This window comes from Ipomoea nil, unplaced genomic scaffold (assembly GCF_001879475.1).
Source record: "Ipomoea nil cultivar Tokyo-kokei standard unplaced genomic scaffold, Asagao_1.1 scaffold1420, whole genome shotgun sequence".
Taxonomy (NCBI): domain Eukaryota; kingdom Viridiplantae; phylum Streptophyta; class Magnoliopsida; order Solanales; family Convolvulaceae; genus Ipomoea; species Ipomoea nil.
Window position 1 is genome coordinate 1 of NW_017617848.1, and position 72,089 is coordinate 72,089.

Genomic DNA, 72,089 nt, shown 5'->3' on the forward strand with positions numbered 1-72,089 from the left:
AGAGTTTGATTCAAATGATATTCGCCGTGCCACCACTATGTCTTTAGAAGATACCCAAAGAGGACCCGGAGAGGGATCTTTGGCGAGAAATGATGGTGTAGAGATCGTGGCATTTGATCCATATCCTGCGAATTTTGGAGATGAAAATTTGAATGAAAATTTAAGCTTTGAATCTTACTTTCCACATCCCGTAACGGAGGTTACGGAGTCTATTCGTGAAGAAGGAAATGCACCAAGTCAAGGGGTTTCTTTAAATTTGGATGAGACAAGGAATTTGCCTACTTTGCCATCTTCCTATGAGTTTTATGACCAAGATCATCCAAGAAATATATCAACATTGCTTCTTTGCTACAACACCGAGGAAGCCGAACCCAACCTTGTTGATACAATGATCACCACACCAAGAGATGATTTTGCACACCCTTTGCCAATTCCAACCCCACCCGTGCAACATGAACCCTTGATCAATACTCAAGCCTTAAGAGAAGAGATTGCTGGAGATATTAAGGCCATTGTACAAGAATCTACGGGTGGATTGAGAACAAAGATGGAGGCAATGGACACAAAACTTGATGATTATCACAAGGAGATGGTGGATCGTGCTCAACAATTGTTTAATAGGCAAGGCCTATTAAAAACCGAAATTGACACGGCCAAATATGAATTGAAGAAAGATGTGATGAAGTTGTTCAATGAAATGGGAAAGCATGGGTCCGATACTACGTCGAGGCTCAAACTTTTGGAACAACAAGTGCAAGGTCTACTAACTCAATCGCGTATTCACATGGATCTTCTAGAGGGAGTGCGTGACAAGCAAGATTCTTCCACCAAGAGCTTTCAACGATTCATAAATGCTGCCGAAAAGGGGAAGGATTGGCACGTCATTTTGTGCCACAAGCTTATGCGTACACACAACCAAGAGCTCCAAGAGGACCAATAGTTGAACTAATTCGACCAACACCACCAAGAGCTCCAAGCCGTGTAAGTATGATTGATTACCTTAGAGGAACTTGTCCGAGCCCAAGTTCTACATCTCTAGGAGTGTTGCCACCGACGCCGATTGCTCCAACGCCTCCAATGCCGAAGCCAATTGCAACAAGGATTCAAAAATTGCAAGAACTTCAAACGGAATTCGGACACCGTAGTGAACAAATGTGTGACGGCCGAACGTTTGATGAATGTATTTTCTGGCATGAAGCAGGAGTATTGAAAGGGAACAACATTAGGGAAGCGTACGGCAACTATGTCACCGGGCAAGTGACCGCACCCTATCAACACAAAGAGCTAGAAAAGGACTTCAAGAAGCTAAGAGAGTTCATCAATGCGAAGTTGAAAGGGAGGTAACAAAGTTGTTTGTCAAATTCAATTTTTGGTGTATAATTTATTTTAGCTAGCACATTTTTTTTGACATCCTATATATGCTAAGCTAAAATGGGTTGAAATTGCATGATGACAATATTTCGTACCATATGAAGTAAGTCCTAGTTAATTTATTTTGTGTTTTTATGTCACGAGATTTTAAAATTGGACTTAGTAATTGCATGTGATGCGTATAATTGAGAAAATAAAATTGAAAGGGGGAAGAAAAATTAAAAGATAAAAATCAATACGCAACCCCGCGTTTTAGTCTCAATATACGTTTAGGACCGTCCAAAATTAAAATCTCTAGGTCTCAATTTTTGTTAAACCCGTCAATTGGCTAGTCGAAATAAAATCGAATAAAAGAAATAATTTTTCAAAATTGACAAAGCCAAAATGACTTGGGTATAAGTTTCGGCATCATCAAAAAGGGGGAAATTGTTAGGAATATATTGTAAATTTTGATGAGTCGAATGTATTTTTGAAAAATCAAGTAGTCCCCATTTTTATTCTATTTGAGTCAGTTTGAGTCTACGGAGTATGGTGCACCCATATCATGCAACCCATGTACAAGTCTGGAAAATCACATGTTGATTTTAGATGTTAAGCGGGATTATAGCTTAACACAATTAAGTTGCGGATAAGTCACCAAGAACCATGCTAGAGGAGTTAGAAGAAACGCGTGTGAGCTATGCCAAATGATCCTAAGTTTGAATCTCAAGTGAAGCATTTCTAAGCTTGGGAGACTAGCTTGGACCGTATGAGAGACTAGCTCTAACCGTATGGGAGACTAGCTTGGACCGTATAACTGTATGGGAGACTAGCTCAAAGTATACCAAACCGTATGAGAGACTAGCTAACATGGAGACTCTCCAATATGGAGACTAAGGAAGGAAAATGCACAAGTCTCACAAAAGCCATGCACCATATGGAGAAACACACCAAGTATGGTGAACCAAGCTTAAATTCGAAACAGAGCATCTCACCATGGACAACTGTGAAGTTTTTACAGAGGTTCAAGTATATTATTTTACCAGTATATTATTTTACAAGGATCATGAAGGAGAAAATATCTGATATATTTTCATCTGAACATCAAGTTTTTACGGTGGAACCGGAGACGCTCAAAGAAGGTTGATTCGCGGAGAAATTATTTTATACTCAAGCAAGAATCAGCAGATAAATTATTTGATCAACTTGACATGTCAGAGTATTTATGAAGGACCATAAATGTCAAAGATTGCCGCGCCGAATTTATTCAAATTCTGGAGGCTACAAAATTCAAGAAACGACAACGGGCAAATTATTCAAATCATCTGACAAAAGGAGAAATGACATCTACCTAATATTTCAGATCAAGTTGACAATATTATTTGATCAACTACAATTCAAAATGGACGATCAAGATCGAAAGTTGATCAACGGGCAAATAGCTTTTACTAACTATAAATTGTCCAAGCAGACTTGAAGACAAATAGAGTGAAGAGAAGAGAGCAGTTAAGCAAGAAAAACCCCAAGAGATTGAGCAGTTCAAACTTGAACAAACGGCTAAGACATACAAGCAAAAGATACAAGCTATTTTTTTTTATTAGCCGAAAAGGGGAAAACAGAGCTTCATAGAATAAAATTCAAGTCTGAGTGAGAGAGAAATTTTATTTCTTTGTAATATTCTCTACTGAGTGTAGAAAGAGGGCGGAGTAACTAGAGAGAGTGAAAAACCCTGGTTGAGTGTAGCTTTGTGCGTAGCACTCGTGGTGAAGGCCAGAGTAACAAGAGGAGCTTGTGAAAACCCTTGGAGGACGTAGCTTTGTGCGTAGTTCTCGTGGTGTAGGAGTACAGCTTGGTGCGAAGTACTCGGGAAGGCGGAGTAACAAGAGGAGCTTGCGAAAAACCTTGGAGGAGTGTAGCTTTGTGCGAAGCACTCGGAGAAGTGTCGGTGGACACTTATTCACTATTGTATCTGGGTGATCGAAGAATAGTGAATTTCCTCCTTGAAGTGAAAGGAGAAGAGTGGACTAGGAGGATTACACCACCTCTGAACCACTATAAATCTCTCTCTCTGTTTACTTACTGCTCATATATTTTGTGCATGCTTATTCTAACTGCGAACTAACCCGATTACGATTTATCGCTTATCTTTATATGTCTGGGTTTGATAGTTCCCACGTTTGCATGCAAGCCAAACTTTACGTACATCATCCTTGAACCATATCAAGTGTTTCTAACGTGTTGCATGTTTAGAATCTCTCTTTGAGCACCGCACTAATTAAGCATAACACTTTACCGCTACTTATTCCGCTGCACACTCTAAGTTGCTTATCTTGTTAATGCTTGTTACTTAGAGTTGAAATTACCAAAGTGTCATTTGCCTTGTAAGTTTTCGAAGAAAGTTTGAAAAGTTAGAGAAGTCTATTCACCCCCCCTCTAGACTTCTCGCCACCCTTTCGGGACCAACAGCTACTGGTGAAAATTTGAAAAGACAGCTACTATTGAAACTTGGTATCCACACTGTACATGGGTCCCAACTTTCAGACAAAATTAAAGACTTCATGGCTAAGGAAGGGGGCCTGTCCCTTCCAAGAGATAAATCCAATTTATCTCTGCGTTGTAAAAAGATAAAGATAAGATTCGTTCTTATCTTCATCTTTATTACAACATGTGAAAAATGTAATATATGTACAAAGTAGCTGATGAGATAAGATTCGTTCTTATCTTTATCCTGTAGATAGTAGTTAGCTGTACATCCTAGAACCTTTAGTCTCTTGTATAAATAGGTGTGATGACAATCATCTACCTTATGCATCCTAATGAAAACCCCTTTGTTCATACGCTCTAAATTGTCACACTAAATTTCTTTGCTCCAACTTCTTCAAATTGCTACTAAGAGGTATGATCCCAACTTAATCTTCTTACTTTGTGTTAGTTTTTATTCTTATTTTTAATCATATGTATATCTGAATCCAACAGACGTAAATCCTGTTTGAGCCGAAGCAATCCATGTAGTCTAGAAAACCTTTGGGGAAGAAGTACCAAGAAGGGAAAAGAGTACCCAAATAAGGTTCATAGATGTTGTTAGGATTGTAAACGGAGAAATCTGGTAGTAGGTTAGGGGTGAAAAGGTGAGGGTTTTAGATAAAATATGATTAAATAGTAAGCATAAAAACTAACATGAACTGATAAGATTAAGAAAGATCATATCTGGCAGTAGTAAAGAGAAGAAGAAGGAGCAAAGCTTTAAAAACTGTTTGAAAAAACTAAAATAAATTCTCAAAACAATGCCTGCTAAAAAGACAATTTGTACAAAAAATTGAAAACATGGATAAAAAATTTATTCAAGAATATTTTGGAAACAATGAAAATTTTCAAGTTGAAAGAAATTTTGGAAACATATTTACGACATACTATTTAGATGAAAAATCTAAAGATAAAGAATTTCTTGAATATACAATAAATATTCCAAATTTCAACGAAAAAATTTATTATCTACTTAAAAAATTTCCCTACCCAGACTTGGTAAAACAAATTATCAAGTATTTAAAATTTTTCACATTCCAAGAAAAATTTGTATTAGACAAATTAAAACAACAATTAGAAATAGATTTTGAAGAAGAAAAATTAGAAAATTTGGTTGAAGAAATAATCGAATTAGTTTCTCAACCAAAACACATTAAAAATTTTGAAGCAGAATTTCATCAACAACATGCACACATAAATTATGAAATAGGAGACTCCTACAGACATTCAACTCCTGTTTATCCCATAAATTACGACTCTGATAATTATGAAAATTACTACAGTGGAGCTGAAACTGAATAATTTTAGCAATTTTGAAATGTCTTCAACTATCATTTTTTACACCTTAAATTTAATTTTCAACTCCTACACACATCCAAACTCTTCATCAAAATTTATTTCCGAACAAATAAATTCAAACAACATTTCTACTTTGTATTATTTCCTAACTAATTCAAAAAATATTAATGTTATGTACTACATGTCATGGATTAGTCACTTCAACTCCTACACATACCCAAACTCTTCAAAATTTTTCTCCGAAGTTATAAATTTAAAACACTATTCCACTTTGACTTATTTTCTAACTAATCTAAAATTTATCAATGACATGTACTACATGTCATTGGATAGTCATTTCAAAAACTACTACATCATTTCTTTTTCACAAATTACCACTAGTACAAAACAGGCGATTCGCGTCTGTTGTTTAGAGCTATTGGCGTCACTTTTACAACAGGTGTTTATGAACAAGACGCTGATAGTTATGACTTTTAGGCGTCTGTTGTTCACAGTCGCGTATTCTTGACTATAGGCGTTTGTTCTTTGCGAACAACTGACGCCTTATCCTACCAGATTTTGCAAATTTTCAAAGACGCGTATTGCTTTTAATTTTTTATTTTTATTTATTTATTTATTTTTTTGGTTCAAGCCTGCTACAGTAAAATCAATCCTCCATAATATACATTGTCAACACAATATTCATTAACATGATTATATTTTACAATTCAAAATATAATCCAAACTACATCCCAATTCAAAATATTAATCCACACTACAATCCAAACTAAACTACAATAATCCATAATATATAATCCAAACTAATACATATAATAAACAATATAATCCAACCATTAATATTTAAGTACGCCATCACGATACACACACTTATACACATTCATTATAAAAATACTTGGCCCACATTTCACGAATCTCATCAATTTCTTCCATGGAATATGTCAAAGTGTCTTGAAAAACCTACAAATGAATTATTAATTATATTAGTAATCAGTTATAATTAATTCAATTATTACCAAATACTTATTTTATATCAGTTTATATGTACCTCATCCAAAGAAGTGAATGTGAAATATTTTGTGCACAGTTCGTGCATATACTTCATAACGTAATATCCACACTCAAAATCACCTGGTTGTTGAGCACACTAGAAAAACAAATGACAATATAGTAAATATTATTTGTAATCTAGCTAACAATTAATTAACAACAAATTAATAAGTAAACATTATTGTATTTTACCTTTACATGTTTAAAGTTGAAAAGACTTTTTGCTCTTTGTCCTTGTTGATTCATATATGATCGGAATGCCCTATCATTAATGTAATAAACACAATTTATAAATTATAACACATTATATAAATAAATTTATATAGAGATATACTTTTACTTACATGTTCACCGCAGGCTTGAGTTCTATATTCCGGTCACATTTTATAGGATCAAAGACATATACTATTCTCGAACAAACATTAATCACTAGAAGCAACCAATGGTCTCTACAATTTATAAACACATACATTGCAAATTCAATTAGTAATAATTCAAATTCACTTATATAAACAAGTAAGAAGAATAGATTACTTACGATTGATGGTACGGTGCTAAAATTAATGTCTTGTCCTTCAATGTGACCATAGCATTTGCAATATATGCAGTGACAACATTAAAGTTGAAATCAAGAGTGGCTTTTGCTATCTGTGTTGGACACAAAAATCCAACTGAGTCAGTCCCAAATTGATTGCTGTGAAGATACCTGAAAAATCATTAAGTAATACATTAATATCATTAAGTAATACATTAATAATTAATTAAAATTTTCAAATTAATAAATATACAAACTTACATTATAAAGACTTGTATAATGGATACATCAAGTCATTTCATGGTTAACAAGTCCTTAATATTATCCATCATAACAAAAATACTTCTCACGTTGGTATGGTGAAAGACATTAGAATCTAATTCCAATTCAAAGTAATCAGTATCAATAGGCATTGATAGAAGCACATTGTGCACCCGCTTGCACTCAACCCCCAAACGCTGTAAGGTATCATCATCAACCAAATTGGGTCGTCTAGTACTCGATTCCTCACCACAGTCATACTTGTTTTCAACTTTCGGCTTCATCACTATATCTTCCTGTGAATAGAGGAACTTTTAATCATGATAACATATACAAATAATAAAAATTCAATAAATTATACAACAAAACAAGTTCATACCTCTCCTATACCAACTAAATGTATTGGCCACTGTACAAAACTTCCAATGACATCTCCAATATGTGTATAATGTTGAGTGTGCACTGGTAGAAGAAATGTCTCTCCCCCCTCAACAATCACATGATCCACTGACACCTTGGCATGATTTGGTAATACTATTTGGTTGTGCACTACGGTGTCAAATCGAGTTGGGTAAACAATTCCTCTTGCAACTACTTTTATGGTATCCTCACCAGTACATAAGGCAAGCCGACATGGAGTCGGACTCTATCATTTAACACAAGACAATAATAAAATAAATAAAACATGTTAAATTAATACAATTTTTAAGATTATAAGCATTTAATATTTACCTCAATCAGGGTAAATGGATATGGATCCATCGACTGGCAACTGCTACGAACAACTAGTGGATCAACAGGCTTATACATGCTTTGTGGCGTGCCCATAGAAGCTCCAACATCTTGGGGCATTTTTTTTCTCAAATCCTGAAGTTGATCGTTTAGGTTGTCAATCTTAGGTTGCATTGCTAAAATTGTTTCTTGCCTTACTTTTTCAACCAAAGCTTCTACATCATCTATCGGAAGAACTCCCCTCGATCTTTCCTTACTCTTAACTGGCTTTCCAAACCCTTTCTTCACAGTCACATATGAACCAACGCCTCTAACTGAACCTGAATGGTCTTTCTTACCAAGGGATTCTGACAATACATCATGATGTCTAGAAGGCTTAAATAACCCTTGGTTAACTTCTTCACACTTCTCCACCTATTTAAGTAAATAATTAAACAAAATATTAGCATTAACTTTACTATTAAATTATTAACATAAATTATTCTTATTTGTAAAAACTTACAATTTTTTGAACCACCCCTATTGTTTTCTCATTGGGAATGTAGTATTTTCCATCATCTCCTTTTTTAGATCTTGCTCGAATCCAATCTAGACCACGGTCATTTGGTGCAAGTGTCGAGCTAATAGTTGCACAGGAAGTTTGAGTTGAAATAGGATCTGCTACAAGCCACTCGGGCGTTTTACCTGCATATCCCGCTGATCCTAAATAATGTGGATGTACATTTTTTCGTTGCTTTGCCATTGCTCTTTCACTTTTCTCCTATTAGTGGACAAATGCAGAGGTCATGCAGTTTCTAGTTACACTAAAGTTCATGACTTAAAAGAAAGCGGGCCACACAAGTCTCAGCTTTACCGTTGAAACACTTTTTCCTCTTTCGATAAGGATGACCAATAGGGAGGAAGGCCCGATGACTCATGAATACATTCTTTCTACTATTACTCAACCAAAGATCACTTGTTTCATCTTCACAAATAGGGCATGCCTTCGCTCCTTTTGTAGTATACCCTGACAAGTTACCATATGCTGGAAAATCATTTATTGTACAAAATAACATGGCTTGCAAAGTGAAGTTGGTTTGACTATATGCATCAAACACCATCACGCCTTCATCCCACAACATTTTCAAATCTTCCACAAGTGGTGCTAAGTACACGTCTATGTCATTCCCTGGTTGTTTAGGCCCTGAAATAAGCAATGACAACATGATGTACTTGCGCTTCATACACAACCAAGGAGGAAGATTGTAAGCTACCAAAAGAACCGGCGAAGTACTATGTCGACTACTCATGTTGCCATGGGGGTTCATTCCATCAGTGCATAACCCAAGCCTAAGATTCCTATTTTCATTGCCAAATTCAGGAAACATTCTATTAATGTTCCTCCACTGAGGAGAATCGGCTGGGTGTCTTAATTTTCCATCTTCCTTCCTCCCTTTAGCATGCCACTACAAATTCTTTGCATCATTTTTATTTGCAAATAAGCGTTTGAATCTTGGTATCACAGGTAAATACCATAGCACCTTCGCTGGAGGGCTTTTCTTATCCTCACACTGATAAGCAACATTTTTTCTCTTATAACGTGATGCTCCACACTTTGGACATACATGCAAGTTACTGTATTCCTTCCAATACAATACACAATCATTTGGACATGCATGTATCTTCTTGACCTCCATGCCCAGTGGGCACAACATTTTCTTAGCCTCATAAGTTGAAATAGGAAGCTCATTATCATTAGGAAACATGTCTTTTAAAAGCTCTTATCACTCCACCGATTCATTGCTTTTAAGTTATATAATTTTAGCACAGCAGATAGCTTTGTAAATTTACTACACCCAGGGTACAAAGATTTTTCTGAATCAATAGAAAAGCTTTCAAATATAGGAGGCATTTCACTATCATCTCCTTGAATATCACGCATGAGTTCATCTATTCGATCATTCTCTTCATTTTCCTCATTGTCTACATTCTTTTCATCATTATCATCATCATTCTCTTCATCATTGTCTATTCTATTACTAGGAAGTACACTTTCACCATGCCATATCCACCTGTTGTAATCTTCCTTAAAGCCACGACATATTAAATGACTCCTCACTTGCTCAAAACTACGAAATTTCCTAAGATTCTTACAATCATAACATGGGCACACAAGAAATTCTTCACCATTTTTGCTTTTATTTTCTTCAGCATATTTTATAAAATTTTCAACCCCTAGCATGTATTCATGTGTATTGCGTTTCCCATACATCCAACTACGATCAATACCTCTCGTCTGCAAGATTATGAAACTTTAACCGAAATACATATCATATAAGATATAGACAAATGAAGGTGGATAAGGCATTTAGTCTATATAATATAATTGAGAATCTATAATTAAGCATTTGGTCAGTTTGTCCAGTATGGAATTACATTTTTGAAACTTTATTTTATTCCTTTGCATTAGTTTTATTCCAGTTTAAAATCTATAATGCTTTAATCAATACTTTACATTTCTATTTGGTTTTTAATCAATTTACATTTACCTAAAAAAAAATGAAATAGACCAGACTACATAATAAGGCACACATTATATCACATAATAATAATAATAATAATAATAATAATAATAATAATAATAATAATAATAATAATAATAATAATAATAATAATAATAATAATAATAAATAATAAGGGACACATTATATCAAATAATAATAATAATAATAATAATAATAATAATAATAATAATAATAATAATAATAATAATAATAATAATAATAATAAGGAGGCACGCATTATATGACATAATAATAATAATAATAAATAAGGGACACAATATATCAAATAATAATAATAATAATAATAATAATAATAATAATAATAATAATAATAATAATAATAATAATAATAATAATAATAATAATAATAATAAAGCACACATTATATCAAATAATAATAATAATAATAATAATAATAATAATAATAATAATAATAAAAGAAGAAGAAGAAGAAGTCGCACATTATATACCTGAAGCGCGGTTGAAGGTTGCAAATGGAGGTCGAAGCAGCGCTGGTGGAGGTCGCCGGCGGAGGTCGACGCAGTGCAGTTGGAGGTCGCCTCTGAACCTTCGTTGTCACTTAGCTGTTGGAGCTCGCTGCGCCGCCAAAGTTGCCTTCTCAATCTATGGTGAAGTCGGTATTAGAGGTCGCTGGCGAACCTTTCCCCTCAACCCATGGCTAAAGTCGGCGGTGTTCAGGGAAATAATGGAGATGGAGGTCGCCGGCGGTGGCTGCTCGTACGAAATGTTGGAGATGAAGAGTATTGGCGGTGGTTGCTGAAGAAGGGCTAGGGGTTGGAGTTACGTTGGTGAAGAAGCTTACAATGTAAGCTTTAGCTAGCGGTGGTCTATCAGCCAAATATTGTTTTTTTTTATATTATTATTATATTTTATTATATAGACCACAGGCTACTGTTCTGATTAGAACAGTAGTCTGTTGTCTACGAATTTTTTTTTTAAAAATTGGGAGTGGTTTTCCCTCCTGTTATTTTAAACAACAGGTGCTAATTGTTGTTCATAATATTACAAAAATGCCACTGTGCGAGTTTTAGTCTCTAATTTTCAAACAACAGATGCTAATAGTCTAATATTTTTTGTCAAGTTTGTACTAGTGTACTATCTTAATTCTTACATGTTTTATTTTTCACAAACTAAACCTCTGTGGAGTTGAAAATTTTTAGTATTATATATATATATATATATATATATATATATATATATATATATATATATATATATATATATAGTAAATTACACTTTTGGTCCTGTGACTATTGTGGTGTTATTAATTTCAATCCACGACTTTAAAAACTAACAATTTAGTACTCTAACTATTCAATTGCTATCAATTTTGGTCCATTTGGTCAAATTGTCAGCAAATTTTAATTGAAAAGACAAATATACCCTCAATTTTTAAAAATAATAAATGAAAAATTCAATTATGTACTTTTCCGGTGGAAGCTAGACGCAGGTTTGAGATTGCCGTTGCTGCTGCCGTTCTTCGTCGTACCATCGCAGCACCACGCCAAGACACTAGCTGCCTCCACCATCATTGCGTACCTCTGGTCATCACTCTCTCTCTCTCGCTCGTCGACGGCAACATGGTGAACCAGCAGCAGCGCCGGCGTCTTCCCGGCGAGTTGAGCAGCGGCGGCGGACTAGTGTAATCAGCAGCAGCTCTCCTCTGGCGTGCAACGGTGGCCAAGCTCTTGGTGTTCCAAAAGTATAATTCAAGACCAACTAAAATTCAGATAAGCATTTTAGGCACACCCCATTCGTGACCCCTCAAGAATAAATTACACTGAAAACCCAATCCCCAGACAAAAGTAAACAAACAAAATGCGTAATGAACATGAACTGGATCCAGGAATGGGGGAAGAATGATTCTCAAGAAGTTTAAACATTGGGCAAAGAATCAGAGGAAGTGTGAGAACTGAATAGCACCGTAGACGGCGGAAAACATGTGGGGCCGGAAGGTGAATCACGTTAACGGAGGGGAAACTGGAGAAGAACAACAACACACAATCATGGCGAGGCTCGTAGAGTCGAAGAAGATTTTCGCCGAGATTGGATATGGAAATCATTTACTATCATCCATCGCGTAACACGTATACACGTAAAATATACTTGTGGAAGACCAAGAGCTTCGCCACCGTTGCACACCGGAGGAGAGCTGTTGCTGATTACACTAGTTCGCCGCCGCTGCTCAGCTCGCCGGGAAGACGCCGGCGCTGCTGCTGGTTCACCATGTTGCCATCGACGAGCGAGAGAGAGAGAGAGAGAGAGTGACGACTAGAGGTACGCAGCGATGGTGGAGGCAGCTAGTGTCTTGGCGTGGTGCTGCGATGGTGCGACGAAGAACGGCAGCAGCAACGACGATCTCAAACCTGCGTCTAGCTTCCACCGGAAAAGTACATAATTGAATTTTTCATTTATTATTTTTAAAAATTGAGGGTATATTTGTCTTTTCAATTAAAATTTGCTGGCACTTTGACCAAATGGACCAAAATTGATAGAAATTGAATAGTTAGGGTACTAAATTGTTAGTTTTTAAAGTCGTGGATTGAAATTAACAACACCATAATAGTTACAGGACCAAAAGTGTAATTTACTCTCTCTCTCTCTATATATATATATATATATATATATAACTGCAATGACTTACCACTTTCTTGCATAATTTTCAGACTTTCACGGCGTCTCTCTTCATAAACTCGTGTACCACCAATTTCTTTCAGCAGATCAAGTCGCTCTGAATCTTTCATCAATGTCAGAGATGCTATCTGCAAATTAAGAGAAGAATGAGCAGAGCATAGTCAAAAGCATAATCTAAAGAAAAAGTGCAATAGCGCTTAACCTTCCCCTACTGCACAACATAGTACAGATTAAAACGAGAGAATCCAACACTTTCTAGTAAATTCATGACCTCAGTCTTCCTGCAAGTCACGTTTAACTTTTCCATTAACCGTCATCAAAGAGCTTCAACTAGAACGTGAAAGAGTAACCGGAAGCAGTACACAAAGGGTGTGTTTGTGATGGGGATATGGGACCCCAGGGGTCCATTTTATTGGGAAAGTATTGACCCAAGTGGGGGTGGTGAAAGAAGGAGGTTGGACCAAGTCTTGTTGGGCTAGGAAGACAAGCACGCATGGTGGGCCAGGGTGAAGAACATGGACTGGAAGGCGGGAGGAAGTAAGTGCGGGAGGTAGGTACGGCATGAGGGGGGTAGGTACGGCGTGAGGGGGTAGGTAGGTACGATATGATGGGGGAGGTAGGTACGACGTGAGGGGGGGGAGGTAGGTACGGCGTGAGGGGGGAGGTAGGTACGGCATGAGGGGGGTAGGTACAGCGTGAGGGGGTAGGTAGGTACGGCTGAGGGGGGGAGGTAGGTGCGGCGTGCATGGTGGAGGATGCGGGAGTCGCGGGGATAGTGGCGACGTGACATGCATGGCGACAAACAAGCGGAGTGTGGAGGAGCAACGTGGGACACGCGGACGCCAGAGGAGGAGGGGGGCTTGCTATAAATAGGGGCCCTAGATCTTTGGCTAAGGAAAAACTCAGACACGATAAGCACTACAGTTTAGTGGTTTTGGTCTTGTACTCTCAATCCAGTCACCTGGGTTCGATTCCTACCAGTAGCATAGTTCGCTATAGCCCATCCTGTGGGCCTTGTTCTTTGTAATTCGGCTGCCATTCTGGGCTTGTACCTCGGGCTTTTGTATGCATTGTTCTGGGCCTAGCGCCCTACCCCCCCCCCCCCCCCCCCCCCCCGTCCTATGTTCCTATACCCGGTCCCAATAAAACCATCATTGGCACCGTCTGTGGGGATCGCTACGATTAGCCCGTGTTTGTAGTCTCTACCATCCTAGCAAGGTTCCGAGGTACGCCCAAATGGTTGATTCGCAAGATGAGCTACCCTATAAGGTAACACACTTAGCATATCGAGACGCTACTCTGGTGAGTACACTTGAACACTTAGTTTGGTAAAGATTGTTTTTATTTTCCCGAACTATGTGCCCTTGTGTGCTCCTATGTGCTCTGCATGCTTGGCCCACGGCCACCTCAACTATATGCTCATATGTGCTCTGCATGCTTGGCTCGCGGCCACCTCAACTATATGCTCATATGTGTCTGCATGCTTGGCCCGCGGCCACCTCAACTATGTGCTCTGCATGCTTGGCCCACGGCCACCTCAACCATGTGCTCCTATGTGCTCTGCATGCTTGGCCCACGGCCACCTCAACTATGTGCTCTTACGTGCTATGCATGCTGGCTCTTCGGCCATGGCGGATGGGGCATGTGGGTTATCGCAACCCACATGTGCGGACTTGCCCCCGGCAAGCCGCATGGTTTTGGCGGATGGGGCATGTGGGTTATCGCAACCCACATGCGCGGACTTGCCCCCAGCAAGCCGCATGGTTTTGGCGGATGGGGCATGTGGGTTATCGCAACCCACATGCGCGGACTTGCCCCCGGCAAGCCGCATGGTTTTGGCGGATGGGGCATGTGGGTTATCGCAACCCACATGCGCGGACTTGCCCCCGGCAAGCCGCATGGTTTTGGCGGATGGGGCATGTGGGTTATCGCAACCCACATGCGCGGACTTGCCCCGGTAAGCCGCATGGTTTTTGACGGATGGGGCGTGTGGGTTATCGCAACCCACATGCGCGGACTTGCCCCCAGCAAGCCGCATGGTTTTGGCGGATGGGGCATGTGGGTTATCTCAACCCACATGCGCGGACTTGCCCTCGGCAAGCCGCATGGTTTTTGGCGAATGGGGCGTGTGGGTTATCGCAACCCACATGCGCGGACTTGCCCCCGGCAAGCCGCATGGCGTTGGCGGATGGGGCGTGTGGGTTATCGCAACCCACATGCGCGAACTTGCCCCCGGCAAGCCGCATGGCGTTGGCGGAGGGGACGTGTGGCTTATCACAACCCACACTACCCCGTCCTGCAACCTTCAGTTACCTTCATCCTTAAAAAAAAAAAAAAAAAAAAAAAAAAAAAAAAAAAAAAAAAAAAAAAAAAGTTGCATGCAGGTGTAGCATGGAGAAGAAGCAAAGACATCCATTGAATATTTAAAAGAAGCATGCAGGTGCATCATGGAGAAATTGACAAAGCATACTAAATAAATGCAACAAAAGAGATGTACAGTGCAAGAAGCATCCAAGAAGTGACAATAGAGGAGTCACCTTGACCTCTCGACACTAGGTGATGAAGCGAAGGCCAGGGCAACATGCGGTGTGTGTGGCAGAAGTACGGAGTAATGGCGTGACGCACAACAATGGTAATAATGGAAGGTGGCGGCGAGAGGTTGAGAAAGGGAAAGAAAGGAGGTGGTGATACCGAATTCTACTTCTTTTAGGCATCAAGATACCTAAAAGAAGTGGGGAACTTGTGATGGGGATATCATGAAAGCTTGGGAACTAGAGGTGGAGTTTGGGAAAGAAAGGAGGTAGTTGTACCGAATTCTACTTCCTTTAGGCATCAAGATGCCTAAAAGAAGTGGGGGACTTGTGATGGGGATATGGGACCCTAGGGGTCCATTTTATTGGGAAAGTATTGACCCAAGTGGGGGTGGTGAAAGAAGGAGGTTGGACCAAGTCTTGTTGGGCTAGGAAGACAAGCACGCATGGTGGGCCAGGGTGAAGAACATGGACTGGAAGGCGGGAGGAAGTAAGTGCGGGAGGTAGGTACGGCATGAGGGGGGTAGGTACGGCGTGACGGGGTAGGTAGGTACGATATGAGGGGGGAGGTAGGTACGACGTGAGGGGGGGGGAGGTAGGTACGTCATGAGGGGGGTAGGTACAGCGTGAGGGGGTAGGTAGGTACGGCTGAGGGGGGAGGTAGGTGCGGCGTGCATGGTGGAGGATGCGGGAGTCGCGGGGATAGTGGCGACGTGACATGCAAGGCGACAAACAAGCGGAGTGGGGAGGAGCAACGTGGGACACGCGGACGCCAGAGGAGGAGGGGGGCTTGCTATAAATAGGGGCCCTGGATCTTTGGCTAAGGAAAAACTCAGACACGATAAACACTACAGTCTAGTGGTTTTGGTCTTGTACTCTCAATCCAGTCACCTGGGTTCGATTCCTACCAGTAGCATAGTTCGCTATAGCCCATCCTGTGGGCCTTGTTCTTTGTAATTCGGCTGCCATTCTGGGCCTGTACCTCGGGCTTTTGTACGCATTGTTCTGGGCCTAGCGCCCTACCCCCCCCCCCCCCCCCCCCCCCCCCCGTCCTATGTTCCTATACCCGGTTTATGGTGGACCCGGTCCCAATAAAACCATCAGTTTGGTTGGTAGGTTTTGCCCATAGGAATATGTATGAAAGTGATTGTTGTTGTTTGGTTGATAAGTTTTTAGAACACTACTATGGGTTTGGAATACCCCATCAATTGAAAAATCTATACCAAAATAAAATAAGGATTTCATTCCCTTATTCATTCTCAAGCACTACTATTAGTAACCATTCCCATTCCATCCTACTACCAAACATGTTAAGGGTGTGTTTGGTTCGCACTTAGGAATCAGAATCGGAAATGGTATCAAATACTTGGTAATGGTAATGAGTTTTGGTGAAAGTATTTAACATGTTTGGTAGTAGGATGAAATGGGAATGGTTACTAATAGTAGTGCTTGAAAATGAATAAGGGAATGAAACCCTTAGTGTATTTGGATATGGGTTCAATTGATGGGTATTCGAAACCCATAGTAGTGTTCTAAAAACCTATCAACCAAACAACAACAATCACTTTCATACTCATTCCTATGGTCAAAACCCACCAACCAAACACACTCATACTTTCACCAAAACCCTTTACCATTATCAAGTATTTGATATCCATTCCGATTTCGATTCCTATGTACTAACCAAACGCACCCAAAGTCACTTTGATTGATTATCAGATACCCACGTGATAATACTCATCTTTCTTAAGACCAGTTGTTCTTCTCAAACGCACTTCTTCCTTATCAACATGTCAATAAGAAAGGGCATCAAAATCTATGGAAATAAGGGTGTGTTTGGTTGGTGGGTTTTGCCCATAGGAATGGGTATGAAAGTGATTGTTGTTGTTTGGTTAATAGGTTTTTAGAACACTACTATGGGTTTCGAATACCCCATCAATTGAAAAATCCATAACCAAATACAATAAGGGTTTCATTCCCTTATTAATTATTAACCACTACTATTAGTAACCATTCCCATTCCACCCTACTACCAAACATGTTAAATACTTTCACCAAAACCCATTACCATTACCATTACCAAGTATTTGATACCCATTCTGATTCCGATTCCTATGTGCGAACCAAACACACCCTAAATAATTTGACGAGAAATGAGCATGTTTCTTGTCCATAACAGAAGGGAAGATATAACAGTATAGACATTGGAAACGGCCTTGGACGTTGAATTTTTTTTAGACGGCCATGGCGGTCCATGACCATTTGGAATGAGGGCAGCGGCCTCCGACGAGAACAACCGGACAGCTACGGCTGTCTGGCGCGGACAGCCGGTGGCTGAAATTCTTTATATATATATATATATATATATATATATATATATATATATATATATATATATATATATATATATATATATATATATATATATTTAATAATTGAATATGCAACCTGTAAAAAAAGTTAATCGAACAAATTTAGCTAGTAGATGGGCCTATTTGACATTTAATTTAGTTCGTGGTGAAAATTGAGCACTTCACAGTAGTAGATGAACCTATTTGACACTTCTGTCATTTTTGTGTGTGTAAATCACGAGGTGGTCTGGATATTTTCTCTGCCCGTTTAACTTTGTAAGATTATTATTGCAAATGAGATTAACAATATGAATGCATTTATTGTCTTAACATTTATTGTGTTCACATTTATTAATAATGTTTTATATTTAATATAAATTGTGTATATATTCACTTAAACCTCAATTATAATTAATTTGACCCTACATATATAAAAAGGAGAAATTAGATATAAAATAAACATAGTTTTTACATAAATAATTTTTTCAAATGAACAAATTTTTTGTGGAGATTTTTGACAAACATTACCTGTTATTTTATTTATAATTTCTTTTAAATATGTTAGTTGTATAATTACCAAGATTATGTGGTCTAATGGTATCTGGGTTGGACTTTCATTTGGAAGGTTATGAGTTCAAGCTTCAGTGGAGGTGTTATTGGTTTTTTGTGTTTCAGTAGGTTGAGAAAGTATATGAACAGATACTATATTTTTGTGTTTCAGTAGGTTGAGAAAGTATATGAACAGATACTATAATTAAATTAGTTATTTCAAATAATAATCTATACTATATATAAAAACAAAATCCTGAAATTTTAACTTCCCGCCCAATTCCTAAAAAATCTCTTTTCCTAATAAAATAGTGTAATACAATCTATACTATAAATAAAAAACAAAATCCTCAAATTTTATCTTCCCGCCCAATTCCTAAAAAATCTCTCTTCCTAATAAAATATATTGATTTCTACTTTCCCATTCGTACAATAACTCTGCGTTAAAATTCTATTATAATATTATAAAATAGTGTAATACAATCTATATCTATACTATATATAAAAACAAAATCGTGGAATTTTAACTTCCCGCCCAATTCCTAAAAAATCTCTCTTCGTAATAAAATATATTGATTTCTACTTTCCCATTCGTACAATAATTCTGCGTTAAAATTCTATTCTAATATTATAAAATAGTGTAATACAATCAATACTATATATAAAAACAAAATCCTGGAATTTTAACTTCTCGCTCAATTCCTAAAAAATATCTCTTCCTAATAAAATATATTGATTTCTACTTTCCCATTCGTACAATAATTCTGCGTTAAAATTCTATTCTAATATTATAAAATTATAAAATAGTGTAATACAATCTATATCTATACTATATATAAAAACAAAATCGTGGAATTTTAACATCCCGCCCAATTCCTAAAAAATCTCTCTTCCTAATAAAATATATTGATTTCTACTTTCCCATTCGTACAATAATTCTGCGTTAAAATTCTATTCTAATATTATAAAATAGTGTAATACAATCTATACTATATATAAAAACAAAATCATGGAATTTTTAACTTCCCGCCCAATTCCTAAAAAATTTATATTCATAATAAAATATATTGATTTCTACTTTCCCATTCGTACAATAATTCTGCGTTAAAATTCTATTCTAATATTATAAAATGGTGTAATACAATCTATACTATATATAAAAACAAAATCCTGGAATTTTAACATCCCGCCCAATTCATAAAAATCTCTCTACCTAATAAAATATATTGATTTCTACTTTCCCATTCGTACAATAATTCTGTGTTAAAATATTATAAAATAGTGTAATACAATCTATACTATCTATACTATATATAAAAAAACAAAATCCTGAAATTTTAACTTCCGCCCAATTACTAAAAAATCTCTCTTCCTAATAAAATATATTGATTTCTACTTTCCCATTCGTACAATAATTCTGCGTTAAAATTCTATTCTAATATTATAAAATAGTGTAATACAATCTATATCTATACTATATATAAAAACAAAATCGTGGAATTTTAACTTCCCGCCCAATTCCTAAAAAATCTCTCTTCCTAATAAAATATATTGATTTCTACTTTCCCATTCGTACAATAATTCTGCGTTAAAATTCTATTCTAATATTATAAAATGGTGTAATACAATTTATACTATATATAAAAACAAAATCCTGGAATTTTAACATCCCGCCCAATTCCTAAAAAATCTCTCTACCTAATAAAATATATTGATTTCTACTTTCCCATTCGTACAATAATTCTGTGTTAAAATATTATAAAATAGTGTAATACAATCTATACTATATATAAAAAACAAAATCCTGAAATTTTAACTTCCGCCTAATTCCTAAAAAATCTCTCTTCAAAATATATTGATTTCTACTTTCCCATTCGTACAATAATTCTGTGTTAAAATATTATAAAATAGTGTAATACAATCTATACTATATATAAAAAATAAAATCCTGAAATTTTAACTTCCGCCTAATTGCTAAAAAATCTCTCTTCCTAATAAAATATATTGATTTCTACTTTCCCATTCGTACAATAATTCTGCGTTAGAATTCTATTCTAATATTATAAATAGTGTAATACAATCTATACTATATATAAAAACAAAATCCTGAAATTTTAACTTTCCGCCGAATTCCTAAAAAATCTCTCTTCGTAATAAAATATATTGATTTCTACTTTCCCATTCGTACAATAATTATGCATTAAAATTCTATTCTAATATTATAAAATAATGTAATACAATCTATACTATATATAAAAACAAAATCCTGAAATTTTAACTTTCCGCCCAATTCCTAAAAAATCTCTCTTCCTAATAAAATATATTGATTTCTACAATAATTCTGGGTTAAAATTTTATTGTAATATTATAAAATTGTTTAATACTATTCCTATTCTAATCTATATCTATTTGATATATCATTGTTGCAAAAATCGTGTCGCTGGCCGCGGCGAGGAAGGCCGGAATCGGCCTCCTCAGCTGCCGCCTCGCCGGTTGAACCGGCCTTTAATTTTTTTTTTTTTAAGTTGTAAAGTATCAAAAGTTCGACAAGGCATAACTTTTGACCCCGTTGTCCGTTTTGGACAAATATTTTTTTGAAATCGCGTATTTTTTCTACAAAAGTTCCGTAAGGCATAACCATGGCTTATCAGTTTTAACTTCCCGCCCAATTTCTAAAAAAACTCTCTTCCTATTAAAATATATTGATTTCTACAATAATTTTGGGTTAAAATTATATTCTAATATTATAAAATTGTGTAATACAATTTTCTATTCTAATCTATATCTATACTAATATCGTTTTTGGACAAATGGTTTTTTCAAATCGCGTATTTTTTCGAGATCTATCCACCGCAAACTGCCTTAGGCGGTTTGGCCCACCAATTTCACCCGTAAAAAAAAAAAAAAAACTTTATTAAATGGTTTCTAAGAAAAAATTATGAGAACCTTATATTTTATTAATGAATTTTTAAAAATTTTAATTAAAAATTGTCGCGTGGATTAATTAATAATCTTTCTTTATAATTGGTCAAATTATTTAATTATGGTAAATTAGGGAATAATTAATGATGGTAATATAAATCTTAGAAGAATATATAATTGAAGAATATTTAATTATTTTTATATTATTATTGTGACTCACGGAATACAATACAAGAATATTTAATTATGGTTATATTATTATTGTGCATCACCAACATTATATACTAACAGTACTTGAAAAGAAATAAATAATAATAATAATAATAATAATATAAGTGGTAATCATAATATCTAAAAGTAATTAAGTGTTATTAATAAAAATAGTAAGAATATTAACGTAAGAATTATAACATAGAATAAATCGTAATAATTAATAACTATAGTCTATGATTAAATTTGGAATTGTCAGAAAAGATAAGCGACCTCTGGTAAAATTAACTCTTAAATAATTATATATCGATTTAAATATTCTTAATATATTACAACAAACCATTCCGTGCATCGCACGAGTGAAAATACTAGTATAAGTAACAATAAATTTTAAAATCAACATAGTAATAACATAATTAAACTTTTAAAAATATTAAATATTACATTATATAAACTATACTTACATTTTTAATAAAACTAATTCTACTTTGTATCGTAACATTACAATAATACTTATAAATTTTTGTCCATACATAGCGCGGGGTAAATACTAGTATAGTTAAGGACTGCGTTAATCTATACAAATTTAAAATTAAATTCTTTTAATTTGTAAATGAAATTCTCTTAATTATAATTAATAAAATATAAAATATAATTAAGGAAATGAAATTATAAAATTAACAAAATGTGTGTTCCGTAACAAAATTTTTTTCCAAAGAAAAGAAAAAGTGTGATTCAACGGGAAGTCCAGAACCGAGTGAGCACTCACAACTCCCAATCGCAAAACTCAAAACCTCCAATTGGTCAGGAGGAGTTTTTGGCAGAACGCGGCGGCAGGGATGGCAACAACGTCAACGTGATCCTCCCTCCCAATGTCCAACGTCGCCTCGCCGCCGACTTATCGGCGCCCGTCACCACCGGCTCACCGCCGGACGATTCCAAGCAGAACCTCAACCACGTCATTAACTGCATACAGAAAACCCTTGGGATGCTTCACCAGCTCTATCTCACAGTGTCTTCCTTCAATGTCGCCTCCCAGCTTCCCTTTCTCCAGCGCCTGTATGTACCCTCCGCAATATTCACCTTTTAAATATTCTATATTTGAAATTGTTTCCACTGCTTTATGAATTTTATCAAAATTTCGTTTAGGAATACTCTGTGTTGGAGTTTGATAATATGGTCAAATTAGCAGAGAAATGTGATATTCAGGTGCCTATGGAGGTTCTCAAGTAATATTTCATTTTTCCTCGTCATTTTACTTATTAATATTGTAAATTTTACTTATTCAATCTGTTCTCATTATCTTATTTTCTCTTTCTTTAGTTTAATTGACGATGGGAAGAATCCAGATGAGTTTACTAGGGACGTTTTGAATAGTTGCATCGTCAATAACCAGATCACTAGAGGAAAAACAGATGCTTTCAAGGTTAGATTTACTTTTATTTGCACTCTATATGCTTCCACGAGCGTAATTGCAAGGTATTCTCAATGCTTGAGGTGGTATATGTGTTTGAGAGGATGAGTGCAAAGCAAAGGCCTGGTCAGTAGTGTCCCTAAAACTTTTTTAGTTACATACTTCTATCCTTTCCTTCACAATCATCCGGTTCTCCATCACCATAATTGACAAATCACTTTCCATAATTTTTTTGTGCCATCACCATTCTTGAAGCCATACAACTGCAACTCTTAATGGGGCACTCTTCAATCTATCTATATGTGATAATTACTTTTCTCTTCCTCACAATAAAATTAAAAAAAAAAAAAATTCTTTTGTGGCGTCTTTTGGCTCATTCAATTCAATGCAATAACATATTTCTTTTCTCACTCTGGCACAGGGTTTGCGAAAGCATCTTTTAGATGAACTCGAAGAGGCATTTCTTGATGAAGTGGAAGCTTATAGGATGATCCGTGCAACTTCTGCTGCAGTAAGTTTCTCAGTTTTTGCACTTGCTGCAATCTCTATAGTTTATAGGCTAATGTACTCAACTAGGCCTTGATACCAATTTATTTGGCCTCTGCAATATGGGTTTGATTTGGACTTAATATAATTATACACTAAATTTTTAGTGAGCATATGAGTTAGCACTTACCTTCTATATAAGTAGCAATTACCCTCTTTTCTCCTATTTTTAATAAAACCCAGACCAGATACCGGACCAGCCTCTAATATCAAGTTTCTGGTAATCTGTTACGTACGCCTGGTTCCACTATTTGACAAACTGGTAGCCATCAGAATCTATGTGCTGTGTGATCCAATACCACATCTTTTGCAACTGAGTTTGGATCCTCTATCGACCAGGATACTCCAAACCCCTTTGGATAGGATCTGGATGATGCCATGCCATCCTCATTCGATTAGAAGGCTAAGATCTATAAGCTATACCTACAAGTTCCTCAATCCATTGCCGGCGTAAAGTATCTCTCTTCACACCCTTTTCAAATTAAAATTAACAACCAACCCCAATAAAAAAACTTTGGAAAAAGGGTTAAATAAGCTCCCTAACTAAACAAAGCTCCATGTAACCCCATTAAACCGGCAAAAAAGTGTGATTAAGTCATAATCTTACCTATTCAGTAGCAGGTTGCTGCGGATGTTGCTAACACTTGGCTCTCTAATGTTTACGTGAGTCTTAGTATACAATTAGTTAATTAATTAATTAATTTTTTGAATCTTTTTCTAAAATAGCCATTGGCTGTCTCTTGTTGGTGGCTATTGACAGACAGCCACTGTTGTTCGAAAACTAAACATTGAGTCCATATCTGGACCTTAATGATGAGGGCAGCCATGGCTGCTTTCTTTACTAAGGTCTAGACTAGATCTGGGTACAAGACAACCATGGCGATTTAAAAAAATTTTGAATTGTTTCTAGACAGCCTTGGTTGTCCTTGTATAGTTTTTGGACAGCTGTGGCTGTTCATCAACGGAGACAGCCACCAGCTGTCTTCTCTGATGACAACCAGTGGCTATTTAAAAAAAATTGAAAAATCAATAAATTAATTACTAATTGTACACTAGGATCCACGTGACCTTTAAAATGCCACGCATTAGCCACATGTGCTGTAACTTGTTGAATAGGTAAGATTAGACTGAATTGCACTTTTGTTGCCAGTTTAAGAGGGTTAGATGAAGTCTTTTTATGTTAGGGGGTTCAATTGCACTTTTCACTTGACTTAGGGAGCTTATTTGACCCTATTTCCAAAAACTTTATTTCAATTGAGATTTGAGACCCAAAAGCGGCTATAAGAAAGGGTGGATGCAATATCAGTGGATGTGTTGGTGCTTGAAGAATAAAAACTTGATAACAGTGGAGTACTGCCCAGATTATCATCTTCTGGAAACAATGCAAAAAAAATCTTCTTTCATTATTGTGAAAAGTAGTCAATGATGTGAAAAGCAACCACTGCTGATGCGATGTGTTTATCAGCATGGTAAAAGAGATTTACATGATCCACCTAGAAAAAAAGTAATGAGATTGAAATTGATGAAGATCCATTGGTACCTTTTAGTTTGAAGCGCATTATGGTTAGAGGATATAGATAATTAGAATGAAACTGTTGAAGAACGACTAGAAGAAGAAGAATATATAGAGTTGAAGAGAAACAGCGAGTGATTTAGGGTCACGATGGTTAACATGGGTTTTAGATTTCAGCCTTTGGATCTTGAAAGGATGATGTGGCATCATAGAGACCATGACTAGTTCAAATTGGTTGATCTACCTAATGTCCCAAGTTCTTTCTCCTTAAAACCACTAGCCCTTGACTCCTTGAGCTTATAAATCACTTAAAATCCTGTCAAATTAATAAAAATTCCAATTAAATCTTGCAAAACCAAATTGACCAACCTGAGTAATCTATTGTAGAGAGAGGGAGAGATAGGGTGCATATGATTGGTAAATGATTGCTGATTGACAGGAAGGAAAAGAGGTCGAGGGAGTTGGGAGGGATAATATAAGGTAGAGAAGAGGGAGATTTGAGACAGGAGAATCAGAGAGAGACAACAGAGAAGGATGCAAATTGGAGAGACACAATAGAGAACGACGAAAATTGCAGAGGTGATAAAAATGGGTACAAAGAACTAGATCTCACTCAAAGTTATGCAATCATACATTTGTTGCCAAGGATCTGATGAGACAGGCTACTAAATGAATTAAGTGACAAGAATTGATACATGACTAAATGGCACTATGTTATTGGATTGCGCATACTTTATAAAATTTACTAATATATTGACTGTCATAAAATCTGCCACACATAATCATAGAGCCTAATTTTCATTTTCATGTTATATTGTGAGATTATAAGACCACACAAGAATCCCAAGGATGGATTGTGGAAGATTTCATTATCCCTTAGAAATTATACGGAAGCCATCATTCACGGGACTTTAACACTCTGAATTGTCAAAATAATTGAATTTTGACTTGAGGGATGTTAGTACACCCTCAAGGGCTGGGCTGAGCCAAAAATAAAAATCTTTGCTTGACTCACTCAACATTCCAAAAAGAGTAAATTTTTTAAATTCAAATTTAGTTCAGAATTATTATATTTATAAATTTATGTATTTATTTTATTATAATAAGTTATAAGTTAAAACTTATTTATTTACATCTTATTATAATTATTATTGATCTTTATAACTTTTATAAATTTTAATTTATAATTTTATTTTAATATAAATTATTATTATTATTGTTATTATTATTATTATTATTATTATTATTATTATTATTATTATTATTATTATTATTATTATTATTATTATTATCATCATCATTAAAATAATTAATATTTTATAAGAAATAACTTTGTAACAAATTTATGTTTATGTTTTTAAAAATGAACCAAATAAAAAAAATACAATTTTCTGAATTTGAGTGAAACAAAAAAAAATAAAAAAATAATATTTTTTAACTTTGAACCAAACACTAGAAAATGCAATTGTTTTCCAAAAAATGAATCATTTTTTCGGAAATCATTTTACAAAAAACATTTTTCATATTTCCAAATGGACCCTAAAGATATGATCATATAAGATCTATCAAAATGATCATATAAGATCTATAAAAAATGCAGTCTTTGGAACCTTATGATATTGCTGTAACTGAGTGTTAAATGCATTTGTTTATTGATATTGCTTGAAGCATTACTTTGTCTCTACTATAGTTATTACAACAGCTGATCTTTAACATCCAAAACAGGAAGCAAAACAGTTGGCTCAAGCACTGAAGGCATTACCAAATGGCAATGTAAAGGTGAAGCCAGAAATTTAAAAGTCAACATGTTGATTAAATTCTGGTATATCTAGGCTTTCTTTGAAACTGTCAACATCTTGAACAATGTGAGAGGAATGTAATTATTTGGTATAGCTACAGGCGATTTCACTTGAATGTTCTAGATGTAATTTATAGACTCACTCTACAGGCGATTTCACTTGAATGTTCTAGATGTAATTTATAGACTCACTCTATACTGCATAGGGAATCATGTGAAGTAGGTAAGACCTGAGATTATGTTCAAACACAGTACAGTCTCCAGCTTGTTATTGTATGCATTAACATTTAATTAGCTTTGGAGTGTTTACTTGTGCATATGACGCTGACTTTATAGCATATAGAATTTTGTTCTATTTCTTCTGCTGATAACTGTGTTTTAGATAGCCAGTCTCAATCTATTGTGATATGAAGAGTTGTTGCCCATTCTTTGGTGCTTTATATATTGTAAATTGTTGTATATTTATCTGTTGAGTGTTGATTGATAGAATAAAAAAAGATGATTCTGATTGCGATATTATGATAAATTCTGAAGCTGTAAGTGAAAATCATGGGGGAATTTTTGCTCTCCTGGTAGGACCATCGCACATGCCATGGGACTATGTTCGATGCAGAATGGGTAGTGGAGACTGGAGGCCACTATTGCAACATCTTCAGTATCAAAAGAGGTATCTGCTTTTCAGATCATCTCGAGGATCCGATGAAGTACACAAAATTTGATCTTCTACTACCTAAATGATTCCTTTGACATTCATTATCCCCACCAAAAGAACTAGCCTAGAATTCCCACCACTGTGAACTACAACAGGAATTGTGAAAGAAGCCATCGGTCTCAAACTCAGATTTTTCCCCAATAGAGGAGAAGGAGCCTTCTCCTGTATCTATTATGTTCAGAACACCAGTTTCTGCTTCCGGGTGGTTGGTCTGTTCACTGTTGGCATTCCACAAAGGTAGAACAAATTCTGGGCTGGAAGTTTGCTGTGTACAGTTTGGCTTCTCCTCTGTCCCTAACGAGGTTCCCTCCTCATCAGTCTCCTTATCGCCAGTTTCTTCGGTCAGTTTCCTTAGACTCTGTAACTGCCATGAATAAATTTGTTGTTAGTTTTCTTGATTCTTCAGTCTTATAACATGCATATGTAGTAGGTAAGTACAGACCTGGAGAAGCAGGGATTCGTGCTCTTGTTTCAGTGTTTGTAACTTGGAATTTAGAGCATCATAACTCATCTTGAGGGTCCTGTAATCACGCTCGATCTGCTTCGACTTGGATCTAGCCCTCTTGTTCTGGAACCATATAGCCACCTGGCGAGGCTGCAGTCCCAGATTCTTAGCCAGCTGCTGCTTCACCCGAAGCTCAGGCCTCGTCTGCGCCTCAAACATGCTCTCCAGCAACTGGATTTGTGCGTCGTTGAATCGCCTTCTGTTGCTGTCCTTGCCTCCACCGCCGCCCTTCCCAGGATGCAGTCCCTCCTCTTCCACAGGGAACATATTCTTAGACTGCTATTATAGTTGCAGGGATAAACTTTTTCTCAGTTCATACACAACCAGATTGTAGACTACTGGTATTATTATAGTTTTGTGAGGAGGTTTGAAAGCAAAGAGGTGTGGCTACTTATATGTCACAGAATACATTTGGTTAATAAGTTGATTCTGATACTGACAAAAGTGAGAAGATACTAGTTGTCCAGCTTTAGGCTTTGATGTTTACCCTACTGGGGCCACTCCATTAATACACTTGTTAGGATTCTGTTAAGATCACCTTCAAGTAATCTAGTCTTAGTACGCCAATCCTTTAAAATGTAAAAATTTCTGCCCTAATTTATAAGTTTTAGTGGTTTGATTTAGTGATCAAATGGACTTGTTATTTTCTAATTTATAATAGTACAAAGTTTTGGTCATCATATCGAGGAAAAAAAGTATATTTATATATGAAAAGATTGCCTTCATGTTAAAGAATGTTGCATCAATTCACTATTTAGTCCCACCACAACCTTTTGTTGTTTCTCGGAACTTGACCTGTGGTGCAGCCACCGTTAGTTTATTTTCTTGTATTAATTAATAATTTAATATTGTTTCCAGCCTGATGGTTTTTTTTTTTTCAAATTATTTTGTGGACCCAGGTCAACCTTGCAAGGTGGACTTGGGTCTAATGTTCACAATTTACCTTTTAAAAATTTACAATTTGTATATTACGAACACAATGTTAATATTACTTTGTTTTGTATTTACAAGTTTCTTTCAAATACTGTAGTCATACAATATTAACACATTAGGATTTGATGACCCTGTATTATATTCACAAATTTCCTTCAACAACTGTTATGCGTTTTTGACTTAATAACACAATTTATATTTTAGAAATTCACAATTCCAATACTAAAATTACATAATTTATACGTCGTTTAGGACCAGGGTTCACCTTGCAAAGTGGACCCTGATCCATGATATAACAACTCAATTCTTATTTGGAAATCAATTTAACAAAAACTATGATTTTGTTTTTAATTTTTAAAATTAAGTTAAATTTCATTCATCCAAAAAAAAAAAAAAGAAAAAAAGAAAAAAAAAGAAATTTAAGTTAAATTAACTGCACTATTATCTTCCAGTATCTGTACATATATATAAGACGTCAAAGCTCCCTAGTCATGGAGTATTCTAGTGTATTAGTTATTTTCGTAAAAATATATATAGTTATCATAAAATAAAACATTTTTTTTTTCTTGTACAAAGAATGAGGACATTAAAGTTGTATAAATTGTTGTCACACCATTATAATTAAATTAACATAAATAATAGATTAAACTAAGTGTACGTTGATGAAGCATTTTGAACGTAAGGATCGGATAATCTGTAAACAAATCATTTTCGCACAAGGAAGCATCGACACATGTATCGATTCAGCCGAAAACGGGTGTAGGGATAATCGCATGGGACATATCGCATAAACAGCGGACCCACCTCCTCCAATCAGAGCAAGCCATGTTGCACATAGTCAACACGTTAACCTCGTTACGTGGTCTTGTAGTATGTTTGTTTGTTTAAAAATTGGAATGGACTTCATGGCCATGTGGCGTCGTGCCGCGTTTCGTCTCCACTCTGTCACGCTGAAATATGATGAGGATGATGGAGCAACTTTATCTGAATTAGTCGAACAATTGGCTTTTTATTTATCTGAATGGTGGAGCAACACGAAATCCCTCTTTTCATTAGGGATGTCAATGGGGCGGGATGGGGGTGGAGGCGGGGGACATACCCCATCCCCGCCCCTGACCTTTTTCTCATTCTCCGTTTTCGTCCCCGTTCCCGTCCCCATCGGGAAAGGGAAAAGTCCCCATCCCCATCCCCACGGGGATTATTCGGGGGAGGGGAATCTCCACCCCCGTTAATAAGTTATAAAAAATAAAAATTAAACATTAAAAAATATTTAAATAAATAACGCATATATATTCATCCCCAACTTAAAGTAGTATTTAATATTTTACAATTAAACAAGTTATTTAAATATGCATTTCATAAGCATGACATACAATGACAAGAATGCTTCTAAAATTATATAGTGTTTACAAAGTAATACATATGTGTGTTGTGGGGCTATATATATATATATATATATATATATATATATATATATATATATATATATATCGGGGGCGGGACGGAGAGAGTACTCCCCATCCCGGCCCCCATCCTCGGTGGGAAATTCAAAATTGTCCCCATCCCCAATCCCCTATTTTTGTCCCTATCCCCGTCCCCGTAGGGGCGGGAAATTGAGTTCCACGTCGGATGCGGGTACCATTGACATCCCTACTTTTCATGAGTTATTTATTAGTCTTTTTAGTTGGGCAAGCGTGAAGCGAATTGGAGTAGACTTAAAATGAATTTGCATCCAATTTATTAAGGGTGAATTTGAAAAATCTTATCAACATCCAAATTTATTAGAGATATGGGTTTAATCTTTTTTTTTTTTCTTTGAATGTTACTGGCTCTATTACATTGTAGTATGTGTCATATACTTTTTCAACCTACTGAAACACAAAGAACCAATAACGCCTCCACTAAGGCTCGAACTTATAACCTTTCAAATAAAAGTCCAACCCGGGTACCATTAGACCACATAGTCCTGGTGTTTAATCTAATCCAACCTATTAATAGCGAATTTTGCAAATATGTTTTAAAAATAGGGAGTATAATAAATTATAATATAAGATTTCAATCATTCAAAAATCAAAATTACAATTTTTTTTTCAAATATTTCATTAAAACGAAAACCAAATACTCAATTTTTTTTTTAAATACAAATAATTAATTTAAAATTCAGACAAATTTAAATTACAAATTTTCATTCATCTTCAATGCAATGTTGAACTTGTGATTTTGATGTCGTGAAGAAAAACAAATTTGACTTGAAGAATAAAGACGAAATTAAAAAAGAGATACCTTAAACCCTAGGTTAAGTGTAGAAAAATTAAAAATTAAAATTGAGGTGTAATTTTAAATTTAGGCTACACTTTGAAAAAGGGATACTTAAAACCCTAGGTTAAGGGTAAAAAGTTAAAAATTAAAATTGAATTGTAATTTTAAATTTAGGTTACACTTGTTATATGACGCGTAACACACATATAGTATATTTTGAGAAATCACATTCACGTTTAATCCACTAATAACATATTTCCATCAGTTCCGCATTTACCAAAATAATTAATGACTAATTTAGTCAAAACATAATTTTAAGTAGCGATTACAGATTTTTTTATAAATCGAAGACCATGATGCTGGCATTTTTTATTTTTTATTTTTTTTAGTTTCATTCTTGTTTTTAAATGGAGTGTGAATCCAGATATGAATAATTGATTGCGAAGAAGATGATGCTAATTATGTCCGACAGGAAACAAAAGAGAAATGTTCGTACTCCCGTGTTCACACACCAAATTCAATCTATGTTTGTGTTGGTGTCATATCACAATACAAACAAGAATTATTATTAGTCAGGGTTTTTACATTTCCGAATATAATAAAATTTTGCATAAGATTGTTACTTTATCTAAAAGTTGTTGTGAATAATCTATATCTATATAATAATAGAAGTGTCTGGAAAGGTTTTATCTCCAAAACTTAGGGACAAATTTATCAAACCACACTCATAATTAATTTAAATAAAATCATTGATAACATTACTTGCAATCTTTATTTCTAAAATTACGGATAAATTATGTCATTCATAATTAATTTACATTAATATTCCTAATTTACATCCGTACGTTGCAACTTTCCTATAAAACCTATTTTATTCACTCTTACAGTCTTCAATCTTTTCACTCTTACAGTCTCCAATCTTTATATGATATTTCTGTTGCGTGTGTGATTTTTGAAGGGGAAATTGGATGATGTGGTTCTTGGATTTGAAACGCTTGAACCCTACTAGGTGAGTTTTTGTGAACGCGTTTGATATTTTGTGTTTTCTTATGAGGAATGATGAGATGAGTTCAGAAAGGGCTGACTCCATACTTTGGATGCATTGTGGGGCGGGTGGCCAATCGGGTCAAAGATGGGAAATTCAAACTCAATGGAGTTGGATATTCTCTGCCATTAAACAGGCCCCCTAACAGTGTCCATTATGGTGAGTCTCGATCTGCAAAATTCTTTAGAATCATAATGTAGTTGAGATTCTATTTCATTGCTATTTGATTTGATAAGATTTTGAATAGTAGTTTGGTTTGAGTTAAGCAAGATCATTTCTATAGTGTACGTTTTTATTTACGGAGAAACCCGCAATCACTCTCCGAAATGTACTTTTGCGTCTCAGGTTAAGTCGCTTTGTTATCAAAACTGATCGGCTCAAGTCAAGAAGGCCCATAGATAATTGAACTTGGAACATTGCGGTTACCAATATACAGCCCAGATGAACTACAACAAAATTGAGCATAAATATTAGACCATTAGCATCCGTTATTCGAAAAAGAGATGTTAAAACAAGCGCGGTGGTAGTTTTGTAATATTTTAAACAACAATTAGCATCTGTTGTTCAAAAGAACTGATGTTAAAAGTGTAATTTTAATAAATCAGGCTCTTTTAGCGTCTGTTCACGTCCACCTTGAAGTCAACCCGACGCTAGAAGGGCCACCAAATCTAATAAATTAATTTTGTTAAAACAAAAAAAGTAAAAAAAAAAAAAAAAACTAAGAGTCCAAAGATTTAGCTCCACAGATCTACAAGAAGTCGAGAGCCAACCCTTAGCTCCACAGATCTACGAGACATCTGTGATCATCTACCCGTGACAACCATCGTCTTCTCCACAGATGTACAAGAGCCAACTTTCAATTTCACAGATCTACGAGACCATGGGAGAATAGGCTGGATGTGTAGTAGTACAGTGTATAATTCTACAAGAATTTTATTTGTAATTACTCTGTCCAGTGTTCACGGTAGCGGTTGTAGCGGGCGTCTCCGGCAACGACATCGAAAATGGGATCACCGAAGGCGGTGCGAACAGTATCACAGGAAGCATTCGATGAAATGGTGAAGGAGAACATGGAGGACCTCGGAATGCACGCAACCGAAGCTCTCGAAGACGCAATCCAAACACTAACCCTCCAAGGCGTCGATCTCTCTGGTATGTTACTTTCTCCCTCTTACTATCCCCAACCAAGTGATAGAAATTTCATAACAGCTCATTTTATATTCGATAGGCATAGTGACTTGCGTCCTGGGTGTGAGTTCCGTGAATGACAATCCGGTTATTCAAATGATCGAGAGACTGAAGCAGTTGGATCTCGAGTTGGCTAGTTCAGTTGTAAACGATGGTGTTCTGAAGGAAATTGTGGAATTGTTGGATAGGTTGAATGATTCGTGCACTGGTAAAGGATCGGGTAATGTGGCTATGGATTTATTTTGAATTTTAGTGTTGCCTTAATATTATTTTTTGTTGATTTATAGGGAGATATATGCAGCTAGAGGGCAGTATATGCTAGAATGAAAAACAATATTTGAAATTTAACAAATAAATGTTTGTTTTCCTTTACTAATCCATGCCCAACTACAAGGAATTGTTAATTGTTTCGTTGGTTCTCCTTGTTCAACTTCTGTTTTGTATTTTACGTTCAGGTGTGTGGTTAGTGGTTCTGGAAAAATTGCAATGCATGTCCTAGAGAAGCTTATTGCACATGGGGCTGTTCCCATCACTGTATCAGGTGATTATTATATACTACTCCGTATATCAATTAAGTGAACTGGAATTTTTTTGTTGGATATATATATTCAGTTGCATGGCAATCTGCATATGATTCCACTAGAAAAATTTAGATAAACATGTTGAAGTCTCAAAATATGCATGTGAAGTGCTGTTGCTCTAGCAACTATTTTATAAGATACTTGTGCACTAGAAAGTCATAGTTTGAAGAAATGTATTCCTTTTTTCAACTTCCAAATGTATTTTACAGATTCAAAAGGTTATCTGGTGGATGAAGATGGATTTGATTTCATGAAAATATCTTTCGTAAGGGACATTAATAAGGTTTGTATTTTTTTAATTTTTTTTTTGGTTATATAGAATTATGACCTTGAGTTCTTGAACTGTGTTTTTATGATTAACTTTTCAGAGATTACTCAAAAACTTCGCTCAAAATACTATGATGAAGCAAATCCTTGGAATGAAAGGTGTGATGTGGCATTCCCCTGTGCCTCACAGAATGAAATTGATCATTCTAATGCGGTTAACTTGGTAAACTCGGGTTGTCGCATAGTTGTAGAAGGTATTGGAGAATATTGTGACAGTCCCTATAACATTGACATCCCCGCACTATCAATTCACTATTTTTCTGATGATAATCATTGTCGCCTCTAGTATTTACTGCATTTGTATTCCCTTCAGGCTCAAATATGCCTTGTACCCCTGACGCAGTTGACGTTCTGAGGAAGGCCAATGTTATAGTTGCTCCTTTTATGGCTGCTGGGGTGGGAGGGGTACGCTCTACTTTTCTTGGTTTTTTTCTTGAAAGCCATCTATCTATCTAAAATTAACACTAAAATGGTGGTATTTGTGTTGCTTTCTCTCTTTGTTCTCTGGAAATGGAAAACCAAATGACTAATCATTTCTTGTTCCTCCATCGTTCCTTTTGTTTTCCCATTACTAGTTCTTAATTGATGTAATTTTCTATTTTATTTTGTGGTATGTAGTCTTATGCTAATGCCGTCATTAGTTCCTTTGAAGACCCAAAGAAGATCCTGGAGTAAACTACGCTAGAAATGAACAATGATTTGATAAAAATGCACCAAGCTACAGCAGATGTATGCTTTCTCTTGGCATTGCTTTCGTTTTTTTCCCCTCAATTTGTTGAGCTCTTTGATATATTTCCTTTACATGGTTCTGAGGAATAAATGACCAATATTAGCTACAAAAATAAGAATCCAGAATTCACTGCTTCATCTGATTTAGGTATATGGAAGGCCAAGTGTTAAGTTCATGTCTTTTTCTCATATTGAAGGTCTTGGCTTCACAGAAGCAGTTGGAAAACAGATACAAAGCTGCACAACAAGCCTCTGAGGGCTGGTAACAGCTAAGAAGCCTTGGCTTGATTTATACTGTTCTTTCTTGCTTTGACTTCTTCTTTCTTTATTCTTTTGTTGTTTTTTTTTTTTGTTCATTAGTTCTATTATAGGTGTCGTAGACACAACTTGCTCTTGAAAAGGGAGATGAGGATCTTGCACGTGAAGCTCTGAAACGTAGAAAATCTTATGCTGTAAGGCCTTTCTGTAATCTGTATCAAAGTAATCATATTAATTTTTATTAATTTTGAATGTTTTGGAAGATAAATAGATAATCCTATCTCTTCCGATCCTCTGTTTCATTTTATCAGCTTCCACGTACCCTCGCTCTTTCTCATTAATTTTCCATCGTCTTCAATTCTTGTCTAAAAGTTTTCGATCTGGAAAACCAAAAGGTTTACTAACAGTCTCTCTCATGTATCTTTTTCTGACGTTTTATTATAGTCTTCACCGCATGAAATACTAGAATTCTTGATGATTTGATTCTGTATTTTGTGTTGTGGAATCTGCAGAAATGGCGCAACTGCTGCTCCACGGTACACTCCATGTCTGCGTCTATGAGGTTGACAAGATAAAGACCGATGGCCTCCATAACTTATTCCATAAGGTAATTAATTAATTATAATTCTTTTTTGATCGATCGAAATACTTAACTATATTCCATTTCAATTTCGACCGGCCTTGCTATCAATAGTATAGCATAGATTTATATATATTCTTATAAACTTGATTGATCCCATATTGGTTGTATTGAATATTGATGATTATCATTAGTTAATTAGGATATATTATTAACTATTATTAATGGTTGGATTAAATTGATTATTGTGAATGATTAATTTAGATTATGTTGAATATGGTCGAAAGATTTTATTGTGGATTGTGTTATATTATGAATATTATTGTGGAATTGGACGATTTGATTAATTTAGATTATGTTGAATATGGTCGAAAGATTTTATTGTGGATTGCGTTATATTATGAATATTATTGTGGAATTGGACGATTATTTATGGATGATTTAATTTGATATGTTAAATAATATTGTTGAAAATTATGGATTGTAGGGTATCCCCCTTCTTATAATAATAAAAAATAATATTGTTGAAAATTACAATGTGAATGATTAATTTAGATTATGTTGAATAGGGTCAAAAGATTTTTTTGTGGGTATTGGATGATTATTTGTGGATGATTTAATTGAAAATTACAGTGGAGAATTTTTTTTTATTAAAATAAGGACAATAGGCTAAGGACAATAGGCTTCAGATTCTTGTAGAGAAACAGACGCCTATTGTCTTTATTTTTTAAAGAATAAGCCTACTAGAGGCGTCTGTTGTAAGAGAAGAACAGACGCCTATGAACGACAGACGCTAAAAGTAAAGACTATTAGCGTCTGGTCCATAGGCGTCTGTCGTACAACAGATGCCTATTGCTTTTTACAACAGACGCTGATGACCTGTTTTGTACTAGTAGCTTCTACATTGAGTTCCAAAACCACAGAGGGAATATTGAATTATTTTGACTGTTTTTCTGTTTAAGGTGGAATGAAGGGATATGACAAGAGGTTTTTGAATTTAAGGAGGGTGAAAATTCATCAATTGCCTTTAAATATCAGTCATGATGGGGAGGAACGTACATATCACATCTTTGTAATGCAATTTTTATTGATTTTTTTTGTTTTGTTTTGTTTTCATACTGCACTTTGTAGGGTTCAAACTCAGAGACATTTTTATCATAGCAACATTATTGGACAAAATTATCATTTTACATTAACATTTAAAGACCTTAAATTAATAATTACACTTTCTTATTAACGAACATTACTAATAATTAGCTTCAGTTTTAAAGGAAATGTTAATGTCAATTACATTACATTATAAAATAATGAAACGCATGCATAATGTTATACCAATATAATAATAATCAATTAATGATAATAAAGGCATAATAGCCAATTATGAACGAAATGTATACATATGGTCTTGAAAACTAAAACGTACATTTACCAAGAAATCTATAACAGTAATAATTACCTATTTAATATTTATTATGGTAATTAAAGAATTAATCATATGAATATTAGTATAATTGACTAATAATTATTATATTAATTATGATTATAATTACACATATATTATTATAATTACAATTACAATTAAACATGGATCATTGGATTTATTTTTATATAATAATTATTACAATTAATTCATTCAGATATAGGCGAGTAAAAAGATAAATGCTATAAAAGTATAATTACATAGATATTAATATAATAACCTTTATGGTAATTAAGCTAAACATGAATCGTTGGAATTATTTTTATAATAATTACAATTAAATTATTTCTCTTTTTTTTTTCATATTTATTTTAGTAATAACATAATTACATAAATCATATTAGATATTGATTTTTTCAAGATAATTTGCAGATAAACGAGTCATATATATATATATATATATATATATATATATATATATATATATATATATATATATATATATATATATATTATTCAATTAATTGAGTGATAATTTTGCATTAATTTTATAATCAAATAAATGCACACATTCAAATATTAGAATTGTTTATAAATTCATCTTTAATTTTATTATCTAAATATATAATAAAAAATTATTCGTGCATCGCACGAGTAATAATAATAACAATAACAATAACAATAACAATAATAATAATAATAATAATAATAATAATAATAATAATAATATTAATAATAATAATAATAATAATTATTATTATTATTATTATTATTATAAAAATAATAACAATAATAATAATAATAACAATTTAATCTAAAAACATAATAAGTCTCAATCAAAGTTATATCCTTAATTTATGTCCATATTTTTAGTGCTAATCATTTTGTACATTATGCTTTTAGAGTTGTACTATATATTTTTTGGACAAAAATACCCCTACCATTTTAACTTTCGTTATCTTTTCTATTATTGTTACCATGCACATCGACACATGCATCCACCATATATTTTCTTATATTTTTTAATGATAATAATATTTGTACATTATATATTGGATTAATATAGTAAATATATTTGATTTCATATAGATTTTAGAGTTAATAATCGATTTGGTCCTCTGACTATCGCGAAACTACCAATTTGGTCCTCGACTATATTTCTTACCAAATTAAGTCTTTAACTTTTCAATTTTTACTCGATTTCGTCATTCGTTCAATTAACCGTGAAGTATCCGTCTTCTCCAAGGACAAAAATGTAAATACACACCATGATGTGTGAAGTATCCATCTTCCTCAATTTACACTTCGACTGCCCCCTCTCCTCCACCGTCAGCCACCATCTCCGCCACAACCTCCTCCTCCTCCACCGGCGTCGCCAGCTGCTTTCCCTTACACACACCACCATTAGCTCTCAATTTCCAGCAATTACTCAATAAATGCCCAAATCTACAATAATTTGAGCAAAATTTAGGTATCTGCTCATAATCGATCCTCTGCCAGAAACCATTCGCACCTCTCCAATCCCAATCCATACTCTGTTCAACAATTTTTTACAAAAATCCACCTCCACTCTGACTCTCGCCACACTTGGCCGAGACCTCCTCTCCATCGCAGAATCCATAAACAGAAACCTTCCAATCGGACCACAAATTTTCTCCAACATGCAAGAATTGAACAAATGTAAAGGAAGGTTAGGGAGTTGTATCCATACGGAACAATCGACGATTATCTCCAGTTTGGCAACCATCGCGAGAACCAAAAACTCGCTCCAGCTACCGTTGCACGATTCTTCGCTAATATCCTTCTGCAATCATCCTCTCACAATTGTGCTTGCATTCAAGGATCCAATCTGTATTTCACCACAAAGGCGAAGGTTCAATCGAAATTCTGCCCTAATTGCATCCAGTCTCGGTCTATTTCGCCAAAATTGACTAATCACACCGAGACCAATCTGGGTCAATCTCTCCGAGAATCCCCCAATCTGAGACTTGTTCTGGCCATGTAAGCATAACTCCGCTGAGATTTCACCAATCGACCTTCTCTGTTTTAAGATCACATCCAAATTTCCTGATCGAAAATTCGTACCTGTCCGATCTCGCAATACAGCCACAATTTCTGGAAACATAAAAAAAATCTGGTAGAGGCTCATTCAAATAATCTCCAGAAAGCTCATATTGACCTGCTGGTTAGTTGGTTTATTGATTTTGTTTTCTGAAATGGGAAGGTGCATTCGGAGCTTGGGGAGTTGGGGACGAAGACTATGTGTGTATTTACATTTTTGTCCTTGGAGAAGACGGATACTTCACAGTTAATTGGACGGAGGACGAAATCGAGTAAACATTAGAAAGTTGAGGACGAAATCGAGTAAACATTAGAAAGTTGAGGACTTAATTTGGTAAGAAATATAGTCGAGGACCAAATCGGTAGTTTCGCTATAGTCGAATGACCAAATTGATTATTAACTCTAGATTTTAATTAGTAAGGATTTGTTAGTTATTTAAAAAAATATAAATATTGGGCATATGTCTTTGCGCATTGCGCATAGAAAAGACTAGTAATAATAATAAGAGTGGCAGCAACAGAATTTCAGAGTATTGAAGGAGGAGAGAAGAACTTAATAAGTATTAGATTCTTATGGATAATTTTTACAATGAGGGATGAGGGGTATATATAGGACTAGAATGAGAGTAAAATAAATAATATTTATACAGAGTAAGAGAAGCTATCTGGGCTAAGCTTGCTAGTTTGTTAGATGCTCACAATATCCAGCCATTATCAGAGGTCACGTGTCACACTAAGAGTTACCTTAGCTTAGTGGATACTGTATGTTTTCCAAGTAGATAGTTGGGGAGTTCAAATCTCACAGCTTGGACATCCACATCTTTTGTTGTTTTATAACACTTCCCTTAGATGTCCAAGGGAGGAACATTATGGACCATTCTAGATACCCCTACATTACCACTCACAAACTTGCCACTATTTGATGTGGCAAATTTTAATTGGTTGAGAAGAAAAACAAGGAAAATAAACCTATTAAAACTTACCACATCAGGGAGTGGCAAGTTTGTGAGTGGCATAAGTAGGGGTAAATAGTATTTCTGGAACATTATATTGCTTCGTTAAAAATCTTACAAAGAAAAATTCAGTGGGAAAAAACTTTGGTTAAGGAAAAAAGAGTACAATTATATGCTATCCCTATTTATGACATCTTTGAAGATCTTTGAGATGTCTCATACAGATTCCACGAACTAATTTATTGAATGTAGTCGTGGGTAATGCCTTGGTGAACATATATGCTACATTATCACTTGAACGACTCTGTTAAATATTGATCTCAGCTTTCTTCTGAAGGTCTAGCATGAGGAAGAATTTGGTGTAATGTGCTTTATTCTATCTTCCTTGACGTATCCTTCGTTCAATTAAGCAATACATGTTGCATTGTGTTCATAAATTGTTATTGAAGTATTGTCTACAGATAGACCACATGGCCCCTAATGTATCAAGCAATTGAATTAAGCCATACACACTCTTGACTTGCTTCATGAATAGCGATTAGCCCAGCATGATTTGAAGAAGTGGCAACAATTTTCTACTTAGTAGAACACTGTGATATAGCTGTACTTGCAATTTTAAACAAATAGTTAGTTTGGGATCACGCTTTATGCAGATCCGAAAGATATCCAGCATCTGCCTAACCAACCAAGTCCAATTTGGAATCTTTTGCATAAAATAATCCCAAATTAATTGTTCCTTGGAGGTAGCGTAATACTCCCTCCGTCCCATTTTATGTGTCTGGTTCGGTTAATGAGGCTTGACGAAAGTTATTTTTAATCCAATTTTTCATACTATTAAGTTTAGTATTAGTACACAAAATTTATATATTTAAAAACTACACTAAAACTACTATTAAACACAATAAATCAAATTTAAAAATAAGTAAAAATACTAAAGAAAATAAACAAAGACTAATATAATGAGTTGGTTTGACCAATGAATAGTAAGTAGGACAGATAAAATGGGACAGAGGGAATATATGTTTGATGTCATTCCAATGTCTTCTGATCTTGTTGGACAAGAAGTATATCTTGCTAATAGATTAATAGAAAATCCAATATCAGGCCTTGTGTTGTTAGTAAGATATATTAGTGTACCTATTTCACTAAGATATGACACTTCCGGACCAAGAATTTCTTCATCATCTTCCCGAAATCGGAAATAATTTTTTTCCATCAAGAGATTGAACACCCATTGGGTTGGGTTATTGAATGGATGTGCTTTGTTCATATAAAATCTCCTAAGGATCCTTTTGGTATGATTTGATTGATAGGACAGATATTCTTTTATTCAAATGTTCAATGTATGCCAAGGTAGAATTTTGTTTTTCCAAGATCTTTCATTTCAAATTCTTCTTTCAAATAATCTACAGTTTTGCGATTTCTTCAGGGGTCCCAATGATGTTCAAATCATCAATATAAATAGCGACTATAACAAATTCATATCCAGATTTCTTTTTAAAAATACATGGAGAAATTGGATCATTGGTATAACCTTCTTTTAGTAAATATTCACTAAATCGGTTATACCACATGCACCCTGATTGTTTTAGTCCATATAAAGATCTTTGTAACTTTATTGAGTAATGTTCTCGAGGACTTGTTTTATGTCTTTCAGGCATTTTCAATTATTTACAGGGCGTTTTGTTGGAAGGAGAGAATTAGGGGGGGGGGGGGGGAAAGAATAAACTGAGAATTTAAATTATATTGTTTGGTAGAAAGGAATAGAATGATGGGGAATTGAGAGGGAAGAAGTGAATAAATACTAAAATGCCCTTATATAATATTAATATAATAATAATAATGAGGATAAAGTGGTAATTTACAATGAAATTACAATTCCACAAAGCATGAAATTGCAATTCCTAGGGGGACCTAGGAATTTCAATTCCATAACCATGGAATTCTAATTCCATGGAGTTTGGTAGGAATGAAATTGCAATTTCATCCTACCAAACACCCCATTAGGGATTTTCATGTAAATTTCACTATCAAGTGAGCCATACAGATAAGCTGTTACAACATCCATTAGGTGCATATTTAGCCTTTCATGCACAGTTAAACTGATGAGGTATCATAATGTTATAATATCCACCACAGGGGAATATATTTCATCATAATCGATACATGGTATCTGGGAGAACCCTTGGGCCACGAGTCTTGCTTATACCTCGTAACTTCATTTTTCTCATTTCTTTTTCTTACAAATACCCATTTGCATCCCACAGCTTTCACTCTTTTAGGTGTTCGAGCGATTGGACCAAATACTTTTCATTTTTCAAGAGAATTCAATTCTGATTGTATTGTTTCTCTCCACTTAGGCCAATCGTCCATATTTTGACATTCTTGAATGGATCTTGGTTCATGATCCGTATCATCATTCATGATACTCAATGCTAAATTATATGCAAAATAGTCATTCAAAATGACTTCAGTTATATTGCATATATTTTCAATATTAGTATAATTTATCAAAATTTCTTCATTTTTCTCAATCTTAGGTATATGAATTTCTTTAGGGATTTCATTCCCTTCAAATTTATTTCATTGATTTTTCTCATGAATGCCATTCATGTTGATATCATTATCCTCACCAATATCATTATTTGTATTGGATTTTCTTTTTCGAGGATTTTTATCTTGCGAACCAATAGGTCTTCCACGCTATAAGGGTATTTGAGATTTATTTCCAGTTTGACCTTTTGGGATATCAACACTAACTGGAGCATTAGTTGGTGGGATATAAGATTTTGTTACCCCTTTTGGGTTAGCAAATGCATCTGACGGTCTATTGGCCAAGTCTCGCAAATGAATTATCTTTTGAACTTCTTATTCACATTGTTGAGTTCTAGGATCTAGAGGAAGCAATGATGGAGTATTCCATGTTTTGTCCTTTCCACAACTTTATTTTCTTCCCTCAATGTTGGAAAGGATGCTTCATCAAAATGACAATATGCAAAACGTGCAATAAACATATCTTCCGTTAATGACTCAAGATATTTAATTATAGAAGGAGATTCATATCAAACATATATTCCCAATATCATTTGAGGACCCATTTTGGCATGTTGTGGTGGAGCAATAGGAATATGGACTACACACCCAAATGTTCTCAAATGGGAAATATTAAGTTCATGACCAAATGCCAATTGTAATGGATAATACTTATGATAACTTGTTGGCCTAATACGAATTAGTGCCGCTGCATGCAAAATAACATGTCCCCATACAAAAGAAGAGAGTTTGCTTTTCATAACTAATGGTCTAGCTATTAATTGTAGCTTTTTGATAATTCAGTATCGCATAACATGCGACTCTGCCCTATACCCTTTACTGACCAGACTACTCTCCTATAACCTTATACTCTACACTAGACCCCTCACCCATAAATCCATGTCGTCTTCTAGACTCCTCATCACTTGACTTTGTCAAGTTTTACTTTCAACCGTTATCTCCATTTGTTCCGCCATTACTTGATTACTACTTCGTAAGTGCTCGGGTGTGGACTGTCTAAATGACGGGCCTGAAGATCTTTAGTTCCAGTCTGCCACCAAGTGGTGAGAAGACCAGTAGACCACTGAGAGGTGGAAAGACCAGTCAACCACTAAGAGGTGGGAAGGTCAGCAGCTCACCAAGAGGTGGGAAGACTAGTCGACCACAAAGAGGTGGGAAGGTCGGTAGACTACAGAGAGGTGGGAAGATTAGTGGAACACTGAAAGGTGGGAAGGCTAGTTGACCACCGAGAGGTGAGAAGGTTAGTTGATCACATAGTGGGGGGAAAACCAGTCAACCGTAGAGAGGTGGGAATGTTAGTTTATCGTCGAGAGGTGGGTATGTTAGTTGACGACCGAGTGATGGAAATACCAGTCGACCACTGAGAAACGGGAATGTTAGTAGATCACCAAGAGGTGGGAAGGTCTGTCGACCACTAGGGGGTGGGAAGAGAAGTTGACCACCGATGAGGTGCGAGAGTAGTTTGGTGAGGATAACTGGTGAGGATAACTGGTGAGGGTGATCAGTCATGATGACTAGTGAGGATGATCAGCCAGGATTAGGGGTGAGCATCGGTCGGTTTTCGGTTAATAACCGAAAAAATTATAACCTTCTCATAACCGACCGAAATAACCGAAGCACTTCTCATAACCGAACCGACCGAAAACCGAAATTTTTGGTCGGTTATGATCGGTTATTTTTAACCGAAGAATTAATTTACGCTCAGTTGATTGTCTTGCCATGTCCTCCATTAAAATAGAGTCTATGACCCACTAAGAAATGCTGGAAGTTACCACCCTGTGTTGTGACAAAAAACTTCACGGTAGAGGCAAACTATATAATCAAGAGATGCTAAGTGCCAACCTTGATGAATGTCCCTTCCTGGTAATTAAACATATACAGTTCGTTCGAGATGTGGAAATATCTAGCTATTTGAGTAGAGCCATATACTTTTTGACCTTATATATTTTTCCAGCAGCAACATAAACTGGGGTGCTATTATCAAATCACATGCCTCTTGGCATCATGCCCACCAAGAACATGAAATCATAGAATTAATACTGATCGGAGAAATAGAATCTACAGATATGACACTTTGTTCACATGGTGTTAACCATTTTCTCTTTGAGATAGTCTAGGACCAAACAATCACTTATTCATGTAAATTACATTTCCTGTGGCTTACTACAGTGATAAAACTAAACGGCAAATTATGCTTTCCAAAACTGTTCATAATTTATGAATATATAGTTCAAAAATTATGAAAATATAGTTCTATAATTATGAATATAGGTTTGTGAACATAATTATAAACATATAATTTTGTAATTATGAATATAAAGATTCAATAATTGTGAATATGAAGTTCAAAAATTATGAATATATAGTTTTATAATTATGAACATAGAGTTCTGTAATTATAAATATAGAGTTCAATAATTATGAATATATAACTTTATAATTATGAACATATAGTTCAATAATTATGAACATAGAACCGTGTCCACCTTGCAAGGTGGACACGGTTCCACAGCATAACGATTGAAACTAAACATGGCTTTAAGTTACAGTAACAGTCAACAACTTCATAATATTTTTGCCTTAGTTTGGGATTAATTATTGGAATTATTTATTTATTAGAATTAGTTTGGGTACTAGACTTCATTTTTTATATAAATTAAGTCTCAGTTTTTCGATCGGTTATTATTTTTTTTTTGAAAAAAAATGATAACCGATCAAAATAACCGAAATAACCGACTTTTTTTGAACTATATAACCGAAACTGAACCGATAATCGAAAATTTCGAGCGATTCAGTTATTGGTGATCGATTTTTCGATCGGTCCGGTTATTTTGCTCACCCCTAGCCAGGATGACTACCAGTGAGGCCTAGAGTCACCCCGTCTTTTCTTCTTGGCCTGCTAAATTCCAGCCTCCTTTCGCATTCTCTTGAATTTTTTTTGGGCTTTCCGCCGACCAGTCAGCCCCCTTCCCTAATGCACTCTTCTCCCTTATAGTTGCAGGATCATGGGTGGTTAACTTGGACCACGAATGGTAACAATTTGAAAGTCGAAAGACCACATGTGGTAAATTTGAAAGTTTAGGACTAAACGTGTCAACACCACTATACCAGGAAGACCCTAGATGGTAATAACTCTTTACTATTTTGTATTACTCTATTAGATACTTAGTTGGTCTTCCCACCTCCTCGAGTGGTCTGCTTAACTTCCCACCTCTCAACGATCGACTGGTCTTCCCACCTCTCAGTGATCTTGTGACACCCCAAAAATCCACATTTCAATCCATGAATTAATTGAGTAATTAATTCTATATCTTTTGAGGAATTGATTCCTAAAATCCTGATTTTTAATACTCAAGGACTAGAATTTGACTAGTCAACCTTTAAGTTGTGTTGTACCTTGTGCTTTGAGGGGAGTTCCCTTGTTCCTTACACTTTCTAAGGGTTAGTAAGGGTATCCTTGTCTTTTCACCAAGAGTTAGTATTGTAACCTAACCTAGAAGACTTCTTCATTTCATTCCTTACAATTCCTAGAAAAATATCTCTACCTTCTCTCTAAAATAGAAGTGTAGCTTATTCTCCAAGCCAAGTTGAGACCCTTGTCAAGATTTCAAGTTTTGCTTCCAAGATTCAACCTTTCACCTATTTGGGCATCTAGGAGGGTAAGATCTAAGCTTGTCTAGTCTTTTTGGTTCCATCTTAGTTGTCTTTTTCTTAAAGGTAGGATCTTTATGATCTTTTGGTTTGATCTTGAAGTGGGTTTGAGAAGTGAGCCTAGTGGAGAGCTAGTTGTGGTGTAAAGAGAAGTCTTTTGGTCTTCAAGAGGTAACCCATGCTCTACAAAACCTATTTTGCTTACCTATATGTGATTTCTTGGATTCTACTTGTTCTTTGCTATGAAATGTGAGGGTTTTATGCATTTATCTTGTGATATTGCATATCTAGAGCTTGTGTTTGGGGTTCCTTTGTGTCATTGCTTGGCATTTTCCATGGTTCAAGTCATTTTGTTGTGTTTGGTGAGATTTGGCATGTTTTGGACTTGAATTTGTGTTTGGAGAAGAAAATCCCCGAAGGGATTTGTTGTGGAACAGGGATGTTCCCGCGGGCGGAACGGCGGCCGGGGCACCACCCGCCGGCCTACCCGCGGGTACAGGCCTCGTGGGATGGCGTTCCTGCGGGCGGAACCACGGGTGGGGCACTACCCGTGGGTCCGCCCGCGGGTACACGGTGGTGTTTGGTTCGGGATTTGTTCCCCGTGATTCGTTGTCTCGGTATTTGATCTTTTGATTTCCCGTTGTTCTTTTGTGGAACTATTTGAGTGTCTTCTTGATGTTTCGTAGGTCTAGAACTATATGGTAGGTATCCAGGTAGGACTTTGGTGTCTTGAATCATGCTAAGTGTTCAACATTGTGTTTCGTTGGACCAAGAGGTGTCTTGTGTGTTCCTCGGAACTATCTTGAGTTTCCCCGTTGACAAGCATGCTAGTTTGTTGTCTTAATGCTAGCGTGTGTGTGGTCTGTACCTTCCGTTTGGTTGATGATAACTTGTGTTATTCATCGTTGTTGTTGATTGGGCTATGACCCGTTCCTTGATTGAGTGTGTTTCATACCTTCATTACAATCCGTTGATTGATTCCTGTTGAGGTGTGGCGTGTGTGGCTTTACCTGGATTTCACGATTAATGGTATGAGACACTAGTCACCAAGGTATTGCAGCGGTCCTCGTGGTGGCCGTGACGTGATTATGGAGTTGTGGCCTGACTGATGGGTCCACGTGATTGGGGGATAACATGTGTTATCCGGGCATGTGTTGCAGTGATTGGTAGTGGTTCGTTGGTGGTTATAGGTGGGGGACGACGGTCCCGGCGGAATAAGGTTGGACTTGGCTGTACAGGGGATCCTGGAGGTAATGGTTGGAAAGAAGATACAAGGTTGGGGGTAGCCATAAGGTTGGAACAGGGCATAAGGAAGGCATACCAACTCGCGATGGGTGATGTTGCGAGGGCTTGTAAAGCCGGCGTTGTGTAATCTTCTCTCGTGACGTGTGTAGTCACGGAGGCTTGCGTTGTTTTGGCATGTGTTGCCGTTGGGTGAGTCTTTATCCTTGTGTGTGGTTAACCTTTGTGGTTTGGGATGTGTTCCCGTGTGGTCTTGAGAGTGATGAGTCTTGTGTTGACTGGTGATCTTGGCTTTTGACTTATATATATGTATTCCGTTTCGAAAATGGTTTTTATATCTTATATCTACCTATTTATGATACTTAACGGTATTGGTGGGTTACCAGCATTATTCGCTGACCGGGCGTCGTCCCAATGTTTATCTTTGTATCTTTCAGGTGATGTTTAGACGAGAGCGATGTCTAGAGCCTGGTAGCTTAGCACCTTTGTGTTTTTGTGGCCTATGCGCCAATGTTTTTAGACTGTTTTAGATTGATGTATTGGGATAGTATTATACACTTGCAGATTGTTGCCTTAGCGTTACTTAGTGTGGTATACGTGGCATAACACCCCTTTTTGGATTTCTTTTATCCAGTTTCCGTTTATCTTCCGCTGTGCTAGTTTTGTTGTTAATCTGCTTGTGTTAGGGCTTCAATTGGGCCTTGTGTTTTTGGGGGGTGTTACAGATCTACTAACATTCCCACCTATCAATGGTCGATTGGTTTTCCCACCACTCGGTGGCCGACTGGCAACTAAAGATCTTCAGGACCCTCGTTTAGACATTCCACACCCGAGCACCTACGAGATAGTATACATACATACATACATACATGCATGCATGCATGCATACATACATACATACATACATACATACATACATACATATACATACATACATACATACATACATACATACATACATACATACATATATATATATATATATATATATATATATATATATATATATATATATATATATATATATATATATAGACACACACACACACTTGTTTTTACACGTACATTGCGCGACTGATTTAATGTCCAATGTTTGTACTTAAATAAGTAATTCAAAGTATATCAAAGCAAGATTATATATGAGATGTTCATTATAGTTGACATTAAAATTAATGTTTGAATTTTTCTAAAAATAATTATCTAAATACTTATTGTAGTTGGTATGGTATTAGGTAGCATATGCTATTTTTGGTTGGAATTACTTTAAGTTTTTTTTTTTAATTCACTTTTTGATAGGTTTGTCATTGTCTTCTTCATCATTGCTTGTCCGAATCTCTTTGGTTTTTTTTTTTTTTTTTTTTTTTTTTTTTTTTTTTTTTTTTTTTTGTTTTTTTTGGCAGAGTCTTTATGTGCAATTGAGTTATTGGTGCTAATTTGAAAAAAGAACATATTTGATTCTATAATAGGTTAACAATAATATTGTTATTTTTGGGTGATTGTTATTTCAATTTCATAATTATATTGGATTTGAAGGTGTTGACTTTGTTGTATGAAATGCAAACATGAATAGTGTCAGAAGAACGAGTATGTATTACTTGCACAAATTGAATGCTAGAAATATACCAAAAGAAATGATAGGGAAGGGGAAAAATCATATCATCGGCGTATCTGTTTCGCTTATATCCCGGAGAGGGCTAAGTTAAAGTGAGCAATGATGCACACTACCTTCAATTTGATTCGCCCAACTCTGGAGGAATCAATCCTGAAATCTGATTTGTATGAAACTGTAATTGTACTAAAATTTTTTCATTTGACAGAACAAAGAGGATTGAACTAGGAACATTGTTGTTATTAAGTAGGAGCCGCCACTTATCGTGATGAAATTGGTTGAAGAGTCCAGCTGTACGAGCCAATTAAATGTCTTAGAAATTAAAGATCTTGGCTGGTAAGGCTCAACCAATTGTTGCCACTCCCTCGTCTCTAACGTTTGCTTCAATACTCCACAAGGTTGATAAAGTTACAACAGATACACGCCAATTAGATGCAGTTAGTGACTTCAGCATCAAAGAATCAATTTCAAGCTTGAATGAGTTTGATAATGGCATAAGTTCTAGTGGATTAAATATTCATGTTCTGCAATTTTGTCTGAAAAAAATAATAGTACAATATTTACAAAGTAATGTGCGTACCATTATAGAAATACAGACAAAAATTATTAATACCATAGTGACCTAAATCATTCACAATAATGCAAAATTATAATTAAAATATTGAGTTGTTCTAAATAAGCATAAGAAGATTAATTAAACGAAAAAAAGAAAGAAAAGAAAAACTTAACCTAGATTTGTTCAAAAAATATGCAATACAATGATTTTCAAGGTTCCTTATTTGTAATCTTTGAGATGCTCAACTTTGCATGCTATGTATGCAATCTGACTAATTAATTGATCAAATTTCATCTTAAAATTTGTATTGCTTTTATTTTTTTTGTAATACACTCTAACGTATTCATAGTATATGTTCAACAATTATGCCAACTCTGATTAGGATGGGGTTCGAACCTAAGACCTTACAAAAATCATCAATGAGTAAGTTAAGAATGATAAATAGTTAACAAAATCTTTCGTTACTAAGTTTACACTGACGGAATGCAGTGGTATTTAGGAAAAGTAAATGACATAATAGTTCGTAAAGTGAGAAAAAAAATTACTAAAATCAAAATAATATGAACAATTCATTTCAACAAACCATTGGACTAACATGAACTCCACTCTTAAAAGTTTTCAATATAAATTTGACCTCATGTTTTGTTTACTAAAACCTTCAAATATTGATAAACCTTGATGGACGGCTGAGATCAATTCTCAATTTTTACAGAAGGACCATGTTCACATTTGATATATATATATATATATATATATATATATATATATATATATATATATATATATATATATATATATATATGGAATGGTTCAGGTGCAGTAAAAGTTTCACGTGCGGTTGACGGCTCAAATCAATATTTTTTTTTTAAAACGCGTCTCTGGAAGAAAGGAGCTAAAATGACACACATTAAGTGATAGAAAATACACACCTTAAGTATTAGAACAACGCACCTTAAGTGTTATAACAACGCACCTTGAGTGTTATAACAACGCACCTTAAGTGTTAAAATGACGCACATTAAGTTTTGTTCTTGAGGGTCTGAACCACCCCTCGGTTCAAAAGTTTTGTTCTTCTTGAGGGTCTGAACCACCCCTTAGTTCAAAAGTTGTGTTCTTCTTGAGGGTCTGAACTACCCGTGATTGACAGAGAATGGTGCGTGAAGAAGAAACACGACGCACCTTAAGTATTAGAACAACGCACCTTAAGTGTTATAACTGCGAGAATTATTATTATTATTATTCTTGTATAATCTATAGTTAGTAAATGTATGATGTTAGAATAAGTCTGTGGTTAGTATCCTATTAGTTAGGAGTGATTAGAGGTATACTCAGATATACACTCTTGTAATCTTTTTGTTGTAACTGTATTGAATTTGAATTCTCTCATCTGGTATCAGCCTATTGATCCATCCTCTCTCCTCTTTCACCACAAACACTCCTCCCTATCGTTCAACCTCCCCATGTCGTCCAATTCGTTGGAGCGTACGCTGTCCGCCGCCGGTGGTTCATCCCCGACCGGTACAAATCCATTTGCCGACGCCCACCACTTCATCTCAATGAAGCTAACCTCCGGCAACTTCTTATTTTGGCGAACTCAGCTCATTCCCTTCCTACGAGGGCAGGACCTGATCGGAATTATCGACGGCAGCACGTGTCCAGATCAAGGTGCACATATAGTTATAACTAGGTTCACCTAGGTGAAAGTTGGTGCACTTGTAGGTGAAAGTAGGTGCACCTGATCAATGAATGTTAACAAGGCAAAATTACATGTACTTGTAGGTGAAAGTAGGTGCACTTGTAGGTGAAAGTAGAAGAAAAATTATATGCACTTGTAGGTGACAGTAAGACACGTGGCGCGCGCTAATTGATTCACATTTTGCACCTAGGCGGTCATTCGCATGAGATCGCGCCCATATATATATATATATATATATATATATATATATATATATATATATATATATATATATATATATAGCACTCAGGTGCGAATAAGTGCTTAGGAGGGAAATGCGAAGGAATCAGTGCGCGACACGTGTCCAGATCTAATAACTTAAAAAAAATCGCGGTGGCATTTTCGTAAATAATTGAACATCGAAGTGCAAGTAAAATCACTTACAAGTGCACCTACTTTCACCTATAAGTGCATGTAATTTTGCCTTGTTAGCATTCACTTTCCGCAAACATTCATGCACCTGGGTGTGCTTATAACTATAGGTGCAACTACTTAACTATAGGTGCAACTACTTATAACTATAGGTGCACCTACTTTCACCTATAAGTGCATGTAATTTTGCCTTGTTAACATTCATTGATCTGAGTTCAGCGGGTAGTAATACCCCTGAAAACCACTCGCAAACATTCATACACCTAGGTGCAACTACTTATAACTATGTGTGCAACTATTTAGAACTATAGGTGCAACTAAGTATTGATGCTCAGTGTAAATTTTTACTTGCACCTATAATACATTTTACATGCACTTGTAATACATTTTACTTGCACTTCGATGTTCAATTATTTATGAAAATGCCACCGCGTTTTTAAAAAAATCAGTGTTTCTCATCCATTAGATCTGGACACGTGAACGAACAGAATTCATTCCTATTACGCGCCTGGGCGAAGCATTCGCACCTGAGTGTGATTCTATATATATATATATATATATATATATATATATATATATATATATATATATATATACACCACCACCACTCCCTAATGTTGTTATTTTGTTTGGTTAGTTTTATTTATTTATTTATTTTTTCAAATTTCAAATTTCAATTCACTACAAAATCACAGATCATGGCCGGAATGAGTTTGTGAATGAATATAGGAGAGTTTAGCAAGGTATGTGTATGTAAATGGGATCAAATGAGACTAACTCCCAGGTAAGAACTGCGAACTAATTTGATTTGTTCATCTTAAGATGATCAAATGATGAAAATTAATGAAAAATTTCAATGACAATTTTTTTCATTTTTTTAATTACAATTATACATTTGAAAATGGTTGACAGTGTATTCGTGGTTAAGTGAAAGTGAATTTAAAAACTCTTCTAATGACACAGAGGATGAATGTGATGCTAATTAGGTCGTGCCTTTCATGCACTCAGAACATTTACAAATCCACTATCAAGCATTTTCTAAATATATAATCGTACTTACAGAAAATTTTATAAATTATATAAATACCATCATATTTTTTCCATATCCATTAATTTCTGCCTTTTATCATCCTAGATAGACATATCAAATTTGGCCGCAGTTCTCAGTTGGAATGTTGTTCTCATGTGAATCTATCGAAGATAGATAGATCATATTTACTTACAATTCTCATAAGTGAGCCCACTGGGCTTTATATATATATATATATATATATATATAGGTGGAATGAGCCCACTAGGCTTTAGGTTGGACAATTATTTTATTTTATTTTATTATTATTTTGTGCAAGAAAGATTTATTGGGCCATACACCCCATTGAATAGAAGCCGGTCGGATCTAAATAATGGGCTTGGAATATGGATCCAATATGGGTCACAAATTTGGAGCCTAGACTGGAGAATAAACATTAGGTTTGGGCCAGAATTTGAACCGAGAGAGGCATTTCCAATCGTTATGCCATGGAACCGTGTTCACGATCCATGGAGAACACAGTCCCAAACGGTAACGGTGCCCGTATGTGGCACCATTATTGTCCACCAATATTCTTTTTAAAAAAAAAAATTAACAACGCGATTTTTCTTCTTCATTTTCACATTTCGCGGTTTCACTTCCTCTTCGCTCAAACTTCTTCAACACTTATAAATTATGAATGTACAGGCATGGATTTATGAATGTGCAGTTATGAAATTATTAATTTTCTTTTATAAGGTCATGAATTTTCTGTTACGAGATTATGAATTTTCTGTTATGAGATTATGAATTTAAAGAAAATTTATAATTACATAACTGTAAATTCATAATCTCATAACAGAAAATTCATAATTTAATAAATGTTTTTCTATGAAATTATGAATTTTCTGTTATGAAATTATGAATTCTTCTGTTATGAGATTATGAATTTTCTGTTAAGAGATTATGAATTTACAGAAAATTCATAATTACATAACTGTAAATTTATAATCTCATAACAGAAAATTTGAAATTTAATAAATGTAAATTCATAATCTGAACATAGAATGCAAAACGCCGTTAACAGCACATTAACTAATTTTTTTTTCTTCGTAAAAACGACGCCGTTTTGAAACGTGTTCGCAAAGCATGGTGAACAACAAACACGTTTCCACGGCATAATTTGCAAGGCATTTCTCTTTCACTTTCCATTTTATATTCATTATTTGCAAATTAGCCCGGAAGATTTGATTAATTCTTTAGTTGTGATGTCAAGATATATATATATATATATATATATATATATATATATATATATATATATATATATATATATATATGTGTGTGTGTGTGTGTGTGTGTGTGTGTGTATATATATATATATATATACACACACACACACACACACACACACACACACACATATATATATATATATATATATGTGTGTGTGTGTGTGTGTGTGTGTGTGTGTGTGTATATATATATATATACACACACACACACACACACACACACACACATATATATATATATATATATATATATATATATATATATATATATATATATATATATATACACACATACACACACACACACTATATATATATATATATATATATATATATATATATATATATATATATATATATATATATATACACACATACACACACACACACACACACACACACACACACATATATATATATATATATATATATATATATATATATATATAGCGCATGTGGTTTGCGATAACCCACATGCTCCAACCACAAATTGTACACAGACTGCCTATCTTGCCATGGGCTATAGCTAACTATGCTAGTGCAAGGGTTGAGAGTAAAGACTAGAGACCACCAGACCAGGGTTCCTGTCGTGTCTGAGTTGCCCTTGCTAAGGATCCAGGACCCCTATATATAGCATACCCCTCTCCTCCCTTGGCGTCTACGTGTCCCACATAATCCCTCGATACTCCCTCATTTATCGCTACACACGCGGGCATGTTCGCCGTAGCGCCAAACCATACCATCTGCACCACGCGACCCCGGCAATACACACCGCCCAACACCCCCTCGGGAAAAGGGGGTGCCGTTGACATGCCCGGGGGGGAACCGCCCCCGCTGGCCGCGCCTCGCCTTGAGGTGGCCGGCGGGACCTGCCGCCGGTGGTAGAGGCTGCCCGCCCGAAAATATCGGTCAAATATATGGTGTTGCGCTCTAATACATAAGTGTTGATGTGGGGTGGTGGGTTGGTGCGTGCCTGCGATGTGAGAGGGTGTGGGTTTAAAACCTGTTGATTCCTCTTTCTTTCGGTTTTACTCCAACCAAGTGCCAGCAAAACCGGAGGCGCGCCGGCCACACCTTGCCGCCGGGAGTCCCGATGGTCAGTTGCCGGCGATTCTGCCTTTTTGGGCCACCATGCCCCCTTGTCTACGTAGCCCAATAAGACTTGGGTCAACTTCCTTCCTTCAACACCCCCCACTGTGGTCAATACGTTGACAATAAAATGGATCCCCGGAGTCATATATCCCCATCAGTGTATTTGACTCTTAAACTTTAATCTGTTTTTTTTCCTTACATTATGACACAGTATTAATCTATTCCTCTATTTGAGCAAATACTTACACCTTAAAATAGAGGCAAGTGATGATACAGGTGTCTGATGCCATTGTTGTAACACCCCGGAATTTTTAAAACTTTTAAGGACAATATAATAAAGGTAAATGATTATAAATCCCAAAATACATTTATAAGGGCACGGGGTGTTATGCCACACCTAAGCTAGAGAACTCGGGTGCACAGGCTAAGTTCTAACAATCTCAATCAGTATCAATATAAATCATGGCACGCAGGCCGAAAGGGAAGAACTATCTAATCTACGCCCCAACCTCTAGCGCGCTCCAATGATCAACTAGTCCGTGCCTGAAAGCCAAATATATCTGTTCAGCGAGAGATGCTGGTAACCCACTCCAACGCGTTGAAATATCATACATACATATATATATATATATATATATATATATATATATATATATATATATATATATATATATATATATATATATATATATATATATCTAGCTTTTAAAACAGGGATAGACTCGACACATAGAGCCAAGCACAAACGGCAGTTATAGCAAGCATGTATAGTTCGCAACAGGCAAGGTAGATAAGGCTGAGCATAATCAATAATCATAACCCAACATAAACAATCCTCAATGTAAGCCCCGTAGTCACATCCCCAAGATACTCATAATCACAACTCATCCATATCTCATCACATAAGCACACTTTGTTGGCGCCACAGGACAAATCGCATGCCCATATACATGAGGGTCAGCGCATATAGCTCTGACACGACCACGCAGCACCCTGCCCCGTCTCACAACACGGAGGGGTCAATCGCAACCAACCAATGAACCGCAGCTCATCATAGTTTGATCGCAACCAAACAGTGGACCGCAGCCCAAGAGCATGTCATCTAACCACAGCCAGGAAAATGAACCACAGCTCATGGTGGACCGCAGCCCTATATAATATTTATATACCTGACCGATCGCAACCGGCCTGGTTAACAGTCAGTATGGTTCTCAACCCATCCGACTGCCCGTATAATCCATTTGATCGCAACCAAACGGTGGACCGCAGCCCTATATAATATTTATATACCTGACCGATCGCAACCGGCCTGGTTAACAGTCAGTATGGTTCTCAACCCATCCAACTGCCCATATAGCCAATTTGATCGCAACCAAATTGGGGTATCATGCACACATAACACATAGCAAGCACATGCATCCCACATTAACACATTGGGAAGGGGGAGGAAACGTATAACAAAACCTATGCGTGAACCTTCACATACTAAGAATAATCCTAAGGGGTTCATACTTCTTCCACCTAGGTCAACGGGATACCAATTCAACTAGCATGCAATATATAAGACTCATACAACCTACGAACGGTACCCGAAACATCAAAATAGACATAGGCACGATAGACGGAGTCCGTTGGGACACCACGGGGGTCGGGGGAACATCAAACGGGGAAGCCAAAATCCCGAATTGGGTTGCAAACCAGCGGGTAGTCGGTGGGTGAGGGTTCACCCGCCGGCGGCGACTATTCCGGGCAGCGGGTGCCCGGCGAGCAGCTGCCCGCCCGCCGGCTGCCCGCTGCCGGTTATGCCACTTTTTGCCCCGGGTAGGTGGCGGGTCCCCTACCCCCAATTACCCCCCACTGACTCTTCTTCACAAATAAACGCCCCGGGAACCACCGTGGAACCCAGAACCATGCTTAGACACTTTCAAACGCAATTGATAACACGCGTAGACAATTAACGGATCAAAATCAAGAAACATACGGCACATAACCTATCATGCTTTTCTAAACATAATCAACACCCAAGCATAAAAATTCCCACCCAATCTACCAAGAATAATACCATACGAATTCCACGATATAACCTAGGGTTCTAATTATTTTTAAATCAACAATAACACAATTCATCTTCTAATATCAGGATTCGGTAGGAATATCATATAAACATCAAGAACATCATATAATCATCAAGAACACCAAGAACACCATATAATCATCAAGAATCTCTTATCATCAAGATTACCCATGGAATCATAACACCAATTATCAAGATCATTATAATGAATCATCAACGCACAAGAATATAGGGGAAATCCTAGGAGGGGAATCATAGCTATGAAAATAGGTTTTGTTGAGACATGGGTTACCTTTTAGCCATAATTAATTTCCTTGGCTATGAAGGGTCTTTCTTGAAGCTTTCTTCTTTCTTGATTTCTCCTAGGGGAATTCTTGGAACTTCTTGTGTGGTGAGGGATTATTGTGGTGGGGGGGGGGGGGGGGGGTTCTTGGTGCCTCTTAAGTCCCCTATTTATATATCTAGGAGTCCTAATTAGGAACTAATATTATAGGCTTGCTAATTCTATTCCTTTTAGGGCTAGGGGTTGGGTTTTAGGGGTGAGGGCCCACGGACCATGGTGGGCCTTTTCCCTAATTTATTATTGTAATTTAATTCTCTCTTTGGATAATTGGTTAAATGATTAATTAGTTTTAGGGTTCGTAACGCGGGGTGTTACACTCTCCCCCCCTTACGAGGGGCTTCGTCCCCGAAGCCCGGTGTGGTCGTCCATTTTTTCACCCCTAGACATTCCGCATCTTGGCCTCCTGGTTTAGGAGTGTGGCCCCACGTTTTGTCTTAGCTGGGGTAGACTGGACTTCTGGTGGTGTTGTGATAGGAAAGTTTGGGTCTACCTCGGTTTCCTGCTCCCGAACTAGGCGCCCCGCGAGTGCCCAAGGTGGCATCGATTGCTGCCACCCTCTGATCTAGTGCGCGTGTCGTACGGATTAATGATGAGAACCCTTCCTCCATGATTTGGTTTTGCCGGTTGAGCTGTGCGAGTATGCCTTCATTGATTGAGCCCTCGTTTTGCTCCCTTGGGTTCCCTCCTGATCGTGGGTGCACCGACTGGTTGGGTTCGTCATCCTCCTCCTGACCCTCATCTCCCTCTAGGACTCCACAATCTTGCATTGCCCGTTTGAGCTTCTTGTTGGAGATGTCTAATTGGTCGACCAACTCTCTTCGCTCTTCCTCGGGTTTGAGGCAAATTTCTTCGAGGGTGAGGTAATGTCCTCCCTCGGTGTAGTAGATATCATTGCGGCGTAGGTTCTGTGCATTAAAGACCATGCCATTTGCGGTTTTGACCTCGGTGTGGCTTAGGTCCACCCCCTTTTTCTCCATGATCCAACTTAGGATCATCCCGTAGGGTAGGCTAAGTCGGTTGCTTGTTTTGCAAAACTCCATGTGTTTTAGCATGAGGGCCGGCAGGTTGAACTTGATTTTGTGTTTCAAGAAGTAGGAAAAGGTGCACTCTAGACTCCCCACGTCCTTGCTTTTATTGTTTGTGGGCAAGAGGCTATCGGTTACAATCATAACCAATATCTTTTGTTCCGCCGATAGCCACTTTCTATTCGGTCGTGTGGCCGAGGTGAATCCTTCCTCTTTCCCGAGTAGGTACCCGAGGTAGTCTTTGTACCCTGTGTTTTGGGTATCAATCCACCCCTTTCGGTCATAGTTTGACACACCCGTGGTGGTCAATTTCAAAACCTTGGCCAAACGGCCTTCGGAGAGTATAATTTCCTTGCCGCGGACTTTGGTGGTGATTTCTAGCTTATCACCCCGTTTGGTGGCTACAAGATGTTGATAGAATTCTTTCACCAATTCGGGGTACGTATCCCCCGTGATGGTGAGATATGTATCCAAAAGCCCTTGGTGTTTAAGCATATCAACCAATTCCGGAGAGAATTGGTCGGGTTCAAGGGCTTTACCTCCGATCACGGTGTAATCGGCGTTGCTCCATTCCGGGGTGCGGGTTCCGAGGGGCTTTTTCGGCATTGTGAAGCTTTTCTCGGTGGTGAAATTATCCGGTGAACTTTCCGGTGATTTTCCGGTGAGACGGCGGTGAAGCTCCGGCGCGTTTTTCCGGCGAGTCTTCGGCGGTGCGGCGTTTTGCGAGGGAGGTGGCGGCTAGGTGGGTTCCGGCGTTGGTGAGGCAAGTGGCGAAGGTGTGGTGGTGGCGTTGGGCAGTGGCGGTAGCGGGTTGCAGATGGGCGGCCTCCGGGCGAGGCGGGAGGCCGGCTGGGCGGTGGCGCGGCGGTAGGGGCTGGCGGACGACGCTCGGCCGGTGGCGGCGGTCGACGGGTGGCGGTCTTGGTGGTTGCCGGATTTTTCCTTGGTGGGGCGGTGAGGTGAGTGGGAGAGGGAAGGGGAAGAAGTGAGGGAGAAGAAGAAGAAGGGGAAGAAGAAGGGTTTTTGATTTGGGGATTTTGTGGGTTTTAGGGATTTGTAGGGGTTTAACAAGGGAGTGTTCCCTTAAGGTTTCAAGAAACACCCTTAGCTTAGTGGTCAAAACCTTGGTTTTAGAAGTGAGAGGTTAAGGGTTCAATTCTTATTGGTAACACTAGGTTCTTTAATGATGGTGCCCTTGTTTTTTTCCTTCTTTTGTCTTCTAGTGGTGAGGGCTTGGCTAGTTTGTACAGTTTTAGTTCTACCCCTGTACGTAGGACCGAATTTCAAACTAATCTTTTATTTATAATATTTCCGAAGTAATTAAGCTAAGTAAGTAATTCTACTACGGAGGTGATTACAAGGAAATTGCCGAACTACCCTAGACAGAACTCGTCCTCTTGATTTTCTTCCGTGGGATTGGTATGGTCCTCGTCTTCTGGGGCTAGGTTCCCTTCCTCGTGGTCGCCCTCGTTCCCGAGTTCGGCCTGTGTGCGACTCATGACGTATATTTTTCCGGGAGCGCCGTAGTTTCCGTGATGAGCGGTGCCCCTGTGTTGACCCGTGGTGGTGGTGCGTGGTCTTTGGGGTTGGGTGCACTGGAAGGCCTTGTGTCCTTCCTCTCCGCAGTTGAAGCATCGTAAGGGATTACCCATGCAATCCTTGCCTCTATGGTTCTTGTTGCACCTCGGGCACGGAAAGTTTCGGGCGCTAGGATCGTTATTTCCCGGGGGTGGCCTTTGGTTGGCCAGGTTACTCGCTCTTGTGTTGGTGTCGTTTCTTGCTCTTTTTATCGGTGGCGCCCCTCCTCCGGTGTTCCTCTTTCGTATTTGTTCCTGAACCCCGCGTTGGAGTAGTTGGATTCGGTAGAGATTAGCGGCACTGGAGTAAGCCTCGTTGAGAGTCCGGGGTCTGCTTACCACTAGTGCTTTTCGGGCTTCAAAGTTGAGGCCCGACACGAACCTCTCTATTTTGGTTACCTCGGTGGGGACTAGTTCGGGTGCGAAGCGTGCTAGCTCAAGGAACCGTTTGTGGTATTCCATGACGGTAGCTGTCCCTTGTTTCAAATGGAGAAACTCTTCGTACATGGATGCCTTTACGTGTGTTGGATAGAATCGTTCTCGTAGTCGCGTCTTGAGGCTTTCCTAGTCGAACCCTGGTTCTTGTTGATAAGCGGGCCCCTCATGGATCCACCAGAGATCGGCCTCGTGTCCGAAGTAGAACGAGGCTATCTCCACGCGACGTTCTTCTGGGCATTCCACGAGCCCTAGAATTTTGTCGAGGGTCCGGATCCATTCCTCTAGGATCACGGGGTCCTCTTCTCCTGAGAACGTGGGCGGTCGATGGTTGGAAACTTGTCGGGCGACGTCGTTTGATGGAGGGGGCGGGGGTCTGTTGTTGCGGGGAGTTACGTCGCTTAGAGCCTGGGCGACTTGTGTTAGCTGTTGTAGGGTTTGAGTCAGGGGGTCGTGTATGGCGGGTTCTGGAGTCCTTGATTGTCTCCTGTTTGGTGCCATGCTGCTGTCTTTCTGGGTCAACGTTTTATAAGATCGTTAGATTAGAGTTTGGTGTGATAAGCGGGGGAAAGCTTTAGATAAGGGAGGGATAAAGCGTGGGGGTTTATGTGTTGGTCTCACAATCTTGTCGCGCGTCCTAAGATCCCCGAGTCCTACGTCCCTAAGTACCTAGAGTTCAAGTCCTAAGGTCTGTTCTTAATAGTCTTATCTTATGGTCCAACTTAGGCTCTGATACCAACTGTAACACCCCGGAATTTTTAAAACTTTTAAGGACAATATAATAAAGGTAAATGATTATAAATCCCAAAATATGTTTATAAGGGCATGGGGTGTTATGCCACACCTGAGCTAGAGAACTCGGGTGCACAGGTTAAGTTCTAACAATCTCAATCAGTATCAATACAAATCATGGCACGCAGGCCGAAAGGGAAGAACTATCTAATCTACGCCCCAACCTCTAGCGCGCTCTAGTGATCTACTAGTCCGCGCCTGAAAGCCAAATATATCTGTTCAGCGAGAGATGTTGGTAACCCACTCCAACGCGTTGAAATACAATACATATAGAGATATATATATATATATATATATATATATATATATATATATATATATATATATATATATATATATATATATATATATATACGAAAACCATTTTGAACATGAAGATATATCCTACGAACTCTAGCTTTTAAAACAGGGATAGACTCGACACATAGAGCTAAGCACAAACGACAGTTATAGCAAACATGCATAGTTCGCAACAGGCAAGGTAGATAAGGCTGAGCATAATCAATAATCATAACCCAACATAAACAATCCTCAATGTAAGCCCCGTAGTCACATCCCCAAGATACTCATAATCACAACTCAGCCATATCTCATCACATAAGCACACTTTGTTGGCACCACAGGACCAATCGCATGCCCATACATGAGGGTCAGCGCATATAGCTCTGACACAGCCCCGCAGCACCCTGCCCCATCTCACAATACAGAGGGGTCGATCGCAACCGACCGATGAACCGCAGCTCATCATAGTTTGATCGCAACCAAACAGTGGACCGCAGCCCAAGAGTATGTCATCTAACCGCAGCCAGGAAAATGAACCGCAGCTCATGGTGGACCGCAGCCCTATATAATATTTATATACCTGACCGATCGCAACCGGCCTGGTTAACAGTCAGTATGGTTCTCAACCCATCCGACTGCCCGTATAATCCATTTGATCGCAACCAAACGGTGGACCGCAACCCTATATAATATTTATATACCTGACCGATCGCAACCGGCCTGGTTAACAGTCAGTATGGTTCTCAACCCATCCAACTGCCCGTATAGCCAATTTGATCGCAACCAAATTGGGGTATCATGCACACATAACACATAACAAGCACATGCAACCCACATTAACACATTGGGAAGGGGGAGGAAACGTATAACAAAACCTATGCGTGAACCTTCACATACTAAGAATAATCCTAAGGGGTTCATACTTCTTCCACCTAGGTCAACGGGATACAAATTCAACTAGCATGCAATATATAAGACACATACAACCTATGAATGGTACCCGAAACATCAAACTAGACATAGGCATGATAGATGGAGTCCGTTGGGACACCACGGGGGTCGGGGGAACATCAAACAGGGAAGCCACAAATAAACGGGTCCCCTACCCCCACCTACCCCCCACTTATTCTTCTTCACAAATAAACGTCCCGGGAACCACCATGGAACCCGGGACCATGCTTAGACATTTTCAAACGCAATTGATAACACGCGTAGACAATTAACGGATCAAAATCAAGAAACATACGGCACATAACCTATCATGCTTTTCTAAACATAATCAACACCCAAGCATACAAATTCCCACCCAATCTACCAAGAATAATACCATACGAATTCCACGATATAACCTAGGGTTCTAATTATTTTTAAATCAACAAGAACACAATTCATCTTCTAATATCAGGATTCGGTAGGAATATCATATAAACATCAAGAACATCATTTAATCATCAAGAACACCAAGAACACCATATAATCATCAAGAACCTCTTATCATCAAGATTACCCATGGAATCATAACACCAATTATCAAGATCATTATAACGAATCATCAACGCACAAGAATATGGGGGAAATCCTAGGAGGGGAATCATAGCTATGAAAATAGGTTTTGTTGAGACATGGGTTACCTTTTAGCCTTAATTAATTTCCTTGGCTATGAAGGGTCTTTCTTGAAGCTTTCTTCTTTCTTGATTTCTCCTAGGGGAATTCTTGGAACTTCTTGTGTGGTGAGGGATTATTGTGGTTGGGGGGGGGGGGGGGGGGGGGGGGAGGGGTTCTTGGTGCCTCTTAAGTCCCCTATTTATATATCTAGGAGTCCTAATTAGGAACTAATATTATAGGCTTGCTAATTCTATTCCTTTTAGGGCTAGGGGTTGGGTTTTAGGGGTGAGGGCCCACGGACCATGGTGGGCCTTTTCCCTAATTAATTATTGTAATTTAATTCTCTCTTTGGATAATTGGTTAAATGATTAATTGGTTTTAGGGGTCGTAACGCGGGGGTGTTACAATTGTTTTATGTAGAAACCAATTATATTCCTTTATAACTTTATTTAATATTTTTGGGACCTTTTTTTTTTCCTTTACAATAAAACTATTTTATTGGAAATTTTTAAGAAAAATTATTTCAAATTGCACTTCTAAAATATATATGTATCTAAATAAAACTTTTGGTATTTACTGTACTTTGGAATGGTATTATTTTCCTATAAATGAAATACTTAATAATTTTACGCATTTAATGTAACTGTAAATTTCATTTTCTTAAATTAACACTAAGACTCATTTACTGCCATTCCATTTTTAAATATTTCATAATATTTAAACTCAAAATTTTAAATTAAATATTTTTTATTTCTAACAAAATCTTAAAAGCATTTTCTTAATATCTACTCGTTCTAAGAGTTTAAAATTGGACATGCAACTTGCTATGAAAATAATGTGTATGATGCTTGATTGTTTTTCCCATCAATTGTATGTATACTAGTTTTTTACGCGCATTGCGTGATTTAGATAATGCCCAATGTTTTTCTTAAATAAGTATTCCAAAGTATATCAAGGCTAGATTATATTAGAATTGATCATGCATAGATAATTGAATGTTGAATTTGCGTATTTAAATTGGTAATTCTAAGTTTACAAGTTCAAGATAATATAGTCAAGATTGATTATAATTGTCAATAAAATAATTGTATGGGTATGGTTGAAACCAAATACGGGACATAAGGGAGAGCAAATAAAAATTAAAGCATAAAATATTAAATATATACTAATATTGTTTGAGGAGATTCCAGCAGTAGGATTTGTGGTTAGAGTTCTATTAAGACTTTAATATTAGAATTAGATTAATGTTGTAGTTATAATTCTATATTAGAATTATACTAACGGTGAATTAACGATACATGGAAAAGTTAACGGATCATATAATAATTAAGGATAAATTAGGAAATCTCAAGAAAAAAATTAAAATATGAACAATCTGAACTATTCATTTGATTTAATAATTTGACGGTCATTTTTTCTACTCAATGTTTATAATTAAATAAATATTTGAAAGTATATAAATGCAAGATTATATATGAGAAGTTCAATATAAGTATTTTAATGTCTAATTTGTTTATTTAAATATGTAATTCATGTAAGTATTTTCCCTAAATACAATATATTATAATATATTGTATTATTGGGTGGTTGTGGTGCAAGTGGAAGATTAAGTCAGTTAGTGACTTAATCTGTTAGGCAACTCAGGATATTCAGTTAAGCTTTAACTGAATATCTGCCTACATTGATGGCATGTAGGCTTCTAAGCAAAACAGTCCTCCCATAGCTCCCGTGTTCAGCATACACGCACCATCGAGTATTCGGGAGAGAAGTGGTAGACAAAACACTTTCTACAGGTTTACCATTCTAGAGGCAATTTCCACAACTATGGCTAGGGATGTTCAAAGGTCCTAAAGCTTCCGCTGTAACGAGTCAGGTTACTCATTTATTTGCATAAAGGATCAACACTCACAACGTAACCTTGTAATCTATTTCGCTTAGCTTTGTGTTTGTGTATCAACACTTAGAATGTGTATGTATTTATAGGTGTAGAAGTGAGCTGAGTAATGTATAAAATAATACAATACTTGTACTTTTAAGCAATCCCATATCCATTTAGACTAATTTACACGCTACCTAAACACTTAAACTACTAACTCTGCAGTATATAATATCTAGTACCCTAAAATCTAGAACTAACACCACACGTCTCTGATTACAATATGAACAGGTGGGAGAAGCAAAAATTTGAATTCCAAATTTGTAAAAAATAATAATAATAATAATAATAATAATAATAATAATAATAATAAACGACGTCGTAAAATCTGGATTGGAAAACGCAGCAATCTGATTGGCTGAAATCCGGCTCCCCTTATAGCATGACGTTGCCCTATATGCTACCACCAGTAACCCAATTGCAGATGACACACTACCAATAAAAAAGAAGAGGACAAGTAAGGAAGATGAAGACAATAATAATGCTACCCAAAAAAGAATTAAGAAGAATTAGAGAAATTCAATTCAAAAGTAGTATTTATTTAGACTATCGTTTTTAGACTAGCATTATTCCAAAGTTGCAAACATTTATTTTAGTGACAATTATAATCAATCTCTCCTATATTATTTTGCATTTCATCTATTTTGAATTACCGATTAAAATAAACAAATTCAACATCCAATTACCTATGCATGAACCTCTCATATATAATTTTGCATTGATATACTTTGAAGTACTTATTTAAAAATAACGAGTTAATACCTCCAATGGTCCTTCGAGTATTGTGCTTTTACCAGCAAACATGCATCCTCCGAGTATTAAAAAAGTTACGACTTGTAGTCTTCCGGTAGCAAATGTGTGAAAGTGACGTTAAATTGAAGGGTAAACTGATTGAGTCATAAATATAACGCCACTTTCATGTCTTTGCTAAAGAAAGACCACATGTGGTCATTTTTATACTCAAAGGACATTTACTGGTCACTTTTTGAAACTCGGAGGATGTTTGCTGGTCATTTTATACTCAGAGGACGTTTGCTGGTAAAAACACCATACTCGAAAGACCATTGGATGTATTAACTCAAAATAAACATTGGACATTATTCCAATTCGTACCGTGCGCGTAAAAAACTAATAGTAGAATATAAAAATAAACAAGAAGACGTATTGATAGAATTTTTTTTTTTTGTATGCGATGTCTGGTTCTCTACTTTTCTGAAATTAATCCGAATCCAGCACAAACCATGCTCATAAAATTTGATTCTTATTGGGATAAATTCTAACCTAATTTTTTTTAAAATTACACGCCTCTACAAGAATCAATAAAACTTTTAAAAACACCACAAACTTACACGGTTAAAAAGAAAATGAGAAAATGAGATTACTTTTTAGTAACCACCTTTGACAACACAGTGTAAGATGGTTAGTAACCTAAATACCAAATATTTAATAAAGAAAAGACACATTTTTAGTACAAACAATTAGACAAAACTAATGAAAATTTAAAATTGTCCCCAACCACCTAAAGTTGTAGTACCGACACCAACTCATATTAGCTTAAATTAATCTGAACAAAAGAGAATCAAGGTGGGTTAACACCTTATAACATCAAGATTTTTTCCTCTTACAGGTTTTTTTTTTTTTTTTAATTTACCAAAGAATCTTCCCTCCAAAGCTTTAGAAGACAAGAGAAAAGGGTTTTAGAAAATTCTTGGATTGTGGAAAAGCTTGTAACAAAAGGGAGCTCACCTTTTTCTACTTTTCAACTACTCCCATTTGCACCTTTTTTCTTGCATTATTCCAAGAATGATTACAACCATCCAAACTAATTAACATTGTTTAGTACGAAAACCCACTGTCCTCTGTTTTATAATACTAACAAATGTCTGTCTTTGATGATAATCATGTTTTGGAATGTCCAATATATTAATTTTTAGTTTATAGTGCCAGTCTATGCACCACTTTTTAATTGATTTTCCCTTCTCAAATAAAGCATGCAGATCTGGGTTGTGCATGTATGCATACCTCCATATATAAAGCTCTGCATATTGTATATGCTTTAATAAATATATATTCAAATTATGCAACCTAAACTTTGATACCAATGTTGTCATCACGTATTATCGCATATAGTGCATGACTTTTATTGATTCTTTTTATAAAATTATCAGTAAAACAACAACTGAAATGTGTATCATTTATAATAGTCGTAAGATTAAAAGTGAAGAAGACTATCTCGTGAATATGAGATTGAGTTTTATATAATAGTACTACAAAATGCAAGGATTATGGTCAAGATATATGATGTGTGTGTGTGTGTATATATATATCATAATCATGTGAGAATTAACATTAACCTGCAAATTGTGAATTTGTGAAAGATTACACCGCACTCGTAACGGTGCAATCATGTAGTAGTTGCGATGCAATCCTTCACAAGTTTGCAGGTTAATGTTGGTTCTCACTAAATTAGAAATATATATATATATATATATATATATATATATATATATATATATATATATATATATATATATATGTGTGTGTGTGTGTGTGTGTGTGTGTGTGAGAGAGAGAGAGAGAGAGAGAGAGAGAGAGAGAGAAGATGTGACATTAATATGAATGGAAGCAGTAAAAAAAGTGATGAGTAGAATAGAACAAAAAAGAAGTAAAGCCAAGAAGGGTGGGGGAGCAAAAATTAAGGCAGAGTTTGTGAAAATGTGGGGGAGGGTAGGTCAACTATGAAGAAATGAAAAGGAGACATCAAGTCAAAAAGGTGAATTCTGAGTTCCTGTTTTCCACGTAGGTCTTAACTAATTTTATGAAATTACAAAAATAAAAACAAAAAACTGCACTGTTATTGATTGAATGGCATTTGGAAATCAGTGCAGGACCTCGAGTCAATGGGAAATAGTGTTATTAGGCTATTATTAGGCATTAGCCCTGTCCATCACTGTTCACCCACCCCCATCTTTTTTTTTTTTTTTTTTGTTAATTATTACAATATTTCACCTCAACCAAATTAATTAAGAATAAACATTTATTGAATCATTATGATTTATCATCTATTATTCTTTCGAATCAAAATATTGATTTTAGAGGATGAGAGAATTTTATTTTTTACGGACAAGAATAAAATATTATAATTTAAAAATCATATACTTGGTTCACTATAACTAATACTGGGTTTTGTAGTTTTGCACATAAGACATTAACAGAATTAATTGAAGAATGAAATTTTAGAATTAATTAAGAGATTGTGGATGGATTTAATCTTTACTTTGAATTCTACATTTAATTTTATATTACATAGATGACATATCGACCAAATTAATTGAGAATTAAATCTTATAAGGCGGTTGCGCTGTAAATTTAAATTTTACTTGATGTTCGATATTTATATTAAATGTTGCAATTATGTAGATGACACATTAATCGAATTAATTGAAAAACAAAACTTAGAATTAAGAGATTTTGAATGGATTTGGTTTTTTTTTTTTCTTTAAATTCTACATTTTATATTATATTATGTTAGGTGAGATATATACTGAATTGATCGAGAATGAAATTTTATAATTAAGGTGTAGTAAATTTGAATTTTACTTGAAAAATTAAGGTGTACATTCAATATTGGATTTTATAATTTTGTAGATGACACATCAATCGATTTTATTTAACAGCCAAATCTTTGAATTAAGAGATTATGAATGGATCTCTCTCTCTCTCTCTCTCACTCACACACACACACACACATACATACATACATACATACATACATACATACATACATACATACATACATACATATATATATATATATATATATATATATATATATATATATATATCATATGAGAATCAATCTCTCCATAAGTCAATGAGAATCACACACACACACACACACACACACACACACACACACACACACACACACACACACACACACACACACACACACACACATATATATATATATATATATATATATATATATATATATATATATATATATATATATATATATATATATATATATATATCATTTGAGAATCAATCTCTCCCTAAGTCAATGAGAATCAATCTCATCCATTAAAAAACTAGATTTATGGATGAGAATAATTGGGGATTAAAACTGCGCGTGTACATATTATGCATTATGATGTGTGCATATTAAACATGTCCCTATGTTGCACACAACACATGCTTAATATGCATCTATGTGCACTTCAAGCTTCGTCTTCTACCGGATTATATCTCATCAGAAAGGAAGGATTGTTCAATCATTAGAAGGAAGGGTTTCTACGGTGTATGTTTAAACTATTTCTACTCAACACTTGTTGAATGCTCAATGGCTACTTTCTCAAGACAAAAGGAATGAATCAACCTCGGAAGGATTTTGTACAAAGAAAGTGTTTGAGTTCACTAAGGTATAAACAGAGCTGTTGGACACAACTTTCAAGCTTGACACCTATAGCTCTATTAAGTAGACAAATGGATAATATGTTGCAAGTCTTTTTGGAGAAAATATTCAACTTTACAAAAATAGGGACATAGTCTTTACACCATGGTTTATGGCAGTGTAAATTAACAACTATGGCAGCATAAAATGGGAATTGTGACTGCTTTGAATGGCAACCACTTGCATGAGTGACAACGAACTTATTCAAATTTTGAATCAATATTCAGCTCTTCACGTCTATATAAGGAGGATCTCAAGATTCGGAAAAAGTGTTGATTTTTACAAGTTCTAAGGATACAAGAGAGATTCAAAGCTTTCTAGCAATATGTAATGTTCTAAGCTAAAAGAATCATCCAAATTCTACAATCTAACCACAAATCAAAGCCATCTCTTTCTTTGCAAGGTGTTAGAGGATTATCTAAGTAAGAAATTTTTTTGCCAATCCTTGGCAAAGGTTGATTTAACAATGAAGATTAGATCGACGAGGAGCTCATGGCTTACATTTAAGGACTATCATCGAATGAAGCAAGTATCATTGTGTTGTGAAAGGCTTCACTCACTTTTATTTGGTCAAAAAGACATAGTGTTATCCCTCCTTAGATTAAGGAGAATTATGAAGTAGAAATTTACCCAAACCACTATAAATCTTTCTCTTTTAGAGTAAGTTGATATGGTTGGTTACTCTAGACCTCCAGGCCAAGGTCAACGATTTTGTGGATATAATCAACAAGGAATGAGAAATCGGGGACAACCTTGGAGCAATACTAAGGGGACTGGAACCTCTAATATGCCTAACAAGAACCCACCCTATGATTTTCATGGCAACCAAGGTTTCAAAGGAAACGTCCAATGCAACCAACAATGGAAAGGTACTCAAGGTCAAGAACAATGACAATTTCATGGATATCAAGGCCAAGGAAAAAATCAAAGTGATAAATAGAATCAAAATCAAGTTCAAGGTCAAGAGGTAGATTGAAAAGCCTTTCTGAATTTGATGAATCAATTGACTTCTCAATTGAGCCAACAAAATTCACAATTAAGTTTCAAGCTCAAGTGGACAATACGCAAACTCAAGGTGTTGAGGCTCGTGGTTCAAATCAAGTTTCTCCCTCTAGTGGAAAACTTCCCGTAAGCACCGCAAATCTTAGGCATGAAGTCAATGCAATCACTACAAGAAGTGGGAAAGCTTTGAAGGACTCCTCATTGCCCACTAATGAAAAGATTCTAGGTGAAGTAGAGGAGAAGAGTAGCCAAGATGCCGAGTTTGAGGGAGATGTTGAGGATGACAAGATAAAAAAAGAAGAGAAGTCTTGCTAAATCCAAAGAAATGAAGAAGAAAAAATTTAAAGCCAAGGAAAAATCAAGAAATCAAGAGAAGAACAAGGTGATTACAAGGTTATTTCTTACAAACTTTTACCATTCTCACAAAGGTCATGGCGATATAAGGAAACTGTGAAAGAAAGTAGATTCAAGAACAGTGGCGGACCCAGAAATTTTGTCCAGTGGGGGCGAGATATTATAATTTAAAAAACAATTAAACACTTAATATAGTCATAAATAATTAAATATTATTGGATGTAGGCGAAAAATAAAACACATTAAAACTTTATAAAAATACTCATAACAAAATATGAAACATAACTAATTTGATAAAATAATTCAAATAGAAAACGCATTATAAATTACACATCTCATTATTAATTATATATATTTAAAAAAGACTTAAAAAAGTTATATGTATTTAAAAAATCCAAACATAAGGGATTAAAAATCAAAAACACTATTGTTGAACAACCGGGGATTCGAACCCCCAACACTTCCTAGCATTAAGCACGCGCCTTGCCATCTCGCCTAGCTCACCTATTTTGTACTTTTATCTGTTATTTAATATTTATATCTAAACATGTATATATATACACATATATACATACAAGGGCTATATATGGGGTGGGGGTGGGGTGAGTGGGGGCAGCTGCCCCCACTGCCCCCATTGTAGGTCCGCCCCTGTTCAAGAAGATGCAAGCAATATAGAGATCTCTATGCCATTTATAGATGGCGTGACCCAAATCCCTTTTTACAAAAAATTCTTGAAGGATGTTTTGAGCAACAAGAAGAAATTA

General features: G+C 36.2%; 4 protein-coding genes across 8 annotated transcripts; 2 read left to right on the plus strand and 2 right to left on the minus strand.

Moving 5' to 3' along the window:
• Positions 1-5,911: 5,911 nt before the first annotated feature.
• Positions 5,912-7,315, minus strand: LOC109187190. Of its 3 annotated transcripts, XM_019337313.1 has the most exons (4): positions 6,758-7,315; positions 6,564-6,668; positions 6,412-6,481; positions 6,140-6,316 (listed from the first exon to the last, which is right to left on the minus strand). In XM_019337313.1, the coding sequence occupies exons 1-4, from the start codon at positions 6,805-6,807 to the stop codon at positions 6,203-6,205; spliced, it is 339 nt and encodes a 112-aa protein (XP_019192858.1). In that variant the 5' UTR covers positions 6,808-7,315; the 3' UTR covers positions 6,140-6,202. The 3 variants fall into 3 exon arrangements, 1 of the variants encoding a protein (XP_019192858.1); XR_002055241.1 differs by lacking the exon at positions 6,564-6,668; XR_002055240.1 differs by lacking the exons at positions 6,140-6,316; positions 6,412-6,481; positions 6,564-6,668 and adding an exon at positions 5,912-6,129.
• Positions 7,316-13,438: 6,123 nt separating this feature from the next.
• Positions 13,439-27,072, plus strand: LOC109187186 (mediator of RNA polymerase II transcription subunit 10b-like). Its single transcript, XM_019337306.1, has 6 exons — positions 13,439-13,482; positions 22,232-22,571; positions 22,658-22,737; positions 22,832-22,934; positions 23,344-23,433; positions 26,707-27,072. The coding sequence occupies exons 1-6, from the start codon at positions 13,439-13,441 to the stop codon at positions 26,776-26,778; spliced, it is 729 nt and encodes a 242-aa protein (XP_019192851.1). The 3' UTR covers positions 26,779-27,072.
• Positions 27,073-27,430: 358 nt separating this feature from the next.
• LOC109187188 (homeobox-leucine zipper protein HOX6-like) lies at positions 27,431-28,355 on the minus strand. 2 transcript variants are annotated; one of them, XM_019337310.1, is made up of 2 exons: positions 27,934-28,355; positions 27,431-27,849 (listed from the first exon to the last, which is right to left on the minus strand). In XM_019337310.1, the coding sequence occupies exons 1-2, from the start codon at positions 28,261-28,263 to the stop codon at positions 27,556-27,558; spliced, it is 624 nt and encodes a 207-aa protein (XP_019192855.1). In that variant the 5' UTR covers positions 28,264-28,355; the 3' UTR covers positions 27,431-27,555. The 2 variants fall into 2 exon arrangements, with proteins under 2 accessions (XP_019192855.1, XP_019192854.1); XM_019337309.1 differs by having other exon boundaries at positions 27,431-27,855.
• Positions 28,356-32,973: 4,618 nt separating this feature from the next.
• LOC109187189 (armadillo repeat-containing protein 6-like) lies at positions 32,974-34,284 on the plus strand. 2 transcript variants are annotated; one of them, XM_019337311.1, is made up of 4 exons: positions 32,974-33,385; positions 33,462-33,641; positions 33,877-33,962; positions 34,212-34,284. In XM_019337311.1, the coding sequence occupies exons 1-3, from the start codon at positions 33,238-33,240 to the stop codon at positions 33,918-33,920; spliced, it is 372 nt and encodes a 123-aa protein (XP_019192856.1). In that variant the 5' UTR covers positions 32,974-33,237; the 3' UTR covers positions 33,921-33,962; positions 34,212-34,284. The 2 variants fall into 2 exon arrangements, with proteins under 2 accessions (XP_019192856.1, XP_019192857.1); XM_019337312.1 differs by having other exon boundaries at positions 32,974-33,370.
• The last annotated feature ends 37,805 nt before the right edge of the window (positions 34,285-72,089 follow it).

What these genes read in the sequence shown, in the direction of transcription:
- LOC109187190 (XM_019337313.1), bottom strand. Translation starts at nt 6,807, where the DNA reads ATGGTCACATTGAAGGACAAGACATTAATTTTAGCACCGTACCATCAA. An exon ending in CTCAAGCCTGCGGTGAACAT is followed by an intron (nt 6,482 to 6,563) that starts GTAAGTAAAAGT and finishes CATTAATGATAG; the next exon opens with GGCATTCCGATCATATATGA. An exon ending in TCAACTTTAAACATGTAAAG is followed by an intron (nt 6,317 to 6,411) that starts GTAAAATACAAT and finishes TTGTTTTTCTAG; the next exon opens with TGTGCTCAACAACCAGGTGA.
- LOC109187186 (XM_019337306.1), top strand. Translation starts at nt 13,439, where the DNA reads ATGGTGGGCCAGGGTGAAGAACATGGACTGGAAGGCGGGAGGAA. An exon ending in GGACTGGAAGGCGGGAGGAA is followed by an intron (nt 13,483 to 22,231) that starts GTAAGTGCGGGA and finishes TCCAAAGAAAAG; the next exon opens with AAAAAGTGTGATTCAACGGG. An exon ending in GAAAAACAGATGCTTTCAAG is followed by an intron (nt 22,935 to 23,343) that starts GTTAGATTTACT and finishes ACTCTGGCACAG; the next exon opens with GGTTTGCGAAAGCATCTTTT.
- LOC109187188 (XM_019337309.1), bottom strand. Translation starts at nt 28,263, where the DNA reads ATGTTCCCTGTGGAAGAGGAGGGACTGCATCCTGGGAAGGGCGGCGGT. An exon ending in ACGAATCCCTGCTTCTCCAG is followed by an intron (nt 27,856 to 27,933) that starts GTCTGTACTTAC and finishes TATTCATGGCAG; the next exon opens with TTACAGAGTCTAAGGAAACT.
- LOC109187189 (XM_019337311.1), top strand. Translation starts at nt 33,238, where the DNA reads ATGGGATCACCGAAGGCGGTGCGAACAGTATCACAGGAAGCATTCGAT. An exon ending in CCAAGGCGTCGATCTCTCTG is followed by an intron (nt 33,386 to 33,461) that starts GTATGTTACTTT and finishes TATATTCGATAG; the next exon opens with GCATAGTGACTTGCGTCCTG. An exon ending in GTGCACTGGTAAAGGATCGG is followed by an intron (nt 33,642 to 33,876) that starts GTAATGTGGCTA and finishes TTTTACGTTCAG; the next exon opens with GTGTGTGGTTAGTGGTTCTG.